Here is a 72,089-nt window from a genome sequence, read left to right as displayed (position 1 = left end):
CATTTGTCTCTTCCAATCCTTCAAGAGCAATTAACAAAATACTCTACTTAACAACTTTACTACCCTAAACTAATTTTTACACGTTTATAAATTAAACTTGATTATAGTTCTTCTCAGGCATTATATTTTTTTACAACTCCAGCTATAAACATATGTGCCTCTTGTTGCCCTACTAGCTCAACCTATAAACTAACACCAACTGTTTGTTTATTTTCATGAGATAGCTCTTCCACCCAGTCTACTACTGGAGCTTATTACGTTATTGTCTTATGCAAATACAGATAATGTACTTTTAAGAAATCTTCATAAACTATGAAAAACAATCCAATGATTTTCACCAAGATTACGTGGGTACTCAATCTACTCACAATATATGTAATATTAACTCTAATATAATGTATTAGAAAACATAGTGCTTCATATAATCTCTGCACATTTATATTTGTGAAAAATATTATCTTTCCAAGTTTTCTTTAAGACTTATACTAACATCATGAAGTCTTCTCACTACTCAAGTGTAGTCAAAATAATCATATATACTTATCAAAATAATCAAATATACTTAACAATTTTTCAACATAGTGTAATTGACATAGATGACAATCTATTTTTAAGTTTTCCTTATCTTAACAATAAGTAGTAAATCAATCTCACTTAAAGCTTCATTTCAAATTGTGAGGATAGAAATAACTTTGTATTCGTAATTACATATAAGTTTGTACCTAAGATAAATATATCATCAACATATAAATAGATAATCACACCATCAACTCTAAACAACTTTGAGGAAATACATGTATCAAAAATTCATTTAAAAATGTCACACCCTACTTAACTTATGACGATATATATATGATGAGAATAACCCTCGAGTGTACAATAAAATAATGTTGTATCTATTATAGCATTTTAAAACCATCAAATGAAATGGCTTTCAAGCTTTAACTTATATCTAAATTATTAAAGTTTGCTCAAATATATAATTTAGTCTCTGATTCTTAACTTTTCTATTTTGTCCTTTATATATTGATTATTTCACTCAAGTCTTTAATATCATAGAAAGTTAAAGTTAACTATCAAAATCTTGAACGTATATTATCATATTTATTGTTTATATACCCATAAGGAAAATTGAGTGATAGACAAAATTAAGAAGAAAAAACAAGAGAGAGATAACGAGTAATGTCTAATACGACGAGTATTTATGCATTTTGAAAGGACAAGTGGTGGAAGGTTAAACAAATAATATCACATTTGTTTTTATTGCCGGCCGACATGTCGTCTCTTTCTTCAACGTTTATCGATCGGACAAAAGAAAAGAAACACTGTATCCATTGATTATAAAAAGTCCAAGTAATTGCGTCAAACTTAATCACAATTACTTTTCTCCCTCTTGCATTTTAATTATCATAATAGAATATTTAGCAAAATATCAATCAACTACCTCACTTTGACCATCAATGTTTTCTTTTAAACGTAGCTTATAAAATTAACTCCACGTTTGGTATCAATTTTGAACTATTAGAGGAACAATTTTTGTCACACGCATCTTCCTATTACGGCAACTGATTTTACATAATTTCAAAGCATTTTTCGAGTTATTTTAAAAGTCATAAAAGAAATTCTAGTCATTTTAAAATCACTTCCAAACATATCGTAAATAGTTGACTTTGAATTAAAATAATTATTCCACATTCATGATTTTAGTGTTTTTATTGTGGTGTCCTCTAAATGATAAATTTCGTCTTCTATGTAAACCGCTATGATGTTCAATTAATATGAACCTGTTGTTGCACTTCAATAGAGTTAAGTGTCGTAGTAGGAAAACTTGCCAAATAGAAGCATGCTAACAAATTAGTTTAATCATGGATCTCGCTACTTACCCTAAAGTAGGAAAAGAGTAAATTTCATCTTGTGTAATTATGTTCCAAGCTCCCAACTCGGTCTTATCTCCAAAATGATAAGCTTATTGAGTCGGAGATCTAGCTACTCTCACTCGTACATAATACACTTAGGATTAAGACTAAGTTACCTAGGTCATCTTAATGAAATAGAAATCTTACGAGTTAACAAGGTTACATCTAGTGGTTACTATTTCACGGTTCGGTCTTATGCAAACTCATTGCATATGATATCCTCACTCACATTTCAACTACGTGAACACGTTGGATCATTGCGTTTTTATCAAATACAAAGTGAGAAGTATCCATAGTGTTACCAAGATAAGGTACCCAACCTTATCCCTATACTAAAGACCCTTTAAGTTGATTTCGAACATTGGCCCCTCTATGTCTCTACATATTGTACACTACTTATGAAACAACTTAGGATGTGAGTTTATTGGATTTGGGTTATTAAGACAAAACTAATAATATAATCAATAACAATTATTACAATAATAAAATTTTATTAACAACTGTCAATGGATTATATTTACAATCTACGAGTTTGGATACATATATCCCAACATAATGACCAGATCGTACGTTCGATGGGTTGAATTATGTAGTTGGAGAAAGAAATACGAATAATAAACCACAACACCATGTTGAAATGATGTGAAATTGTCTCACCCGACCACATGAATTCTCTTTGAATCACACGAATTTTTTCGTCATGTAGCAAATATGTGGAGGAACATCGCCACCAACTCCTCAACATCGTCGACTTTCGTCAACATTAGTCCAGCGATAGTCCTAAGTATATGGCACATAATGGCGAAACATCTTCGGTCCATTCTCGTACTTTCCCAACACACTAGGTCTGACACATGAATCATACGAAAATAAGCTAACCGCCTAATCCTATGCCAAGTGTCATGCCGTATATGGGGTATCCTCTTTATGCCATTTTGTAACAACTCCAACATTAGCCGTAATTAACGTGGGGATGTTATGAACGCATATAGTATGGATGCAAATTTGTGTTCGTTCATCCATAAGAAAGTCTATATCAACATCCTGTTGGAAAGAAACTTCACGAAATTGTTAAAAAAGAAATTGGCTAACCTAATCACATATAACTTTGACTATAGGTCTAGCATAATTTACCTATGTAAAATTTTGAAGGGCTCCTTGAAACAAATCGTGTAAGAAACATACAAATGAAAACAATTTTGCGAAGTTGCACATAGTTTCCAAAAGCTTTAGAAGAATTTTTTTTAGATTGTGTACATGATTTTGTTATAATTTCTTTTAGGATGTGCAAATGAGTTCGTGATTATAGGCAATTTGACTATAGGCAATTTGACCAACAGGCAACCTGATTATAGGCAATTTGACCAGTACACGAGTTGATTGGTAGGAAATTTGACCACTACATGATCTGACTATAGAAGGTGTTCTGACCCGTCAATATACTAATACACTAGGCGAGATACAAGACAAGAAAACACGCGTTCTATCTAAACCCATTATGTCTAGGCATTAAGGCTTCTCAACGTACTACTTCTACAAGGCAACTTACACAAACACTAGCTCAAGAATTGACACGATTTTTTTACCTCAACGAGGTCAGAGGTTTTTTATCCTCACTAGACGCTTGAAAAAAAATGAAAATTTTCCATTCTTTTAGGGAAAAAAAAAGATACAATCGTATTTGCAATTATTTAGATCTTACTAGCTACATATATACTATACTATAATAAATAAATGAAAATTTAGATTGAACTAAGCAAATGTTTATTATAGTCAAAACATCGCTCTATATATAAGAGACGATCCTCCATGTGTGTACACATTCAATATCAACTAAGTGCACTAAAATCATAAACAATGGCAGAGGAGGCGTTGGCGGCAGTGACTGGTTTCTTGCACAAGCTTTTAACCGGACGGTGGTTAATGTTATTTGCATCACTAATAATCATGGCAATGAACGGATCAGGCTACATGTTCGGCCTCTACTCCAACCACATCAAATCTGTTTTTGGCTATGATCAATCGACTCTTAATTTGATCAGTTTTTTTAAGGACTTGGGTGCCAATCTTGGGGTGGTTTCCGGCCTCCTTTACGAGGTGGCACCACCGTGGCTGGTTCTCTCGGTTGGCGCCATCCTTAACTTCTTCGGTTACTTCATGTTATGGTTGGCGGTTTCTGGCCGTACCGCTGCGCCGGGGTTGAGGTTGATGTGTGTTTACATGAGCGTTGCTGCTAACTCATTGTCTTTTGGTAATACGGCGGCTTTGGTTACTTGTCTTCGCAACTTTCCTCTTCATCGTGGTTGTCTTCTTGGCCTTCTCAAAGGGTATAATACTCAACACTCATGAACTTATCATAATTTTTCTTTCCCATCTTTTTCTTTCCAACATCATTTTGTGTGTGTGTTTTTAAGAGAGGATCATATATCTTATTCTAATATCTTGCAATTATTGTTTTCTTTTATATTTATGTTTAGTTTCAGCAAAATCGATTTTGTATCCGTTGAATTTTGAAGTTATAGAGGTTTATTTTTGTTGAATTAAAAATAAATTGTTAATTTTGTATGCATTCAATATTAAATTTTTAATTTTGTATCTAATCAAATAGATATATTTGAATGGAGGTTGAATAGGTTAATTATTACATCCAAATTTTAAATTGTGTTATATAGAGCATATGGAGCTTTTAAAAATTTGTTATATATCAAAAGTTCTATCATAAACAAAATAAATAAATAAAAGCTTAAAAGACTGATTTGACACCTTTTAAAAGTTTATATATGTACCATATAGTTACAATTAAAATTTGTCCATCAAACACATTAAAGTCTTGGGTTTACTGCCATAAAATTGAGAGTCTAAAGAGTTAGCTATTTTATAGTTTCAAAATTTTAAACACCAATGTGAATTTTAAAACTAAGAAACAAAATTTGTAATTTTATCGTTAAATACAGGTACATAGGTTTAAGTGGTGCAATAATGACACAACTTTACCATGCCATGTATGGAGAGGACAACCCAGAAGGCCTTATTTTGATGATTGCTTGGCTCCCATCAGCCATTTCATTAGCTTCCCTTCCATTCATTCGACTTATAAACTCCAACAACAACCAAAGAAATGACCTCAAACCATTCTATAACCTTCTTTACATATCCCTCGCCCTTGCTGCTTCTCTTCTTGCCATTATTATCCCTCAAACTAAAACTCACTTCTCTAAAACTGACTACATTGCTGTTGCTTCTCCCATCGTTCTCTTTCTCCTCCTCCCGCTTGCCGTCGTCGTAAACCAAGAACTCACCCTCCACAATCACCCACCTCCAATAACGTCAATACTAGTACAATCACCGTCACCACAGCTAACAACGATGTCAAGGAGTAGTAACTGGTACAAAAACATCTTCACGGGGCGACCAATGCTCGGAGACGACCACACCATCTTGCAAGCGATTTTGAGTGTGGATATGGCAATTCTATTTGTGGTGACGACGTGCGGTGTTGGCGGAGCACTGACGGTGGTTGACAACGTTGCACAAATAGGTGCTTCGTTAGACTATCCAACACGTAGCATTTCGAGTTTCGTGTCACTAATGAGCATTTGGAACTTCCTAGGACGTGTAATGGCAGGTTACGTATCTGAATTTCTTTTGATCAAGTACCGACTCCCTCGGCCGTTGATGCTCACATTTGTAATACTACTATCTTGCATTGGCCACATTATGATTGCGTTTGGAGTACCAAACTCTCTTTATTTTGCATCCATCATCACTGGATTCTGCTTGGGAGCGCAACTTCCATTAACGGCCACAATCATATCTGATCTCTTTGGATTGAAACATTATTCGACGTTGTACAATGTGGGATCAGTGTCAAGCCCAGTTGGGTCTTACATTTTCAATGTTAGATTGGCGGGTAGGATTTATGATAGAGAGGGGGAAAGGCAAAGGAATGTGATGAGAAATGTGTGTAAAGGAGTGAGGTGTTATAGGGTTAGTTTTATAATAATCATAGGGGCTTGTGTTTTTGGTAGTTTGGTTTCGGTTATTTTGGTGCTTAGGACAAGAAATTTTTACAAAGATGACATATATGCAAGGTTTAGAAAGGGAGAAGAAATTAAATCACCACTACAAGACACTACCACTACTACTACTACTTTTTCCCTCTCACATCTACAAGTTGCTACAATGAAACCTTTGAAATGTATCACTTTTACTTCCTAATTAATAATATGGCTTTTCTTTTTTTTACTTTCGTTTTCTATGGGGCTTTCTTTTTCTCTTCAATATGATGCACCAAATACAAAAGATCCATTTTAATTTTTTTTCAAATTGTTATTTGGTTTTGTTGAGGATCGTGTGTCAAATATAGAAGATCTTGAAAATAATTGTTTGGGATATAATTGGGTAGTCAAATCTAAAAGATTATATACCAAAAATAGCAAAATCTAATCTAAGCGATCATGTATTAAAAAATCTTGAAAAAAAAATCATTTACATTTGGTTATCTAAATTTAAACGATCAAGATTCAAATCTAAACGATCATGTATTAAATAATCTTGAAAAAATGATAGAAATTAGACGTGCACGACATAAACTGAATCGAAATTCAATCCTAATTGCGTTAATTAACGAGTAAACTCTAAACTGAAAAACAAATTGAAATTAGGGTTTTGAGAATACTTACAATCAGAGCTTCGATTTTTTCGAACAACTATTAAGGTTGACCTACTATCCTCCATACTCAAAACCAGATTGTAGGACCTGTTGGATGAAAGAACCGGGAGAAAGAAAAGGATGGAAATTAAAGAAAACTTGGCTTTCGAAAATTCTTTTTTCTTTCTTCTATAAATTTAGAAAGAAAAAAAGATTTTATCTCTTGAAAGAACCCAACTTGAAAAGTAACCCAATCAGATGAGTTCAAAGCCCTATTTATAAGAAAATTTTCTTGCCCTATTTATAAGAAAATTTTCTTGCAAAATTGAATGTCCATGCAACACTAAGGCCCAACAACTCAAAGTCCACTTTCTCTAGTGAATTTTTTGTCTTTATCGAAAGACAATACTTAAAAAATTAGCCGCATTTTGACCTACAATATTGAACTTGACGAATGTTTAATTAGTCGCATGAAAATTAGGTTTTCAATCTAACTTAGCCCTTATTTGTATATATAATTTGTCAAGAATATTTAATTCTTAACAGGTTTTTTGCATTTTAAGTCTTTCTTTTTTCGAATGAAAAGTGGTACAATTTAAAAAACTCATATAATTACTGCACCTGTTTTGAAATCCATATTTAATTATTGAACAATTGAATCAACCCAAATTCTCCAACAAAGAACTAACTTGTTTTGAAGTCCATATAATTATTGCATATATTTTTAAGTCCATATTAGTTGGTCATTGCATACTGTTCAATATAGATATAGTTGGTCACTATGTACTTACAACATCCCAAACAATTCTACCATTCGAAGAAATTGTTCTACCTAGCTCTATGTCTAATCTGAACAAAATATATCAATCAATGACCGTACACACCTAGGCTTAGAGTCTAAGTTTCTTGATCAAAAAGTGGATCTGTTGGGTGAAGTACAACTTTCTGGACATAGTAAAAGACCTCGGCAACTGAGGTAATACAATGTTAAGAACACGTGGTTGTGTTGCCCTAAGAGTGAACTAAGCAAAAATGAGAAGTGAATATGTGGCAACATTTTCATATAAACACAAAAAACTACTTAGCAATGAACTCAAGTGAACCAATAAATAAAATTGGATGTGAAACTAGAAAACAACGCACAACATTCTGAGTGATATTAAATGAAAATAAATTAAAAAGACAAACTCTCAATCCATAAATTTTGTTAAGGATACCATACATATTTAAAACATTCTAATATTTTAAAACATTAGAATATTTAAGACAGTCATCGATCAATGGTGAAGAACATCAACGATCACCAATGTTTAAGACAATTGGATGGTTGCTAACCATCATGCATGACAATCGGTCGCCAAGGGTCATGGTTATTGGTCATTGGCATCACTACGACTGTTTGTTAACAAGCACGACAATCAATAATTAACGATAATGATTTGTCACCGTCGATCATGATGTTCACTCGACGACAGTGACATTCAAAGTTGTAGGGCACCAACGATCAAGATGATTGATCACTCACGATTGATAATCGACGGTTAAGACGATCCGGAGGCGACGATCGATACGATTTGCTATTTTTTATCTTAATATTTTTTATTAAGATAAAAAATATTTTTGACGACCAAAATTCTTAATATTTTTCAGATTTGCTACTTTTTAGTTTGTTATACTAAATGTTGTCATTCTCACGGTTATCTCTAGTTTGTATTCAAGCCGATTATATAAGGACACCCATTAACTTATTTGATATCTCTCAACATTTTCTAGAATAGATTTGTCATGAGAGTTTGATCTTTTGTGTGTGAGTAGAGGATATGAGTTTTTCATCTCTTCTTTACTATATAATTGAGGATTGTAAACAATAATATCAAGCATAATGGAATTAAACCTAAAGTTTTCTCCTCTTTAATATTTCAAGATCACAAATCCAAACTAACAAAATACAAAAATGCAGTTTGGGCAATATACACCCTCTCCCCCATTCCATTTACTAAAGCCAATATATAAGTATCCACACTCACACACACTCAATTTAAGAAAATGGAAAATATGCTTTCAGCAATATCTTCCCCCTCCCATACCATCAATCTAACGGACAATGCTTTAACCAAAAACTAAGAATATAAATTCTTTAATTAATTACCACTAAGAATATAAATTCTTTAACCAAAACTAAGAATATAAATAATAAAATGGCTCTAACAATACACCAACAGTAAACACAACTCATTGTCGAGTATACCACAAATGGACAGTATAGAAGGCATGGCGAAACATCTAAACTGCTATTAGTAAAATAAACATAGTACCATATCCATCAACAACAACATCCCAGTGTAATCTTCAAGCTCAACACCATGTAATTAACTTTAAGGCTTCTTCAAAATTGAATTTATGAACTTCAATAACAAAATGCTAAACCATTTAGTAAATAATTATATTAAGTTGAATTTGCAACAATCTCAAGTAATTGTCACTCTTGCATTTAATGAGAAGTATTGATGCGCCAGCTATATACTGAGTGAAATAACAACTAGTTCAAAAATATTGATTGCAAAAGAGGTTTGAGAGCAAACAATGAAAAAAAGTAAACTAAATCTTAACCAAAAGAGTTTGGGTTTTTGTTGAAATGAGCGTGAAACTAGTCCATGCCTAAAATCTAGAGCTTTAAATGGTAAAAAACTAGACCAAGTTACTTAAACTGAGAGTAATTGGTTGGAGAGGAAGTCTATTTTCATGTAATTACGCATTTTGCTAATTGTCTATAAAACATATGTTTAAGTTTGTTAATGAATGGGTTGCGTTGTAGCTTTGCCTATCGGTTATATCATTGGCTTCTGTTTGTGTTTTTGTTAAAGGTTAGTAGTTAAGAGTCAGTCAGTGTCGTTCAAAAGAGGAGCTATATCTGTTCACTTCACATTGTCTATTGGATCAAAAGTAGGTGATCCAAGAGAGAGTGTAACACTATGAAGCCCTAATCGCAACCTGCCGCATGCGAAAAGACTTTATACGACGAAGCGACCTATGCGATAAGAACTACTATACAGTACTGAAGAGTGACTTCACGGAGAGCATTGATGTGTTTTGAGCCTACGTCATCGAGAACTAGAGATATCATTTTCACATAAGAAAGTTGGCAATTGATTTGACCTCAATATCCAATCCAAATCAAAATCCATAATAAGGAAATGGCAGAGACACATGGCATCCTAACATTGGACCAATTCCCACCCTCGACAGAAGTAATCATTTTGACATAGGAAACTTCACTGAAAAAGTTTATAAATAGGTAAATTTTGATCCTTTGAAAGCTATTTTTACCATGAGCTACTTCAGAAAAAATAGAGAGAACTTCCAAAGTTTTTCGGAGATCCTAAACAAGCTTGAACTCAGTTGGAAAGTGCAAGGGAGCTTGTGGATAGCAACTAGTTAGTGTGACGGTGAGTGGTTCTTCTTATGAAATCATGTTTTCTAATTAAAATCAAAATGATTTTAAAATGTGTTTAATTAAATCCTTATTTTATTTGTTCTTAAACCATGAACAACATTGTTTCTCTTATACTTTATACGACGAAGTGATAATTAAAGACAAAATTTAAACTATCAAGGTATTAAACTCAATTCAAATCTCACAAATGCATGGATTAAAGGGAGATACTACAAACTCAAGCTAAGAAAAGAGTACCTAGTTATTGGTTGATTATGGTATGTTGATTAATTTGTTTGTAGATGGTAAATTTGTTGGATAATAATTTGTAATATAGGAGATTGATTGATATTTTAAATATGTACGGGATCCTTAACAAAATTTAAGGATTAGCAGTTTGTCTTTTTAATTTATTTTCATTTAATATCACTTTGCGTTGTTTTCTAGTTTCACATCCAATTTTATTTATTGATTCACTTAAGTTCATTGCTGAGTAGTTTTTCGTGTTTATATGAAAATGTTGCCATTTATAGCTTTATTTGGATAGTCCTAATATATTGACTTGACGGAGAACTAAAACCTTTAAAATTCCATAACTCTTTCTTTGGGTGGTATGGTTATGGACTTTATGGATAAATGTAAAATCTTCATAGCTCACCTTTTTAGTGGTTTGTCCCTAAAAACTTGACGAAGTTGATCATAGTGTGGACTAAATGCAAAGTCTTCCTAGCTTAGTGTTTGAGTGCCTATTGCAATAAACTTTATAAAGCCATAAACATAAATGTGAAAGTGTGACTGCCTTCCATGAAAGAGTTTAAGGTCTTTCTTTCTAGAGCTTTCATAGTGACCTAAAGTTTATGTGTGCATGACCTTAAATAGCACGTGATTTACAATTGTACCACATAATCTAGAAAAACACCAGACATGAAACGTGTTGTAGGGGTCTGAAACATAACAATTGAAAGTTCAAAAGATAACTTACTTTATTTTTTTAGATTGTTGTCCTACTTTATTATGCATCAATTCAAATTGAAAGATATTGATGTTTAATTTTATACTTTTTTTTATAAGAGAAATTGTTTATTAATGTTTTCATTCAAATGTCAGTCACTCGGGGGATTGTTGGACAATGACTTTACATTACATTGATTTCTTCTATTGTTGTGACTTTGTTGTAAATGTTAGAAATCTAATTAATAATTGTTTTCATCGATACAAATCTTGTAATCATTAAATCTTCGTAAGTATAATATTTTCAAATCATTTGAAGGTGACAGATTTAAAATTTATTATAGATCTAAAAGTATTTATTTGAATTTTCTTACGAATTTTCTTTATCATTTAAAGAAAATTAAGAGATATATTTTTTCTCGGTTTTCCATATTTTTCATTTTCTTTAAGAAAAAGGTTTTTCTTTGATTCGAACTCTTTTCGAATGAGTGCTCGTTTGTTAAGAACGTTATCTTAAACTTTGGTGAACAACTAACGTGAGACGATTAGCACCGAGAGATTGGTTATGTTTTTCGGTTTGTTGGATTTTGGTTGCACTCCTACAATTTAGTATTAATTTACCCAATACGTAACTAGTTTTCTACTTTAAAAATAAAATTTACCACTATTTTAGTTCCTTTCATGCATGAATTTTCTAAAAAATGCAAAGTTGTCATCAGTTATTTTAAATGCCACAACAACCTCAAGAAACGTAAACCTCTCATGCTACAGTAGTAATAAAAAGGTTATGGGTCATTGATTAACCAGAAAGGTAGAATTATCGTTATAACAAAAGGGATATTAAAATATGTTACATGATAACAATTTGAACCGTATCTTTTCTAGTTCCCATTCTTATTTTAGTCAAATAAAATAGGATAAAGGATATAACAATTTACTAACATAAATGGAGAGGTAATATTTGGTAACATAAATGGAGAGATAATATATGGTAAAATGAATTAGCATGAACCAACCACAGCTAACTACCCTTTTTTTTTTGTTTCAAATAAAACCATATCTGTTAATAATGGAAATTCTATTTGTTTTTTTGTTTTTCATTTTTAGTAAACAACTTCAAGTTTAGTCATGATGGAATCTTAATGAATTAATTCATATTCTGATCCTACGTACATTTGTATTTAAACCATATCAAACCTCCATGTTTTTGCAATTCACTCAACAAAATCAGGCTTGCACTTGCACCAAAAAGATGGCAAACCTTTCTTCTTCTCGTGTCGCCATCATTGCAGTTATCTTTGCAGGTTCTCTTCTACATATGAATTGAATTATATATTTTTTAAATGAGTAAGTTATTATGAAGATATATTCATTGACATGCATAATGGTTGATTATTGTATTTACTCTTGTGATCGTGCAGTTTCAATGATTTTGGTACCTCAAGGAACCTCAGCTTTGAAATGTCAAGATAGATTGTATGTTGGCGGGTGCATACAACATGAATGTGGGCAAAAATGTAGTCAGCTACACCATGGTGGCACATCTAAATGCATATCTACTGATCCTACGTTTACCAAGTATGCTTGTTATTGCTTCTATAATTGTCCTGAAAATTGATTTTTCAGGTGTTTCTCTCTATTATTCATCGTTTTGGACACATATATTCCAAATAATGTTATAAAATAAAAACGTTCTAATATCCAAAGTTATTTGCCCCACATGAATGCGCTTTTCTCATAATTAATGTTATCTACATACAACACATAGAATGTTTTGTTGTGATTATGACTTCACAGATATTTGAATATTTGCGTTGCTACCAACATGGTTTGTGGTTGATGTTGTAAACACTCCAATTTTTAATAAATGACTTATTTTTTAAAGTTAAAACATTTGAAAATTTATTTCAAACGCACCTTTTATTGAATAAGCTAAAAAAATAATAATCCTTGAAACTATATCTAAACAAAATTAAGTGAGTTTTTTTATGGATTCAAATTGAAAAAATAATAGTAACAAAAAGATGACAAAGTACACAGTCTTGATTTTGCTAACAATATCGATTAGTGTGATGAGCATGATAGATGTCGTTAATTCTAAGACCACTAATCAAAAGAAATTTACAAAACTTCAACTTATAAACAATTATTTCTACAAAAGGCCGGTAGTGAAAGTTGTAAGATCGAATGTCGATCCACGCGAAATCTATTGAAAGTTTCTTAGAATTGTAAAATGCAAAAGTAAAGCAAGAATTTACTTTTATTTTCTGATATCACACAAACTGTTAAAGATTCTCTCAGTCAAAAGACCTTATTAAACAAGCGAATGAATGATTTTATAAATAAAACCAGTTCTACAGTTTGAACCTTATCACAGCATATCAGAAAATGCGAGTGTGTAGCATTTGGCTACCGGGAGGTTGCTTCCCTCAAATAAATGTTGAAACATAATAATGTCATTTACATTTACTCAGATAAAAATTATGTATTCTAATCTTAGCATTTATATCACAAAAGGTGAATATATATACAACAAAAGTCTTGAGAAATTGCTCGCCTTAAATTGAAGTTAAAATATGAGATATGTATCTCGATTCAAATAAACTGTGAACCTTTTCAGTTCACATCACTTTATATATAAACTTTTATGTTGCTTATTTTTATGTTTGGACTAAGTTAAAGTTAATTTAACATCATTCACACTCATCCACTTCCATGTCATCTATTGCATTCCACTCCTGATGTCACCTAAATCTAGATCAAATATTTTAACCAAATTACACATCAGAGCAAGCTAGTCGTAGTGGCAAGTCCTAGTCGAACTCAAGGAGCACGTTAATTTCTCTAGCACATTAGTTTCAACCGGAGGTAACAGAAGAAGGGGGTCGATTGAATAATTAAAAATAAATTAAGAAAAGATAAATAATCTAAAAATAAATTAAAAGTGTAAATCAATTTGAGAAAACTTAGTATGGGTTTTGTGTCCTCTCCTCACAAAACTACTAACAATATCATTGATGATCTCTTTACAACGTTTGCTCAAGATCAGGCAGGACCCTTCACTGAGATTCATCAGCAGTCTTCCTCTCCTACCACTGCCTCTGAATCCACTCCTCCAACTGAGCCCTCTACCACCATCCTTGATCCTTCTCCGATCACTAATAATCCCACCCATCACACTGTTGAACCAGCTCCGACCTCCAAGTTCGGTTCCTCTAAATTCCAGACTTGTTTTCCCTCTCACGGTCAAAAAGTGGTTACTATCAAGTCTGATCGTCGCAAGCTCCTACCGAACATCCATGTTGATCCCCTCGATGGTATATCCTTTCACTCTGAAGACGGTGTTCTTAAATGGAAATATGTGGTCCAACGATGCATCGCTGATGAATGTGAAATCTCTTATCAACATCACTTTTGTGTTGCTGTCATGAATCTAATTCGCTCTGTAGGACTCCTTCCAATTGTCTCATACGTTGGTACTTTCTATCATCACCTCATTCGTGAGTTTATTGTCAACTTACCAACTGACCTTAATGATCTTGACACTCATGACTATCATAAAGTGCATATTCGAGGAAAATGTTTTAATGTGCCCCCTGTCCTTCTAAATGACTTTCTAAAAGTATCCATACCAGTTCATCACTTAGTAACCACACCCTCTGGGGAGCAACTTGCTCTAGAATTTTCTACGAAGAGTTGGTCGTCTAATGGACAATTTCCAGTCACGAAACTTAGTAATAAGTATGATATTCTTAATCGCATTGGAAAAGCTAACTGGCACCCAACTTCTCACCAATCAAAAATTTCCACCAGTTTGACCCACCTCATTTATCAAATTGGTTCTGGTTCCCAAAATGATGTGGGCAAACTTATCTTTCAACACATTCTGCCTCATGTTGATACTTTTGAGATTAATATCCATATCTGCTTTCCATGGCTCCTGTGTGGCTTCCTACTCTCTCAACATTCGGATGTTCTTTCAATAACAGAAGATGTTGGCCCCTCCCCAAAGCTATTTAAACTCAACTACAAGTTATTCCAGAGGAGGACTCATGTTCCAGACCTTCCTCAATTCTTTCACCCTCCAAAATTTTGGTTCATCTGCTACTGCCTCCAGTATAAATGTTCTTTCTGCTGGTTTGCATCTCCCACTCGATTCTGCCTCTCATCTGATTCAGCTGTTAGCCAATGAAAACAGATCCCTGAGCATTGACATTCAATGCCATACTGACGTCATTTCTGCTCTGCCATTCGTCGAAATGCAGTTCTTACCTGTCTACAAGCCTTGCACCACTTGTTAGATGGATCATCCTCCACTTGTGCTTCTTAATTCTGCTCCAACATGTAGGGGGAGTAATCACTTTTTGCTTTTTCTTGGGCATGGGTGATCAAATGAAGGAAGCTCGTCCCAAGGGGGAGTTTGTTGTTTTAGTGGCGTCAAGCTTGTTTTTCTGTTTATTATCGTGGTTTTCCAGGTAGCAAAAAGACATATTTAGAAAGTATTTTGTTTTGACAAATCTTGTACCGCCGATTGCAAAAATATTATAATATCATGTTATTTTATCTATTTGTTTCCTTATTTAATTATCCTTACCTTTTGTAATTTTGTTACCAATGTGTATTTAAAAGAGCATCCTCTTCTCTGATTAAGGTGTGCAAAATAAAAAGACAAAGGCTTAAAGCTAAAAAGGCAGCGATGTTCTCTGTATTCGTTGCTCTATAAGAATCACCAGCAATCGGCATACAATGTGTTGATCTCGCCTTCAATGTTTCGCAGCAGTCAAAGTTGAAAACCTTTTCATCTAAGTTAATTTGCAATAGTCAAGATCCATTCTGTTGATATCTTTAATTTAGGGGAGAATGTTTTTCTTTGTAATATCAGTCTGTTATTTTTTAAAAGAATAGTTTGACAAGTTAGAAACAAGTTAGAAGAATCTCTTCTGACGAACTAGTGCTTTTGTATGTCCAAGTGTTGCTGATGTGTGTGTTTAGATTGACAACAAATCTCTGTACTAGAATCATATTAAGATTGAATATGGTTAATAGTTCTCAAAGGAATAAAATACCTATTCATGGATTTAGGACCCTCCAAATGTAGATGTTGAGTCATCTAACTGGATTAACAACGCTATCAGATGATAGAGAAAGTAGGAGAAGTGGCATATGGGTTGAAACTTTCTCCAGAAGCAGTTGTCGATAATGTTTTACATATTTTTCAACTGAAACTTAAGTTAGGTCAAGCTCAACATTTGCACTGCATACTACCAGCTTTAAGTGAGGTGTTTGAACTCCTAAGTCTGGTTCAAGATTTTGTTAAAAGTTAGGTGGAGTAGTGAGCTGAAAGCTAAGCTAAAATGTTAAGTAGAGGAGGTATAGTAGTTGAATCCCCAACCAAGTATTTTCTCACTCTTTACAATCAAAGTTTTTATTTGCAATTGACAGTCTTCCATGTTTTCTTTAACGATGTTTTCAATGAATTTCTCTCTCACGTTTTATAAAACATTTTTTAAAAAACGTAAAGTCCATCGTACTGCAAACCTGTCTGCAATTATCAAATTTTGATTGGTTGATTTATCGGTAATTTTCAAATTTGGGATGGGCAACATCCCAAATTTGAAAATTTGCGACTGGGACACCCAACACCCCTCTTCTTTGAATGGTTGGTGTTCGACTATATAACTTTTTAGTGAGATTTGCATTAAGGTGCTTCACTAACCTATTGTGCCACGTCTTGTTCACTTTCATGAAATGCTTATGATTCTCTTGTGAGATGCACACGTAGGTGCTTCACTAACCTATTGTGCCACATGCCTTGTTCACCTTCATGAGTACATTTCTTAGCAATCTCATATGCACCTCCTACGCACCAAGTCAGTTAACCTCTTAACACGTGTAAACTACCCACATGCCTTGTTTCACACTAACCCCTCGCCACCATCGACATACCACAACATCATGAGCCCATGTCTAAGCCTCGAGTGTATTTCTCACGCCCATGTCGAGTGCTTCAAGTCTTGATGATTTGCATGATAATAAATTGCAGTTGTCCAACTCCACCAATAAAAAAAATTTAGCATCACATTGTCGAATTATAAAGCAATTTTCAAATTGTAACTGACAACGTAAAAATATGAGTTATCTTATCCTTTACATATGTTCCTAACTCATTGGTAATTTAGAAGGTTTCGTGAACCAAACCATTATACTTGGTTTGAAAATTATATTATATTAAAAAAAAAAAAAAAAGACAAATGAGGTATAAATAAAATGTATGCATCATATCATAAGCTTAACTCACCATAATACTCTACCCTAGAAGCTGGGGCTCAATCCCTATCCTCATAGTAAGAGGAAAAAAATTCGGTCTTCAATAAATATAGTGGTTGAAGCAAAGAAAATGAAGAGAGACAATCACCCTAGAACATCTAGATTTATAATTGTCTAATATAGTCTGAAGATTATCAAATTTCCATAGATCGGGGCCGTTTGTATTGTTTTCTTTTTCAGTGGCAGAGAACAAAAAGTGGATTGTAAACTTATCCAAAAGAATAAATAGGGATACTGAATGATGTTGAAAATAGAAACTGTAGCTTTGGTTGGAATAATAAGAACACTGACAACGGAACTCAATTACAATAATACATATTATATTTTACAGACAACCACGCATGCTTTCAATTAAATTCTCAGCTTCATCAGAGCCTACATTTTACAACTCAATACCATTGAATTTTGGGAGGAAAACGAAAACTAAAGACTCAAACCACAACCAAAACTCAACTGTTAGCTTAAAAATCAATAAGGGAAAAGCTGGAGGGAAGAAAGGAAGCATGGGATAAATTAAAATATTACAGAGACATTATTCGTTTCTTTTTCCCCATAAAAATTACAATTGAGAGATTAGCAAATGATCTTTTTTTTTCTTTTCCTTTTTCTTTCCCTGATCCCACCACGACGTGCAGAGCGTTTAGCTCTCAACTACTTAGAGCAAGTAGAGTACCAAAAAGGAATTGGCGGAAACAACTAGTTGACAATTGAATAAAGAAACCATTAAAAAAAAAGAAGGAACCCTGCTTTTACCACCATCATATATTTGACTGTAAAACCCACCTTTTTCAGTCCCAATTCAATTAGTCACCTTGCAAGCAGTAAAGCTGACGGATGTTTCCTGAAGCTGCAGGAACAAAAAGAAACCAAAATTAGGCTTTCAACTATATGTCGATATCATGTAGCACTAACAAAACCTGCATAACCTATTAAAGGTTAAAATATAAGCCATTCAACACTACAAGAGAACCTTGGATTGATAAGCGTCTGTAGCCCTAGTAATCTAGCTAGTCTAGTCATATCTCCTTTATCCAATGCCTCAAATGACTACCTCAGGAGTTTGAGAAACTCGTCCTCTCCCTGCTCAATTTTCACTAACTTTTATCCCTTCTACTTCCACGCAGATAATTGGATGAAATCAATAGAACTCATGCTGATAGAATTATATTACTTGGTACTACCAATCCTCCACTGATATGCAAAATCTAAGTGGAAACAAATCCAAAAGTATAAAAGCTATGACAAGCTAAGAAGACTAGAAGATGGAGGCTGGTTTATGGGATAAAGCTATCACTAGTCCATTATGCAATGGCAGCAACCCAATGGATGGTTTGATCAAGTCAATGCTTTGTCAATTAACAATTAACAATCTCTCCAGCAGGTTTGTGCACGATCAGGGAAGCTCTAGCAAGACTTTTTATGGGTAGAAAGGAGGTGGCAATTGCATTTGTTGGGCAATTTCTAGCTGACATTGATTATTCAATTAAATCTAAGCAAGAGGCCACTCCAGTAATTTTGCACTTCATCATGAGAGCAACGTGAAACAAAACTCAGCAGCCTCCTTACTAAAGCTTCTGACTTTGTATTAAAGATAATTTTCATTAAAGCGATGAAGATGAAGACCGGAGTGAAATTAAGAATGTTTGAGCTTATGAGACTGAGTGCTGTAATGGAAATCAACCAATTGGCAGAAGATCGGAGCGTAACAAAGACTGAATATTCTTCCAAGAGTACAGGCTGAGGATGGGCAAATGTTATTGGGCAAACCTCTCTTCCACATCAACAAAATAGTTACAACCTAAAGAATGTCTAGAACAAGGTACTGGAGTGATACCACAGAATGAAAGTCAACAGTAGCTCTTAAGTGAGTCCTCATTCAAAAGGTTGTTAAATGCATGCTGAGTTACAGTGTAAAATGTAAGGGGGTATGCTTTTGATCTACATAGCACCATGAGCTAGAATAAGGAAATAAGGATATTATTGGTTCAAGACTAGAGCGAGAGAAGGAACAAAAATATTGCAGTTAGCATGTCAAAGAAGAATCCACACATGTCAACATCCCAACTGTAGGGACATACCTCTGAGTAGAATGAAATTCAGAACCTAGATCAAGATGGATAAAATGATGAGGGACCCACGTGAGAGGTATTTAAGGAGTGTTTTGGGGATTGCTGTGGGTAAGTTTTATTTTGGTAAAAGCAGCTGTAAGCTTTTAGAGGATAAGTTTCCAGCCTTCTCGAAGGAGCTGGTGTTATTTACATTTTGTCTAATTTTCTTTGTTATTAGTTCATCTTTTGATTATCTCGTGAAAATGGAGCTTCATTACAATATACTATACTATAGCAGACAGCTGCCTCTGTTTTTCTAAGTTTTAAGTAGAAGAATCCTAACAAATTGGTATCAGAGCCATAAAACCCGGTGACAAGAACACGATTGATGGCACAAAAACAGCTAGAAGAAAGGGTGGAAACAATGGAGAAGGAGATTCTGGGACTGAAGGAAATAGTGCTTGATTTAAAGAAAGTGGTGGAGAGAATAGCTGAAGACATGAAGGAAAGCAACATGAGCCAACAAAGGGAAGAGTCGTGTACTTTGAACAGTTCGGGACTTAAAGTAAAAGGGAAAATGGAAGAGATGGATACCTCAACAAGGGTATGAATGGGAGCTTTAGACAAGAATGAACATAAGAAGTTGGAAATGCCTATTTTCACTGAAGAAAATCCCAAGTTGTGGGTTTATTGAGCGGAGCATTTTTTTTTGAGATCAACGATCTAGCCGAAAAAAAGAAGGTACAGGTTGCTGCGGTCAGTTTCGCTCAGGACAAAGTTAACTGGTTTAGGCCGAGCAATAACCGAAAGATCTCGTCGTGGAAAGACTTGAAGAGTAGGATGTTAGAACATTTTCGTATGGAGAAAAATTTTTGGGAACAAGGCTCATACGCTTCAAACAAGACGGGGTCCTACACGGGTTGTGAAGAAATTTTTGAATTACTAAGCACTATTGCCAAAGATGGCCGAAAGTGTCTTAACGGATGCATTTGTGACGTGGTTAAGGGCAAGGAAGTTATTATATTGATCAATAGTGGGGCAACTCAACTTCATTCACCAGAGGTTAGCAGATGAGTTGAAACTTACAATTTCCAAGGAATCAAATTTAAGGGTCACCATTCGGGATGGAACCGCACGTGAGGGTCGAGGGAAGATGGACGAAGGGTTGAAGTTAATTTAACGAAACCGACGGTCATTGCTGACTTTTTGGCCATCGAACTAGGGAAGATGGACGTCATTCTTGGCATGCAATGGTTGTGCACTATGGGATTTATGGGAGTTCATTGGACCCCTATGACAATGAAGTTCATAATTGTAGTAGGTAACAGGGGGTATTCATCATTAACTAAATTTGAATGTTCGTTGAAAACTATTATAAAAACATGGGAGGCAAATGATCAAGGATTCCTCGTAGAAGTCCAAAATGTAGAGATTGATGAGACACCTTGGCCTGAAGAAGATATCGAAGAAAAAGAGGGTGAGGAAGATTTGTCCATGATCAAATTCTTGTTGAAAATAAGGAAATATTTTATACTCCAAAAGACTTACACAACAGAAGAGAGTCGTGGATTTGTGCGTTCTTACCATGAAGGGACAAAAACCCATTAACATAAGGCCATATGAATATGGAATACATCTAAAAGGAAGAAATTGAAAAGTTGGTCATGAAGATGTTACAAGCTAGAATCATTTGGCCGAGTCGAGCCCATATTCAAGTCTGTTACTCTTAGTGAAGAAAAAAGATGTGGGATGGGAATTTTGTGTAGATTACCGCAAGTTAAATCAAGTAACCATAGTTGACAAGTTTCCAATCCCATTGATTGAGGAGTTACTCGATGAATTACATGGGGCAGTAGTATTTCCTAAATAAGACTCGCGTTCAAGCCAGATGAGAATGAGGGAGAAGGACAACGAGAAGACAACTTTCCGAATGCACGAAGGAGACCATGAGTTCCTTGTGTCATTTAGGTTAACCAACACCCCCACTACTTTCCAATCCCTAATGAATCAAGTATTTTGGCCTTTCTTGAGACGGTTTGCACTAGTGTGTTTTGACAATATCTTGGTGATAGCACAGACATTAGGGAACACAAGAGGCACCTAAGAGTGGTGTTTGGGATCCTAAGGGATAATAAATTGTCTCCTATTCGAAAGAAATGTGTGATAGGGTACTCAAGGATATAGTACTTGAGCCATTGAACCTCTAGCCAAGGAGTAAAGGTTGATGGGGAGAAGGTCCAAGCTATGGTAAATTGGCCTCAGCCAAAGGATGTGTCAGATCTTCAAGGATTCCTAGGCTTGATTGGCTATTGTAGACATTTTGTAAAAAGGCATGGAAACATTCTAGCACCTCACCAAACTTTTACAAAAGAATGCCTTTAGGTGAAGTGAGGAAGCTACAAAAGCTCCAACAATTGAAGCAAGTTATGGTGTCCGTGTCAGTGCCCTTCCAGATTTTTCCCTACCATTCATTATTGAGACTGATGCGTCAGGAGTGGGATTGGGAGTGGCGACTTTAACTCAAAATTCTCGTTGTATAGCTTATTTCAGTCAAACGTTGGCTATGCAAGAGCTGCCTAAATCAATATACGAGGAGTTAATCGCAATGGTATTAGCAGTTAAAAAGTGGAGGCATACTTGTCAGGGAGGAAATTCACAATTATATCTGTTAAATTTGATAGTATGGGGTTCCATCTCAAAACCAATTGGCAATGTGAGGAGTAGCCCATCTACCTTATATGGAGTATAAGTCCCCTTGGTTTTTCCAATGTGAGACTCTTAAGTTCTCCAATAATATCAAATCAGAAGACGTTGAAATTCTTAATCAAACAGAGAGGTACAATCCAATTTCAGAGGTGGTTGACCAAATTACTATGGTATGACTTCGAGACATTGTACCATACCTACAAAATAAGGCATCAAATGCATTGTTGAGAGTTGATCGCCCAATGAAGTTGTCAGTATTGACTGCACCAGGGATAGTCGATATGGAGGTTGTTTTAAAGGAAGTGGAGGCAGATGAAGAATTACAACACCATGAAAAAATATCCGAACGGAAACCCAACAATCAATGGGCAAATAATCATTTTCTTTGCAAGGGTAAACCCAGTATTACCACACACTTTTCACAAATCAATTTTGAGCGAACATTCGAGCTTTCTGAGGACGTACAAGAGGATGAATGGGGAATTGTATTGGTGGGAATGAAGTCTGATATAAAGAAACATGTGGAACAATGTGATATTTGCCAACAAAATAAGACTGAATCCTTATCCCCGACAAGTCTACTACAACTTCTCCCATTGTCAGAGTTGATACAAGAAGACTAGACCATGGATTTCATTGAAGTACTTCCAAAGGTAAGGGGAGTAGATGTTATCATGGTTGTGGTGGACCGTTTGAGTAAATTTACACATTTCATCACTCTCAAAATCTCTTCACAGCCAAGCAAGTAGCCAAGATCTTTATTGATAAGGTAGGGAGCAAGCATGGGATTCCAAAATTCATTATTACATATAAAGATAAGATATTTCTAAGCAACTCCTAGAAGGAACTTTTTTTCAAGGTACGGTTTTGAAACGAAGCACGGCTTTCCACCCCCAAGCTAACAATCAAACCAGGCGGGTCAACAAATGTGTGGAAACTTATCTTCAATGCTTCTGCAATGAACGACCAAGTTGCATAGATGAACACCACGGGCATAATTGTGGTACAATACAACTTTCCATGCCTCGGTAAAGATCACTCCATTCCAATTTGTTTTCGGTAGACCTCCACCTTCATTGGTAGTATCATATGGTGAAAGGAAATAACTAAAAATAGTGTTACAGTTGCAGAAAGAAAAGGCTCTGTGAGAGAGAACTCTACAATAGCACTAGGTAGAAAGAAAAAACAAGCAGATCTACATCGGAGGGGCTTAAAATTTAAAGTGGGGGAGAAAAAATTTAAAGTGGGGGAGGAAGTGTATTTAAGATTGAGGTCATATCGACAACGTTCATGAGCAAGAAAAACAAAGTAAAAAGTTGTCTCCCAAAGTTATGGACCCTATCGAATGATAGAGGAAGTAGAAGTGGCATATGGGTTGAAACTTCCTCCAGAAGCAGCTATTGATAATGTTTTACATATTTCCCAACTGAAACTCAAGTTAGGTCAAGCTCAACATTTGCAGTGCATACTACCAGCTTTAACTGAGGAATTTGAACTCCTAAGTCTCACTCGAGATTTTGTTAAGGGATAGGTGGAGTAGTGAACTGGGAGCTAATGAATGGTTGGTGAAATAAAAGGGGTTGCCGAACAATGAAGCTACATGGGAATCGATCTATCAAATGAACCAACAGTTTCCTACATTTCACCTTGTCCCTTGAGGACAAGGTGAATTTCAAGTCAAGTGTTAGTGTTAGACCTCCAATTATCCACACATATAAACGCAAGGGTAAGAGGGACTTTGCACAGAAGACAGCTATTTGAGAGAATATGGAGATGAAGGAAAAGATGAGGGGCCCATGAGAGATGATAATATTTAAAGAATGTTTTGAGGATTGCTGTAGGTAGGTTTTATTTTGGTAAGAGCTGCTGTGAGCTTTTAGGGGAGAAGTTTCCAGCCCTCTCGAAGGAGCTGATGTTATTTCCATTTGGTCTGTAATTTCCTTTGTTATTAGTTCATCTTTTGATTATCTTGTGGACATTGGAGTTCCATTGCAATATACTATAGCCAAGTGCTGCCTTTTGTTTTGCCATTGTTGGGTTTTTCTGAGTTTCAGGTTGAAGAATCCTAACAAAATCTTCCCCACTTAAATTGTTCAATTTACTGTTATTTTATCCTAGTTGATGAACAAGAAGATGGGAACTAAAGGATTTGAATAGATCATTGGCTAGTCATGAGGCTATTCAAGCCAAACAGACCTAGCGATGTTTTAAGATTCTACATTTTGATCATCCAATTATTATGTATGTAATTGTTTATATTTAAGGTTAATTCAAGTTGGAATAGTTAAGCGCTGTACAGTTTGTGGATTACTTTGTAAGCTTTTCAATAAAATCAATAAAAAAATATATTTTGCTTCCAAGAAATGTTATACTTTTTTCTATGTTATCAATCATCTATCAGGTCAGCTTTGCAGTAAAAAAAACAAGTGTTTTAAATGAAAATAATAAGAAATGGACTTGCATCAGTCATAACTTCTATGTATATTAATCTAAAGCTTGGCGCGACCTGTGCCAGGACAACTTTTATGTATACATAAAATACATGCAAAGAAAAGAAAAGATCATTACCATATAACCAATCTTTGAAGTATACATGTAGGGCAGAAGATAATTCTCGTTTGCGGTTCTCTTCAAGTGGGGTTTCTCTTAGTATTTGCTTTACTTCCCCCAAAGTCTTTTTCTGAGGGTAAAGAAAATAGTCAGTCCACTATATGAGGTAAGTAATTGAAACCAACAAAATCTAAAATGGGTTCAAATAAAGGCATTCAAAAGCTGAATGAAAGTGTTTGATAAACATGCACACATTGCATGCTTAAATCTAATCAGCAAGGTTCGTTGGTCATACATTCCTCTCAAGAGATGCCAAATAAGCATCTGGCAATGGGAATGGATTGCAGTCAGTATCTCCAGGAAATTCACCAGAAACCCAGTTCGGAATCTGCAACAGAAGACACAGCAATAAGAAACTGCAGTGCCAGAATCATAGAATTTTGAATCTTAATTTACCAACTCTAGTAGGGTGCATCATAAGGTAAAAACAAGATCTGTCTTGTGTCATTTATCTATTAATATTTATTTATTACTTGATAGGAAGTAAACGAATTCAATAATTAAAAAAGGTGATATAACAAAATGGTGATGTATCCCCCCAACTAGCCAAGTGGATATCCCAATTGGTATAAATTTGCATAGCAGAAAAGCAGTCTGACTTGATCCTATAACTCCTCACAGCAAGAGTCGCACACCCTTGAAAGTTGAAACAACCTCATGTTTTTTTTTCTCACATGGAAGTATCCATGAAAAATCCACCACACCACTTGACTTAATTATATCACGTTATAAATAAACAGACCAAAAGAACTCCAGCAATTGCATGAAACATTAAATAAAAATATTGCCCCCATAACATTTTCTCCTTAAAAAAGTTGAAGGCCTACCAAAAAATTTGTGAACTGGTCAGGATCCAGACATGTTGCAGTTTCAGTTTGTACATCAGAAACACCCGCAGGATGAGATAGTGAATCGTGTGGATCTACAACCCCAAGAGCAAGTGGTTCATCCCATCTGTTCAGAGCTGCCTCAACCCCAACTTCACTCATGTGTTCTCCCAATTGAGAGTAAAATGTATTATATGGTGCCACCTGCAATGAGATATAAAATGTCCAACTTAATGAAAATTTAAGGTAGTCCTATTTTCTAATGAATGATATTAATAATAACTTGCCTGCAACTTGTGATTATCACCAACAATCAGTGGTCGTTGATTCACCCCAAAAAAAAACAAACACTCTCGACAGTTTGCAATGCAAACTCTTTTTGCAACTGTAATTAACTGAACTCGCTCGCAATGTTCAACTCTAACGGCCTGAAAAAGAAAAATAATATATTTATTAAGAAAGGTTAGATAATTTATCTTGTGGGAGATATATAGTCACCTGTAGCATGAACAAGAAAAGAGGACCAAGAGACCAACCCTTATATCTGATGCAAAATTTTAAAAAATAATAATAGCTTTTTTTATAAACTCATTGATTATATGAAATCAAAAGAAATGGAAGCCCCAACAAATAGATTTCAAAAGACATTTCTAATTTGAAAGGCGTCTAGAATAAAAATAATAATACCATATCATTTTTTTTATTGAAATAAATGGCTTTCATTGAGAAAAATTGGAAGAATACACGGGCACACAAAAAATCAAGCACACAAAAAATCAAGCCCACAAAAAACAGGGTCCCACTACAGGAAGAGGACCAGCTATACCATATCATTTCTGTCAAAAGCACAAAGAGTGTAATCCAAAAGCGTCCCTCAAAGACCCTGTCCTGGAACTACGGCTCAAAAAGATTAATAAAAATGATGGATAGACACTCAAACCCAACCATCATGGGTTGGCCTAGTGGTAAAAAGGAGACAAAGTCTCAATAAATGGCTAAGAGGTCACGGGTCCAATTCATTGTGGCCCCCTACCAAGGAACTAATTTTCAACGAGTTTCTTTGACACTCAAATGCCGTGGGGTCTGGCAAGTTGTACCGTGAGATTAATCAAAAGTTGCACAAGCTAGCCCAGACTCTCACATATATTTTGGAAAAGATAAATTACAAAAGATGCTCATAGACTTTGTAGTTTGGGTCAAAAACACCCCTAAACTTTCAAAATTTTCAAAAATGCCCTTAAACTTTCAAAAAAGGGTTCAAGAATACCCTTAGAGTTAGTTTTGGATGGAAACCGTTAAATTTTTGTTTCAAAAAGACCCTAAACTATTGAAAAGTTTTATAGATACCATTGAGCTTAAAAAAAGTTTTAAAAAATGCTCTCATTGATCCAAATTTTACACGAATTTTCTCACCAACTAAAATTTTAAGTTAAAACCATAGTTTATTTGACTATTAACACAGAATCATAGATCATGTACACAAACAATCTCCATAGTTATTGTGGTAATTAACATACAACTAATTGTCAAATAGAAAAATGTATTTTACTATTAACGCACAGTGATGGTCTGATAGATCTATCAGTGTGAGATCTTTTTTAGTTGACTAAATGTTTCAGTATTCTTTTAAGAAGAAATTTTTATTTTGGAATTTTGTGAAATTTTGATGAATTTTATGTTTTAACCAAGGTCTAAAATATCGATGTTGATGGATATATCGAAGTCTTAATTTTATCGAAAGTTTGATTAAAATGGATATTTATGGAAAAATTATAAAAAAAATCAAAAATAAATTTAAGTTAGTGTAAATAAATATTTTATAACTTTCAAATAAGTAAACATGTCTATCATTTATATTATATTTATATTAGTGTTATTTTGATATTTATTTCTAGTGATTTGTGGATTTTTCTTCAATGTAATGAAAATAATAATTCACCACTTCTGTCGATATCAAAAACCCATGGAAATGTGAAAGTATCAATAGAAATATCGACATATCGATGTAAAGTTGAATTATGGTTTTAACTTAAAATTTTGGTTTTTATTTTAGGTGCTAAGAAATTTGATGTAAAAATTGGATTAACTAAAGTATTTTTGAATTTTTTTTAAGCTTAAGGGTATTTATGAGACTTTTCAATAGTTTAGGGGTATGTTTGAAAAACCAACGGTAAGAGTATTTTTTAATTCTTTTCAAAACTTTACAGGCATCTTGGAAATTTTGAAAGTCCTTTCAAAAATTTTAAGGGCATTTTTTATACAAACCACAAGGTTGAGGGGCATTCTTTATAATTTATCCTTTTAAAAAAACACATAAAACCAAATCAAATCCTCACAGAGAACTAGAAGATCCCATCTCCATACCCATCCACATTCATTTGGCTTTTAAATTACTCTCCCAAGTGTGTATAAATGTCCCGTTATGATTAAGGTCAATTTATGTTTTCTTTTGTAGGATCTCTTTAGACGAAAGATGTTTTCCACTAATGTTAGCCTCCACAAATTACTAAGAATTGCCCTAGTTGGCATGAATCAAATGAGAAACATGATTTCAAAAGAATAGAGAGAGAATTAGAGCTATTGAATTTTACAGCATCCAATAACTCAAAATTCTCTTGAAAAGATCCTCCGATTATGCAGCAAGTGAAATGGACAGGTCTTCGCATTGAACTTGCACCAATTCTTCTCTCATAATGGGAGGACTTTTGAATATGGATGCCACATCCTAGCGGGTCCTTCACCACCAAATCTTTGTTAGCTAACAACGGCACTTGGATCAGACATTAGGTAAAGGAATCAGGAAGATCTCAAAAATATCAAATTGTTCCTTAATGATTTCCTCCAAAGGCACATGCCACCATTACACCAAGCTGGTGCTCTCTCCGAAAATCAGAAGACAATTTTGTTCCACATTTTCCATTCAATGCTCCTTCACTACCAATACTGGGACAGAATTGTCAACACTTCTGGTTGGCCTATGGCTTCCTCTAGAGATGTTGAGAATATCCTCACTTTTGTCTTATCGGGCCACTCCTTTGAAAAAGTCAAAGCTATGTACAGGTCCGCATCAACAGGGGCTTCTTTTGGATCAAGAGCTTTATTGAATAAAGAGTACAATTTCGAAGAGTTCTTTGATTTTGCTGACGGCAATGCTATCTCTTGGGAAAGCCTTTTGTATCATAGATTATCTCGTAAAATTCATACATTGATGAAATTGTTTCTTATCAAAAAGAGAAAAGGGAGGAATAGAGAGAATCTCCAAGGATACATTTCCAACCCAAGCTTTCAAAACATTTTGTGAAATAGAGTTAAGACACATAATTTTAGCATTCTTCCAAAGGAGGTGAAAAGAAGTTAGTCATCAATCACTTTATAAGGCCTCTAACAATTACTGTATATAAGAGAACGAGTAAGAAAGGGATTACCAGCGAGGGTGGCCATGGGACAAAAGCAAAACTATTAGAGAAAGAATGATGAGTTGGAGCCTGATAAGAGAACCACTGTCAAGGAGTAGGGATTTGAATGCTACTGGGAGTGAAGAATTTGGTGAGCATTTGATCTCTTGAGGGAGGCTACTCAACCCTCTAGAATGTGCCAAGAAGTTTTGGTTCATCTTTCCTTTCTTGTAATTGTTCTTAGCTTGACATTACTGTTGTTGATTTCCTTGAAGTAAATATATAACAAAAGGGTGTTTCATCGTGAATTTTGTTGGATATTTGTGTCTTGTTGGGATATCCTGTTTGCAAGGAGAAGGATACCTAACACGCCTTTAAGGTATTCTAGAGGAAACAATGCTCAAGACTTGAGATATTGAGCAAAATGAATGAAATTTTACTGTCATATGGCCAAGTGACCAACCATGAGACAGTTCTATATACTTCTCATTCTCCTTAGTGAAGATACACCATTAAGGATGAATGACTTTAACAAACTTTGATTATTTTGGCTATAGTGAAGACAATATGCCGTATAATTGTTTTATTTAAACCATTTTTTTAAACTAATAGGTGTTAGGAGGACAAACAAATCTCTATATTGGCCAATGAAGAGAACTATGGAACATAAGTGAAAGACAATTATCTTGAGAGCTCCTACTCAAAGTGGACAATTTTATAAAGAACATGCCCAAGTGGCATGCAAGTAAAGTAATATCAAAGACAAGTCAATTAATATCAAAGAAGATAAAATTGACAGAAAGATGAAGAGTAATCCGAACAAGTTTGGTAGACTGATATGAAAGGATATATCTTTGTTCAAGGGAGTGGGATGAAGAGCGCAAAAGTAACCACTACCAAATATGTCTCACAATGATATTCATAGTTGTGTTCTACCTATGGCTGCCATTAGCTTGGATAATATCTAGCTCTAATAACCCATTGAGAGAGAGTGAATGAATCACTATTCAAGGAGATATTTGAGTAGAACTAGAGAGATAATTGTTAAAAGTGCGAACAAAATCCCTCTTGCCTGAGAAAGTAAGACATCCATAGAATAAAAGAAGGGTAGTTATCTCCATTGATACAAAGCCTTTCAGATGAATTAAAAATAAGCCACAAGAGCTTCTACTCAAAGTGGACAATGTCATGCCATTGTGGGAATATTTGTGGGTTCTCTTGTCCTCAGTGACAAGCATGCCAAACTCACTCTAAATAGAGATTGAATGACACAATCACATTACTAGTGCATAATCAAATCCAAACCAACAAAGTATGCTAGCAATATGTTCCCTTAATGAAAACAATGATATAGCTCTCCACCTAATATTATACATACACAATCAACAAACAGAATTCAATGGCACAATGAAATTAATACGAAACTACTAATTATTACCTTTCCAACTGCTCCAAGAACAATGGTAGTATCAGAACATCCATATATTGTGGCATATCTCAAAGGTGCTAATATGTAAATGACAGATTCATGGCTGTTAAGCACCTGTGCACACAAATAAAATATTAAAAAATAAAGTTCAATTTCACAAAGCACTAAAAAATAAAAAGTACAGAATAACTCCTTGGTTTAAACTGCATTTCACACTTGAATAGAGAAAAACAAAGCAAGCCAAACAATCATTCACAGTCATCAGTAGACCAAATAAACAAAGATGATTGGTATGTAACTATTACTTCAAAAATTGAAGTTCAAATCTACAAAGCTGGAGACTTGACTACCTCATGTAGGCAAGCGACAAAATAGTAGCAACTCATGAAGAAATCCCAAGGTTGTTTGATTTCATAAAGAAATAGTAAAGAGAGAAACACCTAACAAATTGTTGTAAACATACAATGATATCACAACCAGAAATGACTCACTGATAAAAACAAAAATATTAAAACTGCCAACTTTAAGATTTTTTCCATCTACTTTGTCTTGCATTGCCTACATTGATTCCAATCAAATACCAATTGGAATTACCTAAAAAGCACTCACAAATGCAATTAACAACACGTCAATTTCCAAAAAAACAAAAAAAAGGGATACACATACCTTGTGAATACATTATTTTTTAGGATGTGTAAATAACATAAGATAACACCATAAAAGTCAAGTTAATTCACAACAGTACAAAAGACTATCCAAATTTAGCACATTGTACGCTAATTATTAATTTAGCTGACACTACTTCTAAATCTGAAATTAAATTTAACTTCAACTTGAAACCAACTAAGTTAGCTTAAAAAATATAAGAAAACAAAAAAGAATAAACAAACCCTGAACACCGATGGTGAGGCTGACCCAATGGCAAAGGAAGATGTATGAGAGGAGATATGCTTGTAGTGACTCGAGGTGTGGACTGAGAAAGGAACTTGCTGTTCGTGTGTAGCCAGTCAACATTTGTGATATTTGGGTAGGTTTAGTACGCAGAACAGCAGAAACAAGTGAAGTGGAGTGAACTAGTTTTAGGGTAACTTTATCATCATTATCTTTTTTTTCTTTCCTCTATTTTTCTTTTATCTAAACTTTTAAAAATCTGCACAAAAACTGAGGAGAAAATTTTTCTAGTGTGTCGCTTAATATATGTTTTAATAGGATACATGTATCTAAAAGGTAAAAATTAAAAAACAAATGGATATGAAAACTAGCATAGCAGACACGTGTCCAAAGCATTATATGGACATATTCGTGCCCACGACATGCCCAACATAGATTCCCTTCTTCAAATAAAAAGTATTTATGTTTCATAGAGCATTTCAACTCTCCCATATATGATGAAGAGAGTTTGGAAATACTAAATAGATTCTCTGCCTAAAACAAATTATCTGTGTTCCCATATATGATGTAGAGTTCAGATATCAGTTATCTTCCCGGAAGATATAAGTGAGGAACAAGTAGAACACCTAGAATTAACAACACTAGCAAGTAACATGAAACATTCACAAATAATTCGGCGCATAGTAGCCAGATTCTGAATCTACTTGTCAGCACACCACAATCCATACACTCAAAAGTAAAAGAATGACAGATCCAGTGATCAATACTCACTTGAAAATAAAATAACCTTACAATACAGAAAAGAAGCTTACTCTACAACAGATTATTATTATACAGAAGCAGCAACAACAAAACAATACAATGACAAACCTTCACAGAAGAACCTTTGAGATCAGATGCTTGCTTCACAATAGAAGACTTGGAAATTCCCTCAATATAACTAGGACCCCTGCTGATGCTAGCCTTAGTGACTGAACTTGTGGATGCATCAGCCATAGCAACATCTGGATCTGATGCACCAGATGGTCCATTTTCTTTAAGAGAAGCTCTCTCTGAAATGTTTTCTAAAGAAGACGCAATGTTTTGCAAAATCCAGTCCAACACTTGAGCTGCTGGCACAGGAACAGCAGGCATATCGGGATCTGAGTTAGCAAAAAATGGAGCATGTTGGCTCAGTTGAATTCCCTCAGATCCCTTATCACCAAAATGAACCAAAAACCCAAGGTGCTCAAATCTTTCCACAGATAAAACCTACAAGATTGCATACAGTTAGCAAAGAACAAGATGTGTTGAAACTTGTAAGTGAAAGCAAAATGGTAGGAACCAAAACAGAATTAAACCACATTGAAATATAATAGATGAAAATTTACAATACAAACCAAGTATTTCAAGGTACACCCTCCCTCAAGAAATCACTCCAAAGCCCTAACTCTTTGACCAAAAGAAACATCTCTCTTCTCTAAGAACTACTATAGCCTCAATGTCCTAATAAGACTCTAATAGCATTCCTATCACAAAAATTAAGATGGTAGACTATTTTCGGGTACACCAGCCAACGGCCATAATAAACAAATAAAAATTCACCCTAATGATAAAAAATTATTAAATTACTAATGAGAGAATACAAACTAACAAGGGTATCAAGACTTAACAAGCATGCAAATAATGAGGCCAATCTCTTTTCCAAATTCTTGTGTATAAATTATATTCTAAATCAATTGGAATCAGCTATAAAGTACTTTGGTGCCTGTAACATATTAGGGAAGGCAACTGCAGTACATAGGAAATGGATCAAAGTTGTAGCACGTTTAAATTAAAAGTTAAACCAAAACTCACAAGCAAGTTATTAAAAAAAGCCAAATACAAAATATTAAGACAATCTACATTAGACACATCGATTAATTAATGGATAACTTAACACATTAAAAAACAAGAAAAATATTGACATGGCGCAACCAAAAATAATGATTATGACTTAGTATCGTTTTTTTTCTCTCTAAATATTGTCACAGCACATCACAGTTTTATCATTGATCCACCCCCACCCCGCCAGTGTACACTTCACAATCTTGCGGATTACCAAGGAATCCAAGGATGAACCAACCAAATATCAAAGCAATATTTCAACCTCACAAGTGCATGAGCAAGTTCAACTAATAATTGCATTGATGAAGCCACTCAAGTACGACTATAAGGGTGAAATATTACATCTGCAGAGTGCACAAAATTATATTTCTTGACCGCAATGCAACAGCAGTAAACTAACTGCATTTCGAAACAATTAGATTACCAGACTCCTTTTCATTTAGAGATAGCTTACAAGTTACAATACGGTTATGTGCCCATTGAAGGAAAAATTGGAACCAATAAAAAAAAGAAAAAAAACACAAAACATAAACTAAACTAAAGGTGAAGGGTTACAATGATTCATTATCAAACACCAGTATTACTTATCTAATTTCTCCAGCTTCATCGTAGTAAATTTCTACTTTTTAAAAAGTACCAAAGGAAAACAATTAAAATAACAAGTAGATTTAGCTAAAGTGAGAGAAGTAGCCTAACATTACTAACCAAAGATTCCTCGCCTTCCCCCTCCACGGTCTCTGCCAAGAGAGAGAGAATGTTACCCAAGTGCTTTTGTAAATATGATAATTGGTGAGCCTCTTCATCAGCCTGTGATGGCATGAATCGACGGCTATTGCTGCGCACAAGCTGCAGTGTAAAGAACAAAATTTGAGCCTATTATAGCAGTACACTGATAATAAAGTGATTGGTGTGCTCTAAATATTTCTACCATACAAAAATAAAGATAATTCTAAAAGATGTGCAGGTACAATGAACCTGAATGGTAAAGCATCTAAAAGTGAACAATTAACTTCCCTCAGTTACTTTGCACATCTAAACACCTGCTCGTATGCATGGAAAGAGAGAGGGAGCACTATTTCTACAGTGCAGAAGTATTACTGTCAACAAGAAAAACTCAGAAGAACAAAGACAAACAAATGATACTAACAGAGCCATGTCCAGAAAAAGATTAATCACAAGAAAACATCAATGGTTGAAAGCAAGTGATTCAATCTGTGGTTCAGCAAACAAGTTAAAAGTGAAGCCTGCTAAGAAAGGGAAAAAACACTCTAACCCAATAGAGAAAAATGAAACCAGTCTGTTATGAAAATAATTATCTAGTGTTAACCCACAAACCACTGTAACCAAGCACCAAACGGGAAATCTATATGTCAGGATAATACATATTCTGAGTTAATAAAATTGAAGATATCAATCCAGTAAACTGAAGCTCTTAATTCCCACCACATTACATTATATAGATTTCCTTAGCGTCATTCACTACCAATGCAGAAACCACCAAAGACGCAAAGAGAAACCATCATAAAAACTTTGAATCGCGAGCAATAAAGAATCAGCAAGCCACCCCAGAAAGGAGTTTCGAGTTACCTGCAAAGGAGAAAGGGCGGACAAGTAGCCATCGAAAGCAGAAGTGGAAGGCCAGACATCGGCAACAGCAGCGGAATCCTTATGCGATCTGGGGAGAAGTCTCTTGTAAGACTGAATATACAAAAAGAGAAGAAGATCAAGAACATCGACGCCAACAGAGTCGACATCATGAGGAGTAGCATTGACGAGGGGGTCGGAGTCGGAGTGGAGAACGGAAGCGAGGGTGTCGAGGACAAGGCGAGCATGGTCGATGGAGATCTGAAGGGATTCGGAAATGGCGGAAGAGTTGAGGCGATTGGAAGGGGAAGAAGATTGGAGGAGCTTTTGCTTGAGTGGGATTAGGGTTTGGATGGGGTCGGAGAAGATGAGCTTGGGAATGGGAAGGAGGCCATGTTCGAAGGGTTCACGACGTGGGTGGATCAGAGAGATTGGATCTTTAGGTGGCAATGAGGAAGAAGAAGGTGAAGGAGATTGGTCAGTGGGTTCGGTCATGGCGATGGAGAAACAGAGAGAAAGAGAGAAAGAGAGAAAGAGAGAGAGAGAGAGAGTGTGTGTGTGTGTGAAGCGCAACACACAGCTTTGTGGAGATGGCAGATCCTTTCAGAGATCAATAACAATAACCAAACGAGAAGGGATGTGTTGGGATTCCCTGCGGTCCGATCCACAGTTTCTACACTTCATTCCTTCTCCGGAATTTCATCACCCAAACCATGAAAAATGAAACCAACCATTTCTTTTTTCTTTTTTTCTTTTTTTCTTTTTTTCTCTTTTTCTTTCTTTCTTTTAAATTCTTATTTTATTTTCTTACATAAAAGCACATCCGAAACAAACGTAGATCATAACGAGAAATTACTACTCTCTATTGTATTAGAAGAGTCATTATCATGTTCCCTACCCCCTATGAACTTCACTATCATACAAATAGTGTAACGTTCGAGATTAGGAGGGATACATGAATGAATCGGTATCACATCTGAATGAGAGGGATCCTGACGACATGAAAGTAGTGTTAAGAAAGACTTAAAAGAATTAAAAGTTAATTTCTATACCAACATTGTGTACTTTCCTTTTTGGTGGCTCAATCATAGGAACTCAAAAGTTCAATGTGCTTAGCTTGAAGCAATCTATGTTGGGTGGCCTCTTGAAAATATTTCTAAGATGCATGTAAGTGAGAGAAAGCACGTTCTAACAATTCTATGTGGGGAGACATTATTGTTTCCCTCCTAAACTTAGGGCATTATATCTAGGTTGCTATGTTTTTTTTTCAAATTTAAAAAGAAAGAGAGAGAAAGACTTGGTTGTTGTTCTTGTTCTTCGAGACTCCATCAATCTTGGTATCAAAGCATGAAGTAGGAACTCATGGTGGAAAGGAACCCAACCAACACTGGTAAAGGCAAGGGTGTCAACGAGCAACCCTTGGAGCTGGAAGTCCTTTCACTTAAGACTTCAACCGCGCGACTGTTGGCCATTAAAGGAACGATTGAAAGGGTGTCTCACAAATTGGAAGTGGGTGCAAACACCTTACCTCATTGACAAGTAATCATCACTGGAAATGGAAGAAAACAAGGCCAAGAATTGTTCATCGACCACCTGCAGGAACCAAGAACCGATAGGGACACCTTAGAAACTACCGATGAAGCCTCAAGAGAACCCAGAAATTGCCGACTACAAAGACCCATTGAAACACAACAAAATTCGAACACATCATTGAAAGAAGAAGAGAGAATTGACCACCAATTTGAAAGACATCGGTGGAGACAACAAAACAGATAAGGCCAAAATTCTTTGCTTCATCATAGAGAAGGGCGAGCACGTGGGATTACCAACAAAAATTTAAAATGAAGGTGGATTTACCCTCATTCAGTGGAAAAATAGATGTTGAGGAATTTCTTAATTGGATTAAGAATGTTGAGAACTTTTTTTTAATACATGGACACCTATGTAGACAATAAGGTAAAGCTCGTTGCACTCAAACTCAAGTCGGAAGCCTGAGCATGGTGGGACCAAATTCAAGTGAATTGAAGATTGATTGGAAAAAAAACTCATCAAGAATTGGCCTCGAATGAAGAAACTAATGAAAGAAATATTCTTGTTAGTGGATTATGAACAAATATTTTACCAACAATATCAAAGATGCAAATAAGGTAACGAAGCATAACTGAATATGCAGAAGAATTTTACCGACTTAACGTAAGAATAAGAATCAACAAAAGTGAAAACTACCAAATTACAAAATTTGTCGATGACCTTAAAGAAGTGATCCAAGAACAAAAGAACCTCTATCGTGTAACGCCTCAAAAAAACTTTAGCATGAAGAACTATGGGACAAACCGACTGCTTCATATCAAAGAAAGGGATTCAAAAATACCAAATACGGTCAAAGCTCAAGTCAACCAATAAGTAAAGAAGATTAACTTCCCAAAGAAGGTCAAAGTTAAAAAAATAAAAAACTCACAAACAAGAAAGGAGGATCCAATACTTACCAAAGACCAAATCTTTGATTTTTCTACTAATGCAACCAAAAAAGACACTTGTCTAACCAATGCTCACAACAGAAGATGGTATCATACGTTGAAGGGGAAGAAAGCCAAGAAGGCGCTATGACATCAAATTTCGAAGAAGTTAAAGAGTTAGCACCAGACGAGTGGGAAAACTTTCTTGCATGATTCAACGAATTATATTCACACTGAAAACTGAAACTCGTCCACAACGATATTCATTATTTTGAACATGTACAACCAATATCGACAAGGTTTGCAACGTCATAATTGACAATTGGAGTAACGAGAACACATTGTCTCCTCAAATCTTTTGCGAGCATTAAATCTCAAACTGGATCTGCATTTGTACAAAGTTAGTTGCATCAAGAAAAGCAGCAAAACACATATAAGTTCAACTTGCACAATCCCTCTCTCTATCAGTAACTTTTATAAAGATCAAATCATTTATGATGTTCTTGACATGGATGTTTGTCATATTTTGCTAGGACAACCTTGGCAATACGACTTACAAGCAATATACCGAGGAAGAGAAAGCACCTATGAATTCACTTGGATTGGCAAAAAGTGAAGCTTCTACCTTCTACGAGCCCGATGGATAAAAAGGGTACCAAGAACAAGAAAGAAACAAAGAAGTAGCTTTTTTACATCCATGAAAGTAAAAGAATCATTGACAAGGAAGACAAAGAAGTGTAGACCTTGTTAGTAAAAGATCAAGTAACAACTTCATTCTTGCAAGAAAAGAACGAAAACATCCAAAAATTGCTAGAAGAATTTCACCAAGTGTTGGAAGCTTCCACTAATTTACCACCATTTAGAGATATCCTACACAACATTGATCTCACCTCGAGTTGAACACTTCCAAATCTACCCCACTACAAAATGAGTCCAAAAGAATACGAGATCCTTCAAGAACAAGTAAATGAACTTCTAGAGAAAGGGCACATTAGACCAACCCTGAGTCTTTACGTTGTGCCCATTCTCCTAGCTTCCAAGAAAGACAAATTATGGAGTATGTGTGTGGATAGTCATGTCATTAACAAAACTACAATTAAATATCGTTTTCTCATTTCAAGGTTGTTCGACCTATTTGATCAACTTAGAGGAGCAAAAGTTTTCTCCAAAATCGACTTAGAAAGAGGTGCCACCAAATAAGGACCTGATTTGGTGATGAATGGAAGACGACATTCAAGACTAATGATGGTCTCTTTGAGTGGTTAGTAATGTCTTTTGGATTTTCCAATGTGCCTAGCGTGTTCATGAGGTTAATGACCCAAGTTCTACACTCTTATCTTAATAAAGTTTTGGTAGTCTATTTTGATGAAAATTTAGTGTATACACTTTATATAAAGTGTGAAACCTGCGTTCTGGAACACGTAAAGGTTGAAGGAAGGTACTAAGTATAGTTTTTAGGCCTTTTGAAGAAGGTATCCATTCTAAGTATTCAACGCAAAGGTGTAATTATGCGCTCTGGCTAGGTAACACGAAGAAAAGTTAAGTGTTCTAACGAGGCAACGAGAGGAAAGGCCATGTAAGGAAAAAGTTGGAAAAATTGAAGAAGACTAGTCTTATTAATCTATAGTAGCCAACATGCTATGTGTAAGGTTAAGGTTAAGCATGGTTAGAGGAGATATTAAACCTACACATGTAAGTCGTGAAGAAAGAGTTGGCAAGTTAAGGTGAGCTTAAGGATGACTAATCTGATTTCATATTAGTATAAATTTAGGTTTCTAAACTAAAAAAAAAGTACAAGAAAACTTAAGTACAAAGCTTTGTCAAGGAGAGATAAGGCAAAAAGAGAAAACTAAAGGCTAATGTGTTTATCATATTGTTAAATGAATAATGAGACGTTAAGATGTTTCCAAAATGAGAAAACTTTTATTGTATGCGATTGATTTATCAAAAAGGTTTTCCTAAATGTCACTCGTTAAGCATTAGGCTTATGCTTTAAGTTTTTCTTCCTCAGGTAAGCAAGATGTTGAGGCCATTAAGAGAAGGTGAGTTGTTATAAGCTAGGCATTAAGACATGTGTAAAGAGCTGATGCAAGGCGTTAAGAGCTCGTGGTTTAGTATTAGTTTTTGTTAAAGTAAAGATTTGTATTTATAGCAAGTTTCCTAAAGAAAATAAAGTTGTTAAGTCTTTTCCAATTAGCAGTATTGTGTTTATACCACAAACATGTTCCTCGTAAGTTAAAGTTTAAGGTTTAAGTGCAAGCATTCTAGCATTTCACTTAGAAGCATTGGAGCTACCCAAGTCACAACCACACTTAGGACACAAGAAGAAGACGTTCCGGGTAGGGGCGTGACATAAAGAGCATCTTGCACACTTTCATAAACTTTTTAAAATGCTTCAAGAAAACCAACTTAATTACTATTACTTCCAATAAGTGTTCTTTATTTGTGAGACTCGAGCGAAATCTTGGGGCAACCTTGAGTAATCTCGGGTAAGATGGAAAACAAAGAGCAACTCCCAATTTTATGGTAGGGGCATCTCGATGCAAGACTATTGAGATAAAAAATATAAGGATTTTAAAATTAGGTCTCGGGTCATCTTGGGGTATTACTCGATGGGAACTGAAAGCATAAAGGAAACTATTAAAGATCTTAGGCAATCATGTGGAATCCCGAGCAAGATTGAAGACAAAAGGTTCATCTTGAGGAAGTCTCAGTGCTTGTTCGACCAAGATTGGATGTAGAGAAGCAAGTCTAAGGAGATCTTGTGCAATCTCGAACACAAGTATGACTAAGATTGAAGGTAAAAAAAGGAAATCGAAAGGATCTCAGGCAATCTCGAGGTTGTGTCGGTCTAGGCTGAAGATAGAGAATGTTTTGGTGAGGTTCTTCGGGTGATGTCGAGTTGATTTCAGTTGGGATCACTAAGGGTTAAATGTAAGTTGAAATCCAGGTGTTTAGACATGAAAATACTTATAATTTAGGTAAGTAGGAGATGGTAAGTTTATAAGGGCTTAAGGATGACTAATCCAACTTAGGAATAGTATAAGTAAGGGAAGAGGTTAGAAGGAAAGTGTGTCATTATCAGATTTCACTAAGAGAAAGGGTTGAGTGTTGTGCTTCGGTGAAGGTGTTAGGCAAGAATTAGAATAAGCAAGGCATTCTGAGAACAAAAGGAAACCCAATACTGTTAGTGATTTTCAAAGAAAAAGAAAAGTTTTATGAAGCTCTTTCTTTAATTGAATCATGTTATATCATGCAAAGTAGAAAACATGTTATTATATTATGCATATTTATGTTGAACATCAATTTCTGAAAAGCATGATTTATGAATAAAGTTTTAGTACTATGTTTCAGAGTTAAAGTTCATGTTTTGTGTGATTGTATTGTATGCTTTGGTTGAGAGTAAACCATTAATCATATTTCTATCAAGGAGCTAGCTAATTATGTGCACATAATGAGTCAAGGTAACCGTGGGGTGAGTAGACCACATGGTGGTGATAGACTAATCAATGTGGTTTTGTTAGTGGCATGAGCAACAAGAAGTGAATCAATGAGATCTCAATATATGCTAATGATGATACGGTCATCATAGTAGTCTATGCGTGAAAGTGATTCATGTTCTTGGTGAAAAGGAATATGGATGACTAATATGTGTTATGCGATTTGTGATTGATTGAAATGAAATGTTGAGCCTATGTTTATGGAATGAAAATGGTTAATGTGATTTCATTTCTTTTCTAAAAAAGGTTTCAAAGTATCACTCACTAAGTCACCGACTTACGTTTTAAGTTTTCACTCCCAAATGATCAAGCGTCAAGGCCAAGTAAGGAAGGATGAGATGAATTGCTAAGTGAAGAAGCTAAGCAAGGTGTTTAAGTTTGATATAATTCATGTAGAAAGTTTGTAAAAAGATATTTGTAGAACACATGGTTTTAAGTTAATGCAAGAAGTGGTTTGTGAAATTAAAATTATTATAGTTCTACGGCTTAAGTTCGATTTTAAATTACTTAATTGTTTAAAGTTTAAAGTTTCTAGTTGTGTTTTGTTATGTATAGTAAGGTTAAAAATGCATGTGGGACGGTGTGTGACATTATTAGTTCACGAAATATTTTTTTTAGGTTTTATCACTAATAAATTTGGAATATCCGTAGATCCTAACAAAATTAAGGCAATAAAAGATTAGCCACAACCTAAAACAATAAAAGATTTACAAAGTTTCCTAGGGCGTGCATCCTTCTACATAAAATTGATAAAAGAAAAAATAGTACTATGTAACACTATCGTAAAATATCATAATTATATTAGAAATTTAATATACATCAAATATGCAAAATATGATTTATTTTATTACTTATAATATAGTAAGGGAAAATTCAACCTACTTTTAGGACCTGCATTCCACGGCGGAGTTGAAGCTCGTGTTGGTAACCTGTTGTAAAAATGAGGCACAACAAGAACATAGATATGGAGAAAATATATTATTAAAATAAAACAAATAATAAATTGAGAAAATAAAAAAAATAAAATTCTCCAAAACTCTCAACTATCTCGATTTGTTTTGAAATTCAACCAATATGTGTATTACCAAATCCACCAAAGAGCAAAATGACAAGTAGGTGGTGGATTACATGGACACTAGTGATGTGTCATATCGACGTGAGAGTAAAAAAAAGGATCAATTATATTTTGATGCAAGTAAAATGTTGGACATTTATTTAACACATATATTTATAATGTTTAGAAAGAGCATGTTCAAAATAGAGCAAAAAAAGATTGAAACTATTTATCGAACATACCAAAATTGTCTATACATAAGTTTTTTTTAGCCGTATTTTATAAATAGTTTCATTTTATTATTACTATTACTGCTGTTATTATTATTATTATTATTATTATTATTATTATTAATTATTATTATTATTATTATTATTATTTTAAGTATAATCTCTGAAGAGCCGGAACAAAACTCTAACGCACAATAAGCATTAAGCAACGAAATTTTATGCAAAAACAATGCAGGGCCCCGATGATATTCGTAATCTTCCAATCGACATCACATTCTCCCGTCTTGGTGGTAATGATTCCATTTATCATCTCCGATTCTTGTTCAATCTGTGATTTTGTTTCATTTCATATTTCGTCCTTGTTTATTTTTTCAACTATTTGATTGGAGTTGATTTTTGCGCATTCGTGATTCTGAAGAATGGCTCATCGATCGGAAAAGAATCCCTTCTGATTGGCGTAAGCGTTTAGCTGCGTTGAAAGTTCGCATCACCAAGGAGCTCTTGTCCCTCCCCAAAGATGCCGATCCCTATTTCCATACCTTAGATCCTGAAGGTTGGATTCAACTTTTCAATTCTTTTAAACCAATTATTATCGTTTAATTTACTGGCATGTAGTGGAGTTTACCAGTGTTTGTTTTTTTTTAGAGAAATTCGATTAACAAAAGACAGAGAGAGAGAGAGAGGGACAGAGAGCATTTTTATTAGTAGTACTGCAATTGAGTTTGTTTCTTGTTAGAAAAAAGTAGTACTTCAATTGCTGGAGTGAAATCTATAATTGACGCTGCTGCAAAGCTAAGAATCAAGCTTGGATTGTAGAAAAGAACGAGCCTAATCTGAGATATTAAAATGATATGAGTTTCTTGATAACTTGTCTAGGGAGATCAGCTGTAAGCTGCTTTGGATTAAAAAGAATTTTCCTATAACTTTTCAACCAACTAAATATAGATTCATAAAAGATATTGGCATATAGTGGTTAGAGAGGCAGGGAGTATTTATGTGGAGGGATATGGGGTTCACTGGCAATGATCACATTTGAGAAAAGGTGTGACATTAATAGTATTTAGCAGGGATTGTGCATAGAGATAGGTTCTCTTTGACTAGCTTGGCATCAGATTCAGGAGAGTTAGTGCAATGTAGCTCTCCCCGTTGAATCAATACAGAGGTTCTTTATCGTAATTCGATTAATATTTCTGAATTCTGGTTGATGTAATCTTTCTCCATCTTGTGCATCAAATATGCCACACCTTGTTGTTCAGTTTGTTTACTTTGAGTATATATTTTATACCTCATCAGTAACTTGTAAACTGGTCGTCTGGTTTTTTTCTCAGATATTGGTTATTTAGAGGCAAAGAAAATTTATAATATTCTTCTAGAGTCAACCCCAGAAAGCCGGAATATATTTGGCCGGCTATCAGGTGCTGCTGTAAGACTTGTCTTTTCCTGTCCTTTTCTTAGTCTCCACTATACATTGACAGGCCTGAATTGTTGTAGAGCTTTAGTTAAGTTTGTTTTCTAAATAAAAAATATTTTTTTTTTGCAGGGTGCTTGGGAGGTGATTGTAAGAGCTTATGAGAAGGATCATATTTTTCTTGGCGAGGCTGCTCAAATAATTGTTCAGAATGTGAATTATGAAATGTAAATGTCTTATGAAATTTGTGTAGTAACCGATGAATATTGAAGAGCTCAATTTTCATGCTATTTTTATATTTAATGTGAAGCCCATATCAGAAGAAACAGGTCCAAAAGATTCATCAACAGCTAGCTGAGCTGGAACGTAAAGAATCTGATACTAAAAGAAATGCCTCTCTTTCAGCAGCTAAATATGTCGAGGCTTGTCAGGATCTCGGTTTGCAGGTTATGACCTGCTCCATATTTTTCCAAATATTTTGGAGACTCTTTCTGTATTTTTCTTATTGCATGGATTTCTTCATATATATTTGAATATATTTAATTTGAAAACAAGCTTCTTCATCTTGCAGGGAAAAAATGTTAGAGCTGAACTTCTGGAGACTGCAAGGTCCCTTCCAAGCACATTTAGCAGAATATTGGAAGTTATAAATGGTGATTCTGTGTCACGTGCTATTGAATACTATTCCAATTTTGTAAGGGATGCTCACTCGGATAAGGATGTAAGGCAATAATGTTATGAACATTGTTTGATGGTCATAAGTGTCATAGAGATGAATAGAGAAATTTATTTCCTGATGTTGTTGGCTTCTACGTTATTGTGATGTGGTATGTTAATTTTGAGTCTGACATTCCATACATGTGTACAGAAACACTTGACTGTATTACCAAACCTACGGCATATACATGAGCATCCTCCTTCTTTACATGTGTCTGTGGGCTTTGAGAATGTTGATTCTGTAAATGTTCAGTCAAGCTACATAGAACCAGATGCTATTGGACAAACAGGAATTGCTGCCGATAATATTGACTGGGATATATCAATGGAAAATGCTCAAATTGATTGGGATATAGGTGCATTGGAAGAAACTGAGGATACAGGAAATGGTTTGGGACCTTATGAAATAGTTCATGCAAGTGAAGCTGTGGAATCATACCAAATGGAATCTAACAAGGAGGGTTGTACTACATTGCCCGAGACTACTGTGTCTGAGATATCATGGGATGTCAGTGTTGAAACACCGCAAGTTGATATCATTGATGATGTAACCTTGCCTGATATAGAGGTGGATCATAATACATTCATCCCTTCAACTCAGTCTGGAGAAATCACTGAAGTTAGGAGTCAGCTTTTGGAGACCGAGTATAGGAATAAGATTCTTGACGATCTATATGAGGTATATCATTACTTTGGTACAAAACTTGAGCGGCATAATCTATCACTAAATCAAAAAACTTAGATGAAGGCGCAATGGCTATATCTATTTACAATTTCAGGTTAAGGCATTTCTAACTCAACGTTTGAATGAGTTGAAAAATGATGAAACACTGTCTTTGCAACATCAAGTCCAGGCAGTGGCTCCCTTTGTGCTGCAGCAATATACTTCTGATGCCATTGAGACGATGCTATCAGATGTTTCCTTGGCTATATCATTAATGTCAAGTAGGAAAACTCAAGATTTAATTATGATTCTCAATTCTAAAAGGTACTACAATTAATAGGTCATTGTTTTCTTATTTGTTAAAATCACCTCTTGTAGAAATTTTCCAGATTTCAATTCACAAATTTCTTGAGAAATGCAAATAAAATGAAGTTACATGTTACTCAATTTCAACCACATTTTCAATGAAGTACTATCCCACTTAGTTTACTATTCTAACTTCTCATGTATTAGCATTTTCTTTGGTGCTAATATTTAGTTTGTGTTGTAACATCTTTTGATTGATAAATTACCATTGTTAGACTTCTAACTCTGTTTAATAAACTTTGCAATTATGATAATCTGTACCTGTACTTCTTAAATCATATCAAAATAAGTTCTGCTATCTTAGAAACTGTTTGATTCTAATACTACAATCTACAGTTGCATATTTGAACCTTCTAATTATTAGATTAAGTTCAATTTTTGGGCCTTTGCAAGTATTATGTCTACTTAAAAGCTTTTAGTTACATATACAGTATAGATTTTGAATTCTACTTATGTTTTAGTCTTGACCATGAATGTTGGTTAGAAATACACAGAAGTAGCACTCTTTATATGAAATTTAGACGACGTAGCATGGTACAGCTAGTTGAAAAGATTATGTATTATATTAATAAAACTATATTTGATAATATTTCATTGTAAAAGTAGAATGAAGCACCTCTATCCTTTACATCTCTAATCGCTTCTTCTTTTTTCTTCCAATTCTATAAAATGGATCATTCTCAGGTAAACTGATGTGAACTTTGATTTTAGATTTCTAGAGAGATTAGTTAGTACACTAGAGGAAAAGAAGCAACGTGAAGTGAAATTAAAGGAAGGGTTAAAGGAGTTGGCTGCCAAGCGCATGGAGCTGCAAAATTCATTAGCTTCATTTTGGCCAAAACAGGTAAGTTCTCTTCCTTTTAACTTATTTATGTATTTTAGTTCAGTTCAGTTTTTCTTCCTTTTTTACTCAAAATTTTAATTTAGTCATAAAACATTATGTTTCAACGATAATACCAAATATACAAAAGGGGGAAAACCTGCCATAAGCTGATGGAAGCTACATAAAAGCCTTCTAGTTGGGCAGAGGATCATTTAAACTATAATTTGTACATGGTGGTGCGAGAAAACTTATCACCAAAAAAAAAAAAGTTCAGGGTTGAGGGTTTAGCAAAAAGAGAGCTCTAACTAGTTGTAGCCAGAGAATTTATTATGCTTCTTTTAATGGTGTAACCATCTAAATATATGAAAGAAGGCAGGGCTTTCATATTGGTAGCAAGAGGGGTTTGTTACTCGAAGGAAGATAACTGTTAGAATTAATGGGCTTGTTATGTGTTGAAAGCCCAAGGGTAATTTTGTAATTTATGTTACCCTAATTATTCTTTCCCATCAACATGAGACCTTTCACCACTACCCGACTGACACCTATACCACACTGGAAATTCTATCCAATTGTCATCCCAGGGATACTAATCTCCATGCCCATGCAAACTTTGAAACCAGTGAATACTTGGCTCAGTCCAAAGCCAATGTGTTGGACTTTTCTCAAGGTACCACCCAACATCAACTGGCCATGTTTAAACTGCAAATCGTGGAATTTGAGACAACTTTAGGAACTTCTACCCACACACCTAGTTCTAGCCTTCCGACCACCTTGCTGATGTATTCTGAGAACCCAGTAACTTCGTTCTCTAATTTTTTTTCTACTTACATGTTTGATTCTTTGGCACAAACTACTGAGGAGAAGTTGAATGACTAGAACTACTTCTCGTGGTCATAGTCTGTTAAAATGATCATTGATGGGCGCCACAAATTTGGTTTTCTGACAGGAGAGGTATATTGCCCTTCACTAGGTGATTCCCAGCCCCTTAGAACCTTTTGGAAAGGAGAGGGTTCTCTCATTCGGGCCATGTTAATCAATAGCATGGAGCCACAGATTGACAAGCCCTTGTTTTATGCTACGACTTCTAAGGATATATGGAATACAACTCAGAAACTTTATTCGAAGCGTCAGAATGATTCCCGCCTCTACATGCTAAGAAAAGAAGTCCATGAATGCAAGTAGGGGACTATGGATGTAATATCCTATTTTAACAAACCTCCCCTTATTTGACAGGAAATGGATCTTTGCAGAGAAATTGTCTGGAACTGCCCTTGTGATGGTATACAACACTCTACACTTGAAGAGGTTGACAAAATATATGATTTTCTTGCTGGCCTCAACTCGAAGTTTGATATAGTTCGTGGTCGTATACTAGGCCAAAGACCTTTTCCTCCTTGATGGAAGTTTGTTCAGAAGTCCTTGAGGAGACATTACGAGTGCCATGAACATTTTGACTACTTCTACCATTGATTTTGCTGCCTTTAGTGTGAGGTCCTCTGCTCATGACAGTGAGAAGCACAACAGAAAATAGGTTCCTATCTGTGAGCATTGCATGTAACAGTGGCACAACAAAGAACAGTGTTGGAAATTATATGGTCGTCCCCTAGGAGCTAAGAAACGCCCTCTGAACGACAAACAAAATTCAGGGCAAGCTTATCTGAGTGAGTCTGTTAGAAGCTAGAACAACCTTAATCCGTCCATACTAGGAGCAATTGCTTAGTCAGTTATATCTCAGTCCCTCAGTCTTATTAGTGTTGATGGGAAGAATATCTGGATTATGGATTCGGGTGCTACAGATCATTTGACAGGTTTTTTTTAGAGTTTTGTTTCTTATATTTCTTGTGCCAGTAATGAGAAAATCAGAATTGCAGATTGTTCCATGGTCCCAATTGCTAGGAAGAGGTAAAATTTTCCCTTTGAAGGACTACCCCTACAAAATGTGTTGCATGTGCCGAAAATTTCTTATAATTTTTATTCATAAGCAATTACCATGAGTTGAACTGCAAAGCAACTTTCTTACTTGATTCTGTTTCTTTTCAAGACTTGAGTTCGGGGAGGATGATTGACACTACTCGGCACAGTAGAGGACTCTACCTCCTCGACGATGATGCTTCCCCTAGTAGTATTCTAGGACTATTTTTTTGTCATCGTACTTTACTACAAATTCTGAAAAGACGGTATGTTGTGGTATTCTTGTCTGCGCCACCCAAACTTTCAATATATGCATTATTTATTGCCCTATCTCTTCTCTAAAGTTGGTGTTTCTACCTTACCTTGTGATGTGTGTATTCGGGCTAAACAACATCGGATTTCCTTTGCCTCACAATCATATAAACCAACATAACCTTTTAGCCTTATTCATAGTGATGTTCGGGGCCGTCTAAGGTTACTACCTCTTCTAGGAAACGGTGGTTTGTGACCTTCATTGATATCATACCCGTCTTAATTGTGTCTTTTTCATCTCTGACAAATCCGAGGTCACTTCCATATTCTGGGACTTCTATCACACTATATAAACATAGTTTAATGCAAAAATTGCAATTCTACGAAGTGACTATGGTCATGAGTTTCCAAAACCATACCCTTAATGAGTTTATGTTCTCTAGCACCAGAGTTTCTGTGCGTACACCCCCAGCAAAATGGGGTTGTCGAGCGAAAAACCGTCATTTTATGGTAGTAGTCTCTTCTCTTATGTTGTTTGCTTTCCTTCCCTTTTATCTGGGGGTCGATATTGTTCTCACTGCAGCTCATCTTATTAATCGGATGCTCTCTCGTGTCCTCCACCTCTAGACCCCCTTAGAATGTCTTAAGGAGTCTTACCCTTCTACCTATCTCATTCTTGAGGTTCCTATTCGAATGTTTAGGTGCGCGACTTATGTTCATAGCCATGGTCCTAACCAGACCAAGTTATCTCTCGGGCTCAGGCTTGTGTGTTTGTTGGGTACCCTCTTGATCAACAGGGTTATAAATGTTACCATCTTCTTTTTGTAAGTACTTTGTCTCCATGGATGTCACTTTCCTTGAGGATTGTCCTTCCTTTCCCGTTAGCCTGCTTTAGGGGGAGAGTGTAAGTGAAGAGACTAACTATGTTGTTCCCGTAGAGTCAACGATTCCTACTCTTGTTACCTTACCCGACCTCGATCCTCATAACAGTTTTTCCAACAAACCAAGTTCCCTAGATAACTTACTATAGGAGAAATCTCATAAAGGAAGTTGTGTCCCCTACCGCTCAACCAACTCTGGTCCATTATTCTAAACCATCACGAGATCAAGGTATGATTAAATCTATTGACTCATATGTTGACAATAAAATGGGTGAGAATGACAGGTTCGATATAGTTGTTTCTAAAGATATGGGTGAAGAGGGCAATGTTGATGAGATTGAGTTCATGGAAGAAGTTGCAGGTAATGAGGCTAAACGGGATCATTCAGGTAATCTTGATGAGTATGATTTGTCACTCAACATACCTATTCCATTGTGGAAAAATACTAGGTCTTGCATGAAGCACTCCATTTGTAACTATTCTTACAAGAACCTATTGTCACAATTGCAATCTTTCAAACACGAGATGGGTAGTCGTGCGACACTTGTTCTACTTAGAATCGTGCAAAATCCGAAAATCGCGGACAAACTCGTAGTATGATGTAGCCTCCCTTAATGTTCTTGAGAAAATTGTTTTATGAAACGTGAGAGAGAAAAAAAGCATTGACAACATAATTAAGTAAGCATTGAAGAGTGTCCAATTGCAAAGAAAGCTTTGGTTGCAAAGAGTGTGACAAGGCTTGGTTGGGAATTCAACTAGTGGATCTCATCTATAGTAGCTTTGACAGACTTGCATATGAAAAAGTGTGAAACGTCACACCCTTGGTCTATGACATAAAAAGGAAAGCAATAGATTAAACTAAGTATAAGACATAAAGACAAGGTGGTTTGGGGGTATTTAGGCATGCGGCCATAGGCAAACAACGCCCTGGATAAGCCTGCTCGTGACACCTATCACTCCAATTCAGATCCTTTACAACCAGCCTTAACTCCACCCCGATACCTAAGAATATCCACATTGCCTTAGAGTGTCTCGAGTGGAAAATTGCAGTCATGAAAGAGATGAGAGATTTTGAAAAGAACAAGATTGGGAGCTCTGTGCTCTCTCTAAGGGGCATAAATCTGCGGGATGTAAATCGGTGTTTACACTCAAGTACAAAGCAGATGGAACTCTAGACAGACACAAGATCAGGTTAGTTGCAAACGGGTTTACTCAAACGTATGGGATCAACTACTCTGAGACTTTTTCTTTTGTTGCAAAGTTAAACACTGTTAGGGTCTTTTTGTCTGTTGCTGTGAATAAAGATTAACCCCTATATCAACTAGGTTAAGAACGCGTTCTGGAATGGAGATTTAGAAGAGGAAGTCTATATGAGCCCCCTCCAGGCTTTGAAACCCATCTTAGCCATCGGGTTTGCAAGCTTCAGAAATCCTTGTATGGGTTGAAACAGTCGCTGAGAGCATGGTTTGACAGGTTTACCACTTTCGTCAAGTCCCTAAGGTATAGTTAGGGGCACTACACCCTATTTACGAAAGTCTCAAAGGCTGGAAAGATTGTTGTGTTGATTGTCTACGTTGATGATATTGTGTTGTGTGGAGATGACACAGTTGAAATCGTCCGACTGAAAAAAAAAAAAAAGATGGGGATGAATTTGAAATTAAAGACTTGGGGAACCTACAGTACTTCCTTGGGATGGAGGTAGCTAGATTGAAAGAAAGTATCTCTGTATCTCAAAGAAAGTACACTCTTGATTTGTTGACTGAAACAAGTATGATGGGATGTCGACCTGTTGATACGCCTATTGAGTTTAATGCTAAATTGGGAAACTAAGTTGATAAAGAAAAATATCAGTGCCTAGTGGGGAAGTTGATCTACTTATCTCACACCAGACTAGATATTTCTTATGTTGTAAGTACTGTTAGTCAGTTCATGCAGACTCTCTACGAGGAAAACATGGAAGCAATTAATAGAATTATGAGGTATTTGAAAACAACTCCCGGTAAAGGGTTGATGTTCAGGAAGACTGACAAAAGGTGTATTGAGGACTATACTGAATCTAACTGGACATGGTCTATCATTAACAGAAAATCCACCTCTGGATACAATACTTTTGTGTGGGGCAATCTCATAACTTTGGAGGAGTAAGAAGGAAGGGGTTGTGACCAAAAGCAGTGCTGAAGCTGAGTATAGTACTATGAGTTTGGGGATATGTAAGAAGATTTGGCTACATAAGGTTTTATTTGATCTTTGTTTGGACTATAAAGTGCATGTGAAATTATTCTGCGATAATAAGACTGCTGTTAGCATCCCCAGTTCAACATGATAGAACCAAACATGTGGAGATCGATAGATACTTTATTATCGAAAGACTGGACAATGGTAGCATATGCATGCATTCCTTCGTTCCCTCAAGTCAACAAATTGTTGATATTCTCACCAAGGGGCTTCTCAGACAGAGTTTTGATTCCTGTGTTAGAAAGTTGGGTCTTATTGACATTTATGTCCCAACGTGAGGGGGTGTTGGAAATAGTGGGCTTGTTGTGTGTCGAAAGTCCAAGGGTAGTTTTGTAATTTATGTTATCCTAATTATTTTTTCCTTTTTTCATTTAGGCTCTTGTTTCCTCTTGTAACATTTGTTGCATAAGAAAATAATATGAAAACTCTCTATTGTGATATTTCTTCCCAGGGTTTTCATGTAAATCTGTTAGTTCTTTGTTGTTACTTTCAATAATAATAACTAATAACAAATTCCAAATTAATCTGGTACCGGTGCTTGTAACAAACAAATGGCCTTTTGAGTTTCACATTCCCTTTGCACACAACACAACAATTTGATAGGAGGGCGAGGGAGTAGATCCTTGTCTGAACGACATCATGATTGTTTATGCTTATGTCACTAAATTCCCCAATGGAGAATCCGATAGTCTTTTTGATACTCATCTTTCCAAATTTTTCCTTTGCGGGTCATGTTTGCATGTAAGCTTTTTGGAAGTTGAATAATCTGTGAGGATCCTATTAGGGGTATTTTGAGAATAGTGGTAGTATATTAAACGGGTAAAACTCTAAGTTCAATCCATAGTGAGGGCATTGTACTAGAGATTTAACCTCCAAATGCCAATTCAAGCATAGCTCAACTAATTTTGTTTTGACATATAGTGTGAACTAAGATGTCAAATACACTCACATATTGTTCGCATATTGTTTGAGTTAAAAAATGTTCAAGTAATAACTTTGTTTTGGCATGTAGTGTGGACTAAGATGTCAAAAGTTCGAACCTTCTACACTCACGTATTGTTTGCATTGTTCGAGTTAAAAAATGTTATATGCAATATGAAGAAAATTACAATATCTAATTTTAAGAACAGACGTAAGCTTTTGTTTTAATTTTTTTGTTTTATTTTACTTTTATAACTTGTAACTTAATGCACACCCAACTATCTTCTTCCTCTCTCTAGCAATTCTTGTTCCATTTTGCTACTCGAGTACCTTTCTTTCCTCTGCAGGAGAAGACATTTGCCATCTAAAATTTCCAACTTATTTTCCTTTCTTTTATCTAATGGTATTTTATACTTCAAGTAGTTTAAGCCTGGTTGAATGACCATTTGATTTTTGGTTTTTCTCTGTTTTTAAAAAATTAAGTCTATACACAGTCATCTACTTATTACCAATACCAATGTTATTAAAAAACCAAAGCATAAGCTTGAAAACTAGAAAAAGTATATTTTGAAAACATATTATTGTTTTTGGAATTTGACGAAGAATTCAATTATTTTAAACAAAAATGGAAAGCATGGTAAGAAATGGAGTGAAAATAGGGTTAAGTTTTAAAAAACTAAAGGGTTATGGAAGGGACCTTGGGATAGCATAAGAAGAACCCCCTCCTTCCCAGAAAAAGAAAACTAAAAGTATCATGTTTGATGGCAATTTCAGGAATCAGCAGTGAAGAAAACGAGGGAGTTGAAGAAGTTGTGTGAAAGCAGTTTATCATCTATGTTTGATGGAAGGCCTGTCAACATTATTGGCGAAATTAATGCTGTTTTAACAAGTGGTCTCACAGCGTAAATCTCACCACACACTCCCAAGTGAAGGTACTTTTACTTCTTAAGAAATCAAAAATCTGGATTACATATGGGATTGCTGTTCCTTAAAACGCATTTCACTCTTCCTAAATCCATCTGTAGAACTGTACATTTACTAATGCTTTCAAGTTTATGTAACCTTTCAGTTTGTTTTGTTTTTCTTTGCTAATTAAGAAGTCTAAATATATGTTCAAGTGGTGCTCTTTTTTTTTCCCATCTTTCTCGGAGTAACATTTTACTTCTTAGGTAAATTCTAAATATATATAGAAACACTCCTTGGTGGGAATCACTCCATGTCTAGTGTGAAGTCAATTACCGTATGTCCATTTCTAGACCTTTTATGAAATTCATTATTAACTAACGCTTAACTTTTATGCAATTCTGAGTGCTTGCAATTCAATAAAACCAAACAACACAATGATAAGTAGTTTGTATTTGAAGGGAGGATGTCTCTTAAAGTATCTATGTAGTTGAACGCCAAGGGGGTGAGCTCATGATGGAGATTTAAATCAAAATTCAGTTAGCAATAGTTCTAAGACTGGACTAAAAGAGGAATGATAAGATTATATGAAATGGAAGGAACAATACAGAGCTTTGGGTCATAGAACGACTTCAGGGTTTCTTTCTCTCACATCTTTTATTGGCATGAGAGTGGGGAAGTGTTACTGAAACTGAGGTAGGAAGTGTTACACACTTTGTTAGCCTTTCAATTTGCGGCTTTATATTGACCCTTTCAAGCGTTCACTTCTCAATACTTCAGCAAATGTATAAAATCTACCAATACCTTACTTTAACCCCTAAAAGAGGTATTAGGGGAAAAAAGGTTTTGGATCTGAGATCTAAACACAAGAAGAACGATGGAGCATTTAGATAAATTTCCATTCTCCACCTAATTATGGCTTTCTATTCAATAGTATGTGATGACAGTAGATTTGATAATTGAAAGTAAATCTATGTAAATATAGGGAATATATATCTTTATCGTTAATCTTTAATCTTTAACATATAAGAAGACAGAATGCATTTACTCTTTAATTTTTTTACAAAATTACATCTATATATACCTTCTTCGACCATCAAATGGAATTACTAAATATCGTTCATCCAAACTTATTACAAAATCTAAACCGTTCCAACCGTAAATCTAAACTTATAACAATTAAACTTCGAACTTATTACAAATTTTATATATTATATATTAATAATTAATATTTTGTAAAGCTACACAAGTTATAGCACATACTTTATTATTCGTAAAAATGACAAAAACAAAGTCAATTCCATATAAAAGCTTGAATTTGATTATTCCATATAAAAGCTTGAATTTGATTATTTTTTTCTATGTTTGTTGCAATCATAAACCTTAATAACACTTTTGCAAAATACCTAAAACTAATTTTTTACCCAATACAATCCATTTTTTTAAACAATCATTAAAAATATATTTTAAAGTTACCACAAACTTTAAAAATTCTTAACAAATAATAATAAGTAATTAATACACAAATCGTTGTCTTTCTTTAAATGCTTAATTGAGTAATAATTAATCATAATTAATTCATATTTGGTTGAATTACAATATAAAATGGAGGAAGGTTTGTAATTGAACATGATAGCTACGGAGGTATATTTAATCTTTTAGTTTTCTTTAGTAATCACGGATTTTGTATTTAGAATTTGTTTCTCCATTTTTATTGACTACCTCCATCATAATTAATTCCTATTTTGTTGAATTGTAGTACATAAATTCATATCTTATTCTAGCAATAATGAAAATTATTGAACGTTTATATTGAATAGGTATATTTCATCTTTTTATTGGTTATAGATTTGAAGGTTGAATATCTAAAAGAAACTGAAAAACCAAAAACCAAAACGCAAGAATATAGAAATAAAGTCGTGCGACAACATTTGAGTAAACAACGACAATCTACCTATATGACTTTAAAGCAAACGAAATGAGAGGAAGAAGATAACGTTGGAAGGAACTATCAGTTCTCAATTACGAGGTTGAAGAAATGAGAAGATAGAGATGACGAGATGGTGAGATTGAAAAAGGGAACATACAAATTTTGTTTATTATTCTTTATATTAAATAATTACCATACCAACTTAATATCATTTTAAGTTTATTTTCTCATAATCTAACGATAGAAAATCACATGCTCTTAAAAATAATGTAAAATAATTTAAAAAATGTTCTTTTCATTTAAAGATGATAATATTTAATACATTTCTATATTTATTGTCTTATTTAATCCATGAAAATGGACCAATATTCTTATACTACTTTAAAATATATCTTTTCATTGTATACATTTGTGTCAAATTTTAAAAACTTAAACTTCACTTCTTATCATAGAAAAATTAATGTAAACAATTTACTTTTATTCAATCAATCATCATAAAGAAGATTCAAAGAGTTTGAGTATTAAAAGTGATATTTATGAAATGGAATATATTTATTTACGATGAACATAATTAATTCAAAATGTGTAAACTAATATTTTAAAATTTAATTTACGACTTTAAAATTTTATTTCGAAGGAATTGTATTAAAATTTTATTTGGAAGGAATTGAATTCAAAATTTGAATTTGTGTTTGGCCATAATTTTAAATTTAAATTGTTTTTCAAAGGTATATAATTTTTGAAATTTACCCCTTCAACTTTCAGATTTGTATTAGTTTAAATCTTAATTTAATAACTGTATCAATTTAAACTATGTACTTTGGAAGTTGTATCAATTTTAATCCTAAACTAATAATTGTATCAAATTAGGTTTTAAACTTTTATAAATATACCAATTTAGACCCTAAATTTTTATAAATATATCGACTTAGACCCTAAATTTATATAAATGTATCAATTTAAATTCACTATTATGTTTTACATGGACGTTTATGTTGCGTTAGGCTCATATACGTGGCTGATTGTAAGTGCAAGGAGTATGTATATGTTGATATGCATCTCCTTCCAATCACAAATGGAAGAGCAAAGTAAATTTTGGGAGATGGAAATCAATTTGAAATTAGAGAGTTAGATTGAATGTGCAAAAATGTAACCAAGAATACAAATCTAAATATTTATTGAAATGAATTTGTTCACAACCGAGATGGTTTAGTGTGGTAAACTTTGGTTCCATTTGGTTGATAATGACCCTCTTTCCCCTTCTCTTCATCTTCCTCCTCACCCTCTTGATTATTCTCCTTTTGATTCACAAAAAGATCAAAGTCTCCATCAACATTCTTCTTCATGGGTGACTGCCATCCCTCATGCTCTCCAAATTGCTCCCCAATAAACCCTCCATCGTTAAACCTCTCACCCTTCTCGTCTTCCACATCCCCTTGTTGCACCACCAGCAATGACACATTTGTTGCAAAGCTTGATGTTACCAACGCATCCCCTAACACCCCCAGCTCCGGTGAGTCACTCCACTCCGACAGCCCCGACACGAGCGGCGACACCATCCCTCTACCTCTTCCAACAATATACAAGCTGAACTCATTTTCCAATGTGCTTATTGCTTTTAGTGTTTCATCCCCATTGTTCACCACCACTTCTGCATATCCAATCGATTGGTTGCTCAAGATTTGTAACCGAAAGTCGTCAATATAATCGTTGTCAATCACCTTCTCCTTCTTTTCTCTTGCTAAGGCTGTAAGAATTTCCACATTTTCTTCTCCAGGAAAGTCCATTATGCTCATTTCCTTCACTTCTTCACCAGGGATGAATCTTACCACTGTTATAAGAATGCCTGGATGCTCTGACATCCGCTTTGCGTAAGCTAGAGCTTCTCTATCGTCAGGGCCACCGATGAAGAATAGAGCAAAGCGTTGTTGTGTGCGGTTGGATCGGTTGGAGTCTGTGAGGTTGGTGGCAGAGAGGCCACGGTCAACAAGGACTGCTACAGAGCAAGGGGCATTAGTCATCACACTGTTATTGACCAACCCAAGTGAGGGGTTGCCATCTTCTAATCCCCCATCTAGTGTTGGCTGCTTGTGAAATGGGACAATGATCAAGTGTACACGCTTCTCCGCTGCAATGCCACAGATGTCGTCGTGCATTGTTGCATATGGTGACACGGCTGTGAGGGAATGGACAGTGACACTGTTATTCTGGTTCTCAAATTTGTCAAATGCATTGATAATGTGGTCAGTCTGGACCTTGGCTTTGGCAGAGCTGGCTTTACATTGGCCATGGACAATCATCATTGCCGTGGCACGACCAGTAAGCTCGACCAAGTGGATAGCGAAGACTAAAAGTGGCGATTGCTTGGTGGGGTTTGAAGCTCCAAGGAGATGGATGATACCGTAGACATTTCGGGTGGAGTGGACACACGCAACAACTCGAAACTCTGCCTCCGGTTTGATGCTTTGAATGGTTCTATACCTAGTTTTCCTTGATGTCTTGATGGACTTGTAAGTAAAAGCCAATGTTGGTCCAATTAGAGCCGTCATTACCCAGAAAGACATGATCATCACTGTGAACGTGAGAAGTCCCAAAGCCTAGAAAAAGGTGGAGAAGTTAAGTAATTTCGACTTCAAGAAAGAATTCCAATCAAAATTTGTGTAAGATTAACATTTCACCTGCATATCTCGTCCGGCACTGATGATTATCAAGGCAAGTAAGCCTTTTGTATTCATAAGTGAGCCAAGAGTCAAACCCTCTCGAGGTGGCATGTTGCAGAAGATGGCCACAAGGAATGTGCTAACAATTTTGGCCGAGGTAGCCAAGAAGATGATCAACAAAACCAACACCCAGTCCGATTCTTTAGAAATGATGTTACAATTCACTCTAAGGCCAGTCACCACGAAAAATGTAGGCATCAGAATTGATTTAACCAAATCTTCGACCTTCCCCATGATCATATCCTTCAGCTCACCCTTAGGCATGATAACCCCCCACATGAATGCTCCAACTATCGAATGCGTACCACACGCATCAGTAATCAACCCACACGCCACAACGCCAGTCATCACAAAGCAAATATGAAACTCATTGTAGTTCCCATCCTTGGAGCTGACGCGAACGAGCCACTTGAGAGCAGGACGGAAAAGGAAAAGACACATGCACACAAAAATAAAGGTTGAGGTAACTGCATAGTACTTCCCCACATTGCTAATTGACATGGTAATCACAAGAAGCACCCAAGAGCAGAGATCTGTAATAACAGCAGCAGATAAAGCAGTTCTTCCAATCTCCGAATGGAGAAGCTTAACATCAGAAAGAATACGTGACAAGTCAGGGAAGTTGGTTGTGGCTAAGGAAATACCCCAAAACAAAGGACCATGAACAGTGGCCTGGGGCATCTTAGCTTTGTTCCTACCGCTGTTGATCAGATGATGCAAGCCAATCCCAACGGGAATTGGAAGAAGTATGCCAAGCAGAGCAATGCTTATAGACTTCCCTCCAGCACGTACAATTGGTGCCATGTCAAGCTCCAAGCCAACAAGAAAAATATAATAAACTAAACTCAAATTCGCTACAGTTTCCAACGCCAATAAACTCTTCCAAGCAAATATATATTTCGCAAACGTATCCGTCAACCCCAATAACGACGGCCCCATCAGCACCCCAGCCTTGGAAAAACAAACAAAAGAAATTGTCAAAACCCTTGAGTTTCTAAATTCATCATAAAAACCTAAAAAGATGGTGGCCATAATCAAAACTTACAAGAATTTCCGCTACAATGGGTGGTTGGCGTAGGGGTTTGAAGACGAAAATAAGAACACGAGAGAAGAAAATAATAAGGCAAAGTTGAAGAGCAAAAACAGGGAGAGTTGAAGCAACAGGATTCTCAGCCCGCCATAAAGAACCTTCATGGGTTACATTGGTATTGTAACATACAACTCTATGATCTTCATACTTACGTTTTTCAAAATATTCAACTGCTTTTGGCCACTGCATTGTATTGTGCTTTGTAGCAACAAAAAAAAAAAAAAAAAAATGGAGGATTTGGATTGTGGCACCAAAATTCCCAAAGCAATTGGTTTATTTATCAATTCCTCACATTTATATCTTTAGTTTTTTTCTGTTCTTTTCGTTTCCCTGTTAATTCATTTGTTGTATTATTGGCTGACAACAAATTTAACTATTCTTTTCTTGGAAAACTAAACTATGTTCCACTTTTACAACCGTTGTAAGGAGATATTAATAGAATTCTTCAATCTAAGTTTTCTAATTTTTCTTGCTCTTATGAACTACTAATATTCAAGAAGTAATACAATACATTTCAAACTTCCACTATCTAACAATAACAAAACAACTTATTTTCTCCCACCAAACCTATAATCAATTTTTAATAACCTTTTTTTGGGATCGGTTGATTTTCCTTTTTTGACAAATCTCACTAATTAATTGTGATCATTTTCCCACGTTGATATAATTTGTTAGACATATATGCTTAATTCGAATATTGATCAAGATTCAAGCAACGACTGAGAAGATTTAAATGCGAATTAAATTGCTTAATGAACAAAATTAATTTGATTAAGAATAAAAAAAAATGCATGAGACAAATTTCTTCAAATATGCATTAATTGTTCAATAAAATAAGAATTAGGGCATGAACTTCTATCCAAGAATTTTGACAAAATAATAGATTGCTGATGCCAAGAAATTGATGCTTAGAATTGGAATGAAGATCAACTAGCAAGATTTCTTTAATTTCACAAAAACAAACGCACATTGCATGCTTATGTATGAGATTACAAATTGGATTAAAGAAAATTAATTTGGCCAAGAACGAAAATGTAATTGAGTACAAATTGCAGAGAAATCAAAGTGAATCAAGCAATCTCAATCAAGATTTCAATGAAGAATTAAAATAGATCAAGAATGATGAAGAAAAAATCAATTATTTATTTCTTGAGATTTGTACATTGCATACAAAGGCAATATTGCTAAAATCGATCCATAATTAAAATGAAGAAAAATTGAGATCAACATCAAGAGATCAAGATACAAATTCTTGAAGAAAGAAAGAAGATTACATGTAATTATATTCTTGTTAAAAATTCACCCCTCACAAGAAATTCTCAACCCAAATCATTCATGTTTACTCCTCCATCAGATTTTAAGAACAATTCACAATTAATTTGGGGGAGAATAGATTTGAAGAACAATTCATAATTAAATTTGTCACTAATTAAAAATTGACATGACCCAAATTAAAATTGAAGACATAAATCCGGTCCATTCTAATGATGCCACATGTTTTCATTATGATCGTTGTTTCGGTTTAATTATTTTGATTAAATTAAATATTAGAGATTTTAACTACTATAACGTAAAATAGAGGTGACTTATTACAAGTTGGACCGAATGTTGTCAATTTTTTCATAAATGTTCTAATGAGCCCATTTTTATTATTAATAGTATATTAAGAAAAATACAAAATTTAAATAAGGAAAGTGAACCGTCTCATATGATTAAGATTTGCATTTATTAGATGTCCTATGTAAATATGATATGTGATTAATTTTTTTTGTTGTATTATTATAATCGAAATTACCCTTTTTTTTTGTGAGTCTATATTCAAATCATATTAATAATTATGTGTATGAAATTGTGAAATGTAGTATCCCAGTGAAATTTTCCGGTAAAATGTTTTTTGATAAAGAAAATTTACAAGGAATGGAATATATACGCCATGTAATTTACAGTATATACCCTTATTTACTGTCAGTTAAGTATATATACCACGTTTTTGCATTGTTTTTCATATATTCCACGTAATTTAACAAATTCTTACATATACTTATTATATTTCATCAAAATTTCATTAATTTTCGTATATTGGAAGTTAATTTGTAAAAATTTACATGATTAAAAATATTTTCGATTTAAATAGATCATTGTATACTCCTTGTATATTTAATATAGTATTAGATAACAATATATGTATGTATGTTTTACGGTGTATTTTAATTTTGTAACAAATTTTACATTATGTGAAAGTACAAATTTATATTAAGAGAATGAAAGAGACTAAATGAAGATAGAACAAGAAAAGAAGAAACAAATAAAAAAAGAAGAAGAAGAAAAGGAAAAGGAGAAAAAGACAAGTGGAGAGAAAGGAGGAATGGAGAGAGAACTTCAAATAGATCACCCAGATTGAATGATATACTGTATAGTATATCATATAAAAATTATCATATTAGTGAATCTTTACACATTCTTCAATTCAAAACTAATACAAAATTGTCTTTCCTAGCTCTCTCTTGCTTTAATTCAATTGCTTTAATTTCTTTTAATTGTTTCTTTCATGTTCCTGACAATTTCTTTCAAGTAAATTGAAGATTGATTCTTCCATTTCCTTTGGTTCGACACCATGACTTGCCTATATACTATAAAATTTTGTAGGCCATCTACCCTTATTTCAATAGCAACTTTAATTCATTTTCTTGTTGTATCATTCTGAGCACGTTATTGCATGAATTAAGCGACCTAACAAACACTTTTCACGTATACTCTTTTGCCCTATCAATTTAATTAGTCATTAATAAATGAAATAGTCAGATTTATATAACGAACGATGTTATAACGTAAAAGAGGCTATACCATGGTTCCAGTCTTATGTAAACTCTTTATATAGGATGCTCCCACTTTCATTTCTCCACCTGAACACCTACGAGAAATAAGATTTTTCCCGACGTAGCAATACGTCGCCGAAAATTCTTACCAAGGTCGTGGAAGGTTATTGCGACGTCGCGAACGATGTCGATAGGCACATCGGGGAAAGCATGTCACGGATACTTTCCTCGACGTAGCTCATGTCAACGACGAGGAAAATTTTTCCAACGGACGTTGCAGCACGTCGTAGATGGCTTCCACGATGCGTCGTCGCAGATGGCTTCCACGATGCGACATCGCAAATGGCTTCCATGACGCGATGTTGCAAAAGGCTTCCGTGACGTGTGTTTGCAGAAGGCTTTAAATATATATTTTAATTAATTATTTTATTTATATATGAAAAGAAACCCACTAGATTCTTCCATTATTTATGTCTGTGTCATATATGGTTGATGTTACTGATAAATTAGTCTATTTCCAAGCGATTAATCGTTTTTGGAGAATGAAATTGGATAGAAAAACGAACTGAGATGAACGATTCAGAGAAGGAAAAGAGAGAAAGTACAAGGGAATGAGAGAGGAAGATGAGTGATTCAGAGAAGGAAAATATGGAGAAAGTAGAGGGAAGGAGAGAGAGTGAGGAATAGTAATAGAGGAGAAAGAGGGGGACAAGGACACTTCCGGTGGCAGCAATGGTGACGGCGAAGACAGACGGATGGCAGCACGAATCTCCTCCTCTCCCTCTCTCTCGGGCGATTTTCTCTTTCTTTTGTTTTACCATCGATTCTGTGTTGAAGGGGAAGGAAATATAGTGGACTTTCCCTGACGTCGAGTAACCCTAATGTCGTAGAAAGTTTAAATAATTAATTAATTATTTAAACATTCCCCAATGTGCACCTGCCACATGTCGCGGAAAGGTGACCATTGTCACTTCAATACGTACACTTACAACTTTCACTTTTCGCGACATCTAGTTCTTGTGCGTCGCGAAAAGTAAATATACTAAACCTGCCACATTCCCCGATGTGCACCTGCCACATGTTGCGGAAAGTAACGATATTAAATTTAATTTTAAACTTTTCGCGACATCTTGTTCTTGTGCGTCGCGGAAAGTGAAGATATTAAATTTAATTTTAAACTTTCTACAATGTCTTATTGTTGTGTGTCACGGAAAGTGAATATATTAAATTTAATATGTTCAATTTTTGCGACGTCTGGTGCTTGTGCGTTGCGAAAATTAGAGATATTAATTTTAATTTTAAACTTTCTGTGATGTTTGCTTCGTGTGCGTTGCGAAAAGTGAAATATTAAATTAAATTTTAAACTTTTCGCGACGTAACATTGTGTGTGTCGCGGAAAGTGAACGCATTAAATTTAATTTTAGGCTTTCCGTGACGTAACATTTCGTGTGTTAGCGAAAGGTGATCAACGGCGACGCACATTTTGGTGTCACAATTGTTCCGATTTCTTGTAGTATAATTGAGGATCATATCTTACGTTTATACTAACTACAAAGCAAACTGCATCCATAGTGTCCCAAGAATAAGGTGGCTAACCTTATTCATATACTATATACCGTTTAGGCTATATACTCAAACTTCATCTATATTTATGTATCTACATAAAGTTCATCTACATAAAATTAAAGTCTACGTAAGATAGCCTCAGGACCTTAGTTTATTGGATCCAATCCAAAATTATAGTATTCATTTTCACTAATATATAAGACTTCAATAATCACTTTATTGAATAGAATATGATTTTAAATTATAAACTCCGAGTTTTAGCACATAAATTCCAACTTATATATATACCAATATACCAATATAAATTGAAATAATATATAAATCTAATTATTTAAATTTTTACCTATGGTCACTAAACTACTTTAAAAAGTTTCTCAAACTTGACCCAACTTTTAGAAACGTTCTTTAAAATTTGGAAACACAAAGGAAAATAGTTATCAAACATATCTGTTTCTTAAAAAGAAAAAAAAAAAAGAAGAGAAACAAAAACATAAACATTAATTATCAAACGACCAATTAGTCTACCAAACAGAGCAAAACATACCCTTAGTAGATAAGAGTGTAGATAAAAAAGACAATGCAAATGTGGGTTCAACAACCCTAACCGAAGATAAAGATCATATGATTGACAAGACAAATTTTAGTCCATCATTAGTGACCAATCACATGCAATTTCGTTTACGTATGGGTTTTAGTAGGCATGTCTTTTGTATATTGTTTTCTATTATTAGTATCGCTATGAATTGAATCCACATCTAATGATTCATATAGATATTTCTATGACCAAAAACCACCTACCCACTTCCATTAGACTAACATACACAATATCCTTTGGAGAAAATAAAGAAAGACAGACCTGAAAAATAGAATGAATTCCAACAGAAGCATAAGTGTTACAATTTTTTTTTTCCACTACTCATGTCTTGATATGTAAAGGTGTTTTCTAACAAACTACACAAAATTAGTTTCTCATCTACAAGAAAAAGAAGAGTGTAAAGAATTCTAGTGTACTTATCTTCAAGAATAAGAAACGATCCTTCTCGTAGATGTAGCCTTCATTGGCTGAACCACGTAAATCTGTGTATCATCTCTTCTCATCTCCCTCATCTTCATATTGTTGCGTGTGTGCATCATCTACTTGCCAAAAACCATACAGAACTTTCATTAGGGTTTGAATAATAGAGAGAAAACGAAGAAGAAGAAGAAGAAGAAGAACTAAGAAGAAAAGGTAATTATTTTTCTTTCCCCCTTTCTTTTCCTACTTTTTCTTTTCTTCAACGTGCAAAGATAGTTATCTCTTCCTCACGCGTGTACGGTTGCAAAGATGTCATCGTGGCTTACTCTCCTCCAAGCATTCTTGCAAAATATTATGGCCTAATTAACCAAAACATATAATTAGGCCCAACAAATTGGTATCAGAGCAAGGTTCTTGTTTTCAAGAAACTGATTCTTGGTGAAAATAAAGAAAGACAGGCTTGAAAATGGCTATAGCAAGAATATAAATTGAGAAGTTCGATGGAAAGGGAGACTTTGCCCTATGGAAAGCAAAGATCAAAGCCTTGCAGGACACCAAAAGGCTCACAAAGCCCTTTTAGATCCTTTGGAACTTCCAACAACCCTTACAACAACACAAAAAGAAGATATGGAATTAAATTCCTATAGAACACTAATACTAAACCTTAGTGACAATATAATTAGGCAAATATTAGAAGAAGAGACAACACACAAAGTTTGGAAGAAGTTAGAAAGTCTTTTTGCCACCAAAGATCTTCCAAACAAAATGTATCTAAAGGAAAAAAAATTCACATATAAAATGGATTCTTCAAAAACCCTAACAGAAAACTTTGATGAGTTCTAGAAAATAGTTTCTGACTTTAAGCCTTGAAGACAAACTCGGTGATAAAAATGAGGCATTTGTACTCCTAAATTTCCTACCCGAGGCTTACAAAGAAGTGAAAAATGTACTAAAATATGGAAGAGAATCAGTCAAAATAGATGCCATAATATCAGCCCTTAAAACCAAAGAATTGGAAATACAATCACCACACAATAAAAATTAAAGTGGAGATGGATTGTTTGTTAAAAGTAAATCCCAAAACAATCAAGGTAAAAATAGTAACAAACCTTTTTCTAATGAAGATATGAAAACCAAACATAAAAAGAAGTGCAAATATTGTAAAAAGAAAGGACACACAATACAAGAATGTTTTTTTTTTCCTTAAAAGAAAGAATCAAGAAAAAGAAAAAAGACAATAAAGGGAAACAACCAAAAGCCTCCATAGTAGAAAGCTCATTTACCTACATTGATGCCTTGACATCAACCTTAGACCAAGCCAACCATGTAACCCTAGGGAAACATGATTGAGTTCTAGACTCTGGATGCACCTACCATATGACACCTTTTATAACATGGTTCAATACGTATAAGGAAATCAATGGAGAATTTGTGGTCATGGGGAATAATAATGCTTGTAGCATTGCTGGAATTGGATTAGTTACCATGAAACTAAAAGATGGGACTGTGAAACTCCTTAGAAATGTAAGACATGTTCCCCACCTTAAAAGAAATTTAATCTCCTTAGCAATGCTAGACTCTCTAGGATGTGAATATAAAGGGAAATGTGGAGTCTTCCAAGTTTTTATTGGACCTAAAGAAGTCTTGGTTGGGAAAAGATAAATGATTTGTTTATAATAAAAGAGGTTGAAATGATAAAGGAGGCAAACAATGTGACATCTCTAAACTTAACAGACGCTGACCTTTGGCATAAAAGACTGTCCCATATAAGTAAGAAGGGACTTGAGGCCCTACCTAAGTAAGACGTTTTGCCTCAAGAAATATGCAGCAAACTGTCCTTTTGTGAACACTGGGTGCTAGGCAAAGCAAGGAAACGAAGCTTCACCAAAGCACAACACACAACTAGAAAAATTCTAGACTTCATTCATTTGGATCTATGGGGTCCAACATCCACTCCAAGCCTAAGTGACTCAAGGTATTTTCTATCCTTTACTGATGATTTTTCAAGAAAGAGTTGGATTTATTTTTTAAAAACAAAGGATCAAGCTTTTGAAAATTTAAAGAATGAAAACTAATGATAGAAAAACAAACTGATAAAGAGGTTAAATACCTTAGAACTGACAATGGTTTGGAGTTTTGTGGAGAGGTGTTTAATAATTTTTGCAGGAAAAGTGGAATAACAAGACACAAAACTGTGACATATACACCTCAACAAAATGGAGTGGCAAAAAGACTAAACAAAACTATAATGAAAAGGGTAAGGTGTCTATTATCAAATGTCATTCTAGAAGAAAAGTTTTCGGCTGAAGCTGCTGTCTATGTTGTGTACACATTGAATAGAAGCCCTCCCACCTCCTTAAGACTCCTAACATCTGAGGAGAAATGGTCCAAACACCCACCAAGTCTAAGTGACCTTAAGGTGTGTGGATGTGTAGGGTATGTTCACCAAAATAAAGGGAAACTAAAGGCTAGAGCTACTAGGTGTATGTTTGTTGGTTTCACAGAAAGGGTAAAAGGTTTCAAGCTGTGGCATCCTACCAACAAGAAGTTTATAATCAGTATGGATATTCTATTCAGAGAATCAGAAATGTTTATGCAAGGGAAAATCAACACTGAAAGGAACTCAGATGACACAGAATCCTATACTACTCAGATTGAGGTGGAGAATACAAGAAACAGTGCCCAACCTATTGAGGAACCTACAGTTGCTGAACAAGAACAAGTAGAGAACTTTAGTGAAGAACAAACTGGAATAATTGAAGAACAACCTGACTTGAGCCAATATTCCCTAGCAAGAGACAGAAAAAGAAGGGTAATTGTCCCTCCAGCCAGGTATGTTGAAACTGGCTACATAAGTTTTATTCTAAATGCTACAGTAGTTCCTAATGATTCAGAACCAAGTTCCTTTAAGGAAGTTGTGAATGGTAGTAATGCTAGACAGTGGATTGAAGCTATGAATGAATAAATAAATTCACTAAATGTGAATGATACTTGAACACTAGCTTCTCTACCTAAAGGATGCAAACCAATAGCATCTAAGTGGATCTACAAACTCAAAGAAGGAATTACAAAAGACTCACATCCAAGGTACAAAGCAAGGCTGGTAGCAAAGGGTTTCACTCAAAGAGAAGGTATAGACTATTCTGAAATTTCTTCTCCTGTTGTTAAACAGAATTCTATTAGACTTATCTTATCCCTTGTTGCTCAAAACAATCTAGAATTGGATTTACTTGATGTAAAAACAGCTTTTCTCCATGGCTATTTAGAAGAGACAATCTATATGGTTCAAGCTAAGGGTTTTAAGGTTCAAGGTAAGGAAGACCTCAACTGTTTATTAAAGAAATCAATATATGGGTTGAAACAATCTCCTAGATGTTGGTATAGAAGATTTGATGACTTTATTGCTAGTTTGGGTTTTCAAAGAAGTTCTTATGATATGTGTGTTTATATAAACTCAACAACCTATAAGGACAAGGTCTACTTTACTATGTGGATGATATCCTCCTTGCAGGAAGCTCTAAAGAAGAGTTAACTCATGCAAAAAATCTTTTAAGTAAAGAATTTGACATGAAAGACTTAGAAGAATCAAGGAAGATTCTAGAAATTGACATCACAAGAGACAGAGACCAATCTAAACTAAGCATAAACCAAATAACCTACTGTGAAAAAATGATCAGAAGATTCAACCTCACTAATGCCAGAACTGTGACTCTCCCTATTGCACGACACTTTAAGCTATCAACTGCCAATTCCCCTAGTGAGACAGACATAGAACACCAACTACAAATGGAAAATGTTCCTTACAATCAAGCAGTGGGAAGTTTAATGTACTTAATGATCTCTACTAGATCTGATCTATCCTACTTAGCAAGCTTAGTCAGTAGGTACCTGGCTAATCCTTGAAGAAGGCACTGGGAAGCTACCAAGTGGATAATAAGATACCTAATTTGGTCTAAAAATGCTAAACTAAACTACCAAAGGACTATTGAGACAAAACTAGAACTAATAGGTTACGTGGACTTGGACTTTGCTGGTGACAGTGATAAAAGAAGAAGCCTAACCATATTTGTTTTTGAAGTCTAACCAGATATGTTTTTCTTTATGACTCTAATCTAATAAGTTGGAAAGCAACCCTACAATCTATTGTTGCTCTCTCAACTACAGAAGCATAATACATAGCATTATCAGAAGCTGTAAAAGAGGGATTGTGGCTTAAAGGACTGATGAAGGACTTTGGAATCAAAAACTCGATTTTAAAAATCTTCCGTGACAACCAAAGTGCCATTCACCTATCAATAACCCACAATACCATAGCAGAACCAAGCACATAGATATTAAATATCATTCCGTACGTGAAAAAATTGAAGAGGAACTACAATTATTGAAGGTACATACCCTGAGAACGCCGCCAATAAGCTCACCAAACTAGTCTCTACAATGAAGCTCCAGAAGTATCTCAAGCTGATAGGTTTCGACCTACCAGAAAAAGGATAGATCAAAAGGTAAAGAGTAAGAAGGAAGGATCTCAAACTCATTTCAAGTTGGATTCAATATGGAGATTCTAAAATAGAATGAATTCCAACAAAAGCATAAGTATTACAGTTTTTTTTTAACTGCTCATGTCTTGTAAGCACCTATAAATATGTAAAGGTGTTTTCTAACAAACTACACACAAAATTAGCTTCTCATCTACAAGAAAAAGAAGAGTGTAAAGCATTCTAGTGTACTTATCTTCAAGAATAAGTAACGATACTTTCTGTGGATGTAGGCTTCATTGGCCGAACCACGTAAATCTGTGTATCATCTCTTCTCATCTCCCTCATCTTCACATTGTTGTGTATGTGCATAATTTACTTGCCAAAAACCCTAAGAAATTTCATTAGGGTTTGAATAACAGAGAGAAAACGAAGAAGAAGAAGAACTAAGAAGAAAAGTTAATTACTTTTCTTTTCCCCTTTCTTTTCCGATTTTTTCTTTTCTTCAACGTGCAGAGATAGTACGCTTGCAAAGATGTCATCATGGCTTACTCTCCTCCATGCATTCTTGATCATCTTGCAAAACATTAAGACCCAATTAACCAAAACATATAATTAGGCCAAACAGAAGCCAATGGCCTGACTCTGGCTAAAAAACCTAAAATGAAGCATGTTCATTCAAACTACTAAAATTGCACCTAAACAATGTTGTTTCCCAAATATATTTTTTTTAACGTCCAAATGTATTGACCTTTAATGTTGATAATAGTGGTCACCCAAATCATCATCTTTTGATTTGCAATGTGCCCGTAGAGTACAATTTGTTTGATGATTGAAAATCATCACTACTCACGTGGAACCTATTATTTGAATCTTGGATCCCGCAAAACATATGGTAGTAAATATGTTTGATCCGAAACCGAACAATAATACCATAAAACACAAGTTGGTTAAAAGCTTCATTTTTTTCTTACAATTTTTTTTGTTTGTTAATGATTTAAACCTTTTGGTTTTAGTTCATCTTACGTGGACAAAAAAGTTATTGTCATAATGTTTAATTAAGGAGGATAATGATATTTTTAAGGTAAAGTATAATATGAATACCAAAAGGCTTTAACTTTTCAATGTTTGTTGGGTTAATTAAGGTATATTTCTCATTTCTCATATTTTTTTCCTTAATTTGGATAATTGATAGTCATCACTATTATTTTGAATGGATTTGGTGGATAAAGTTGTATGTGATTTGCAATTTAAAGAAGCAATAATAGAAAATATAAATTAGAGCATTGAATTTAATCTTCTCTTTTTAGTTTATAATCAATTATTTTATATGGAAATGGAAGGGATTTCATAATTAGACAAGTTGGATGGAGTTACATGCATTCCTACAATTTCAACATATACATAAGTTTCTTATTTCATCCATGGATGTACATGTAATGTAATTGTTTGAGTTAAGTAAATATGAATGAATGATATGTATACAAATATCATATAAAGAGATAATATAGAATACAATTAATTCACGAGTAAAATTAAACCAATCTAAAGATGTATAATATGCAAAGGATTGGTTGTATTATTCAAAACAATACATCAACCTTATACATACAGTAACAACATACAATCCAAAAATAGGAAAGAATATTGGAAAATACTTCCATTAATTCAAGATTTTGGTTAATGGTGGGAAATTTACAAAACGTTAAATGGGAATTAAAAATACATAGCAAAGTGGCTTTCAACGGTAAATATATTAGGAGAGAATTAAGGCTAAATTAGAGTTTACTACTTTACTTAATGAGGTGGCGGTGCACTAATTGTTAATTGTGGAAATTTATTGCGATGGTCTTTTATGGTTTTTTGGGTTTGGGTAAAAATTTGGTTAGAAAATGTTCCATTTTTGTCCCTCCCTTGATGCCATTGTTGCCTTAAAAAAAATTAAAATTAACAAAGATAACAACAATAAAGCTTATTCAAAAATACAAAAATATCTCTCTTCTCACCCTTTCTCACAAAAATGGGTGGTGTTTTGTGGCTTTGTGGTCGGGTTAAAGCACCTCTAAAAAATATATATATATACGACAATAAGATCCATGTCACAATATTTTCTAAATTTAATTTAAAAGTGATCATCTTCAGATAGTCTTATGATTACTGTATGATAGTCCTCTGATAGCTCTATGATTACCGTCTCATAGCCATCTGATATCACTAATTTTGTCATATTCACAATATGTAAAAAAATTGGTGTCATGAGCTGTTTTGTTTTAAATGTTTTTGTCATTTGATATAATTTTCCTATAAATAACCCTTTATTAAACAACAAACCCAACCATAAAACACATATTTGGGTTTGGTTGATTATCATTACTCATATGGCATATCATTTATATAAGTAACATTGTAATGTGCAATGGATATAATTATATTTTATAGCCAAAATGAGCTTAGCTCAACTGATACCTGTATTTTCCTGTAAACAAGAGGTTCCGGGTTCAACCCAGCATTTATTACAATACCTAAGCAAAAAACAAAAAATAGTACAATACTTTTGCAAAAAACGTATGATCTACTCTGCTGCTAACATAATTGATAAAATCTAAGTTCCTAGTAAGTATATATGATTCTTTGAGTTTATAGAGAGGAACCAGTATGTATGTCATGCTAAGACTAAACAATATGATCAGAAAAATTGAAAGGAAATGAAGTGTTAATATACCAACACCAGATACCTGCCTCAAATTGAACCATAAACTAATCCTAAAACATCAAGACCTCGATACACAAATTTAAACGATTGTGTACTAAAAATTCTTGAAAAGAAAATCGTTTAAATTTGACTAAATATAAACAATATAAAGAATAGCCCAATCTAAATGATCACTTCCCAAATAGAATATGTGTGCAGGATGCCAATTAATCGTGAAGTATTTTTTGTATTTGCCATTGGGAGTTTGTGGACTTTTTTTTTTTAATTTTTGAAATTGTTGTATACGGTGTAAATATTTTGCCACTTTATTATATTTTTAAAAGCCCCTATATATAATTATATTTAATAATTTTTAAATATTGAATTGAAATTAACAACTGTATTTTATTTATTTTGAAAATTTATCTTTGATGAAGTGGAAAAATTCGAATTTCTTTCCGTACATAATTCTATATGTCATATTGTATACATGATGATATATGTGTAAGAATCATTTAGGTAAATTACGAAACTCGAAGAAAAGGAAAATAAAAGTAATTGATTGTAATTTGAAGAAATCAAAAGTAATTAAGGAATCCAAGTAACAGAAAGTTATCTATAAAACGAAATTTCGAACAAAATTGAAGAACCAAAATGAAGAACGTTATTAATAACTGCAAAATTGACGGAAGAAATGACGAAAAACGATTCACGAAGAAAACTCACCAACGTTGGACTTTTTTACTCAAAATCGTTAAAGGTGATGGAAAAGCAGTGATATAAGTGTTATATTTAATCATTAATTTTTTCCATATTAGAAAAGATTTGAT

The 72,089-nt window shown here is 34.6% G+C and overlaps 4 protein-coding genes and 1 long non-coding RNA gene across 7 annotated transcripts; 2 read left to right on the top strand and 3 right to left on the bottom strand.

The window, feature by feature from the left end:
* Positions 1–3,773: 3,773 nt before the first annotated feature.
* LOC101220925 (protein NUCLEAR FUSION DEFECTIVE 4) lies at positions 3,774–6,134 on the top strand. Its single transcript, XM_004146357.3, has 2 exons — positions 3,774–4,243; positions 4,871–6,134. Exons 1-2 carry the CDS (start codon positions 3,774–3,776, stop codon positions 6,132–6,134), a joined length of 1,734 nt encoding a protein of 577 aa, XP_004146405.3.
* An 11,388-nt stretch (positions 6,135–17,522) lies between these two features.
* Positions 17,523–35,279, bottom strand: LOC101216017 (TBCC domain-containing protein 1). 2 transcript variants are annotated; one of them, XM_031884216.1, is made up of 9 exons: positions 34,638–35,279; positions 33,747–33,896; positions 32,055–32,435; positions 30,303–30,407; positions 25,757–25,897; positions 25,470–25,673; positions 24,878–24,970; positions 24,601–24,712; positions 17,523–18,125 (listed from the first exon to the last, which is right to left on the bottom strand). In XM_031884216.1, the coding sequence occupies exons 1-9, from the start codon at positions 35,127–35,129 to the stop codon at positions 18,082–18,084; spliced, it is 1,722 nt and encodes a 573-aa protein (XP_031740076.1). In that variant the 5' UTR covers positions 35,130–35,279; the 3' UTR covers positions 17,523–18,081. The 2 variants fall into 2 exon arrangements, with proteins under 2 accessions (XP_031740076.1, XP_004146385.1); XM_004146337.3 differs by having other exon boundaries at positions 33,756–33,896; positions 34,638–35,276.
* A 6,744-nt stretch (positions 35,280–42,023) lies between these two features.
* On the top strand, positions 42,024–53,336 carry LOC101215775 (CDK5RAP3-like protein). Its single transcript, XM_004146336.3, has 10 exons — positions 42,024–42,164; positions 42,293–42,427; positions 43,203–43,297; positions 43,415–43,509; positions 43,593–43,728; positions 43,854–44,003; positions 44,151–44,678; positions 44,779–44,987; positions 45,741–45,873; positions 52,827–53,336. Exons 1-10 carry the CDS (start codon positions 42,104–42,106, stop codon positions 52,956–52,958), a joined length of 1,674 nt encoding a protein of 557 aa, XP_004146384.1. The 5' UTR covers positions 42,024–42,103; the 3' UTR covers positions 52,959–53,336.
* A 2,642-nt stretch (positions 53,337–55,978) lies between these two features.
* LOC101220696 (cation/H(+) antiporter 15) lies at positions 55,979–58,964 on the bottom strand. The gene is made up of 3 exons (XM_011656094.2): positions 58,651–58,964; positions 57,564–58,556; positions 55,979–57,482 (listed from the first exon to the last, which is right to left on the bottom strand). Exons 1-3 carry the CDS (start codon positions 58,882–58,884, stop codon positions 56,079–56,081), a joined length of 2,631 nt encoding a protein of 876 aa, XP_011654396.2. The 5' UTR covers positions 58,885–58,964; the 3' UTR covers positions 55,979–56,078.
* A 4,893-nt stretch (positions 58,965–63,857) lies between these two features.
* LOC116403515 lies at positions 63,858–69,226 on the bottom strand. 2 transcript variants are annotated; one of them, XR_004216292.1, is made up of 4 exons: positions 69,035–69,226; positions 68,488–68,958; positions 64,340–64,451; positions 63,858–64,211 (listed from the first exon to the last, which is right to left on the bottom strand). It is a non-coding gene; the product is annotated as an uncharacterized LOC116403515 (long non-coding RNA). The 2 variants fall into 2 exon arrangements; XR_004216291.1 differs by having other exon boundaries at positions 68,488–69,208.
* Between the last annotated feature and the right edge of the window lie 2,863 nt (positions 69,227–72,089).

The sequence above is a fragment of the Cucumis sativus genome, chromosome 4, assembly GCF_000004075.3.
Source record: "Cucumis sativus cultivar 9930 chromosome 4, Cucumber_9930_V3, whole genome shotgun sequence".
In the NCBI taxonomy this organism is placed as follows: domain Eukaryota; kingdom Viridiplantae; phylum Streptophyta; class Magnoliopsida; order Cucurbitales; family Cucurbitaceae; genus Cucumis; species Cucumis sativus.
Note: the sequence above shows the minus strand (reverse complement) of the source record. Positions and strands in the feature narration are given on the sequence as shown.

Excerpts from the sequence above, each read along its gene's own strand:
- LOC101216017 (XM_031884216.1), bottom strand. The coding sequence starts at position 35,129 with ATGACCGAACCCACTGACCAATCTCCTTCACCTTCTTCTTCCTCATTG. Across the intron at positions 25,898-30,302 it reads TTCTTGGAGCAGTTGGAAAG|GCCGTTAGAGTTGAACATTG; the intron begins GTAATAATTAGT and ends TTTCTTTTTCAG. Across the intron at positions 24,713-24,877 it reads TGGCATCTCTTGAGAGGAAT|AAAAAGACTTTGGGGGAAGT; the intron begins GTATGACCAACG and ends CTTTACCCTCAG.
- LOC101220925 (XM_004146357.3), top strand. The coding sequence starts at position 3,774 with ATGGCAGAGGAGGCGTTGGCGGCAGTGACTGGTTTCTTGCACAAGCTT. Across the intron at positions 4,244-4,870 it reads CTTCTTGGCCTTCTCAAAGG|GTACATAGGTTTAAGTGGTG; the intron begins GTATAATACTCA and ends CGTTAAATACAG.
- LOC101220696 (XM_011656094.2), bottom strand. The coding sequence starts at position 58,884 with ATGCAGTGGCCAAAAGCAGTTGAATATTTTGAAAAACGTAAGTATGAA. Across the intron at positions 58,557-58,650 it reads CCATTGTAGCGGAAATTCTT|GCTGGGGTGCTGATGGGGCC; the intron begins GTAAGTTTTGAT and ends TGTTTTTCCAAG. Across the intron at positions 57,483-57,563 it reads GTGCCGGACGAGATATGCAG|GCTTTGGGACTTCTCACGTT; the intron begins GTGAAATGTTAA and ends ACCTTTTTCTAG.
- LOC101215775 (XM_004146336.3), top strand. The coding sequence starts at position 42,104 with ATGCAGGGCCCCGATGATATTCGTAATCTTCCAATCGACATCACATTC. Across the intron at positions 42,428-43,202 it reads CCATACCTTAGATCCTGAAG|ATATTGGTTATTTAGAGGCA; the intron begins GTTGGATTCAAC and ends TTTTTTTCTCAG. Across the intron at positions 44,004-44,150 it reads ATGCTCACTCGGATAAGGAT|AAACACTTGACTGTATTACC; the intron begins GTAAGGCAATAA and ends ACATGTGTACAG.